The 72,089-nt window shown below is 34.7% G+C and overlaps 4 protein-coding genes and 3 pseudogenes across 4 annotated transcripts; all 7 read right to left on the bottom strand.

Annotated features, from left to right (window-relative positions):
- Positions 1 to 558: 558 nt before the first annotated feature.
- On the bottom strand, positions 559 to 1,434 carry LOC127207189 (olfactory receptor 8K5-like). The gene has a single exon (XM_051166558.1). The coding sequence runs from the start codon at positions 1,432 to 1,434 to the stop codon at positions 559 to 561; it is 876 nt and encodes a 291-aa protein (XP_051022515.1).
- Positions 1,435 to 7,930: 6,496 nt separating this feature from the next.
- On the bottom strand, positions 7,931 to 8,875 carry LOC127207180 (olfactory receptor 8K3-like). The gene has a single exon (XM_051166543.1). It carries the CDS (start codon positions 8,873 to 8,875, stop codon positions 7,931 to 7,933), a length of 945 nt encoding a protein of 314 aa, XP_051022500.1.
- A 10,822-nt stretch (positions 8,876 to 19,697) lies between these two features.
- Positions 19,698 to 20,690, bottom strand: LOC127207617 (olfactory receptor 8J2-like; annotated as a pseudogene).
- A 2,485-nt stretch (positions 20,691 to 23,175) lies between these two features.
- Positions 23,176 to 24,123, bottom strand: LOC127207102 (olfactory receptor 8J3-like). The gene has a single exon (XM_051166433.1). The coding sequence runs from the start codon at positions 24,121 to 24,123 to the stop codon at positions 23,176 to 23,178; it is 948 nt and encodes a 315-aa protein (XP_051022390.1).
- Positions 24,124 to 24,252: 129 nt separating this feature from the next.
- On the bottom strand, positions 24,253 to 30,414 carry LOC127207616 (olfactory receptor 8K3-like; annotated as a pseudogene).
- A 12,653-nt stretch (positions 30,415 to 43,067) lies between these two features.
- LOC127207177 (olfactory receptor 8K3-like) lies at positions 43,068 to 44,010 on the bottom strand (annotated as a pseudogene).
- Positions 44,011 to 56,518: 12,508 nt separating this feature from the next.
- LOC127207166 (olfactory receptor 8K3-like) lies at positions 56,519 to 57,460 on the bottom strand. The gene has a single exon (XM_051166532.1). It carries the CDS (start codon positions 57,458 to 57,460, stop codon positions 56,519 to 56,521), a length of 942 nt encoding a protein of 313 aa, XP_051022489.1.
- Between the last annotated feature and the right edge of the window lie 14,629 nt (positions 57,461 to 72,089).

The raw sequence follows: 72,089 nt of genomic DNA, 5'->3' as shown, positions 1-72,089 counted from the left end.
TAAACTGAATAGGGTGTATTTAGGAATATTAGTGCCTATAAATATAGAAATATGTGTGCAGTAACAGATAAGAAAAGGCAATAGTTTTGAAGGAGAATGGGAAGAAGTATATAGGAAGGTTTGTAGGAAATAATTAAAATCTCAAAAAAAATTGAAAACCCTCTAAAAAGATGGATAGAAATATAAATAAATGAAACAGTTTGTTGATGTGAAAGAAAAGGAACGTGAGAAAAGCTGGGAATGGTGGCACATGCCTTTCTTTTAGCATTCAGGGAGGCAGAGGAAGGCAGAATTTGAATCTAACCTGGTCTAAGACAGCCAAGGCTACACAGAGAAACCTTATCTGGAAAAAAACAACAAACAAATAAACAAACATACAAACAAGAAAAGAATGTGAAAAATTCAAGTTGTCTTAGTGACATATAAACATAATAGAATATTATAAAATAAAATTCATCTTATTATAATTTATTATGATAGATAATAATGAATATTAAGTGTTAATTTTAAATTGATTATTTAATACTCTGTTGAAGGCATTTTTCACTTCCTTGTTCCTTAAACTGTAGATAAGGGGTTAAGAATGGGGATCACTAAAGTGTAAAACAAAGAGGCTATTTTATCATTTTCTAGGGAGTGAGTGGATTTAGGCTGCAAGTACATAAAAAGCAGAGTCCCATAGAACACCGCAACCACTGTCAGATGAGACCCACAGGTAGAGAAAGCTTTCTTTCTGCCTTGTGCAGAATGCATATGACAAATGGCCAGCAGTATCATAACGTATGATGCAAGGACTACCAGAAGAGAGGAGATCAAATTCAGTGCTGAAAACAATATGATCAGCAATTGTATTTCTTCATCATTTGAGCACAATAAAGGCAACAGGAAAACATCATCACAGTAGAAATGGCTGATGATGTTGGAGCCACAGAAAGTGAGTGTGAAAATCTTACTGGTGAACAGCAGAGCCTGGAAGGTGCTGTAGAGGTATGGAATGCCCACAAGCACATTGCAAACTCTCTGAGACATGATCACACTGTACAGCAGAGGGCTGCAGATGGCCACATAGCGGTCATATGCCATTGCTGACAAGATAAAGAATTCGCTGATAATAAACAGAAGAAAGAATGATAACTGTGTGGCACACGCGTAGAAAGAAATGGTTTTCTGATCCCCAACAAAATCCACCAGCATCTTGGGGCAGATGGTGGTGGAATTTCCAAGATCAATGAAAGCTAGGTGCCTGATGAAAAAGTACATAGGGGTGTGTAGGCGAGAGTCCAGCTTAGTCAGAATGATCATGCCCAGGTTTCCCACCACAGTGACCGCATAGATGATGAAGAAGACTGCAAACAACGGAAGTTGAAGCTCTGTGTTCAGTGTGATTCCCATCAAGATGAACACAGGCAGTGATGTTGTGTTCTTTTGCCTCATTTCGGCCAACTATATCCTCCAGAAAGAAGCAAACATTGCTTTCAACTTTTAAGTTTTATGTTTAGCATGAAAACTTCCTTTTAAAAATAAGTGGTCACCTGACTAGACCAGAGTAGGTGTTTGGTGTTTACTACTTGTATTGTCCTTGGTTAGTGCAATAGTTTGAGCAGACACCCCTGGGCCTTGATTCACCCATTACTATGTTCTTGTAGGTTTCTAAGATCCTCTGGATCCTTCTATTTCCCCATCTCCTTTATATCTCTTACCTGGAGTCCCAGTAGGATGTCCTCACATCTGTCCCCATCTTCTGGTAGGTGAAGACATCCATGAGACATGAGACTAGCCTCCTGGGCTATTGTCCAGTTATGTGACTATATACCATGTGAGTCTTTCTGTTTCTGGGTTAACTCACTCAGTATGATCGTTTCTAATGACTAAGTCTGACATGAGCTCTGATGCCCCATATTTGACGACCTCCCCTTGGAGGGAGAGCTCTGGTGGCACTCAAAGAAAGAATAGTCAGAATAATAAGATGAGACTTGTTAGCCTTCCACCATAAAGTGGGGGAAGAGAGGCCCCTCAGACATGGACCAAAGGGAGTGTAATAGGGTGGGAGTGGGAGGGTAGGAGGAACGGGGGATGTGAGTGATGGGAGAACAATTGAGTTATTATCTGTTTAAATTAATAAAAATAAATAAATAAAAATTTAAAAATAAAATAAAATAAGTGGTCACAAAAACACTTGCATATGATTTTTAAAATGAATTTATAGACTATTCTACCTTTCAAGTGAGCTCTTCCTGAAAATTCATGCTGATGTTCAATAGTTTGTATATCATTATATTGGAAATTTATACACATGTAAATCATGGATATTAATATTAAAGTATTACTTAACACAGAGTGAATTTGTGTAAAATCTAATTGGATTTTAGAGTGTATCTTCATTTTGTTTGAATTTTGCATGGAAAAATTTTAATTCTAAGAGAGTGAGACAGAGACAGAATGAAGGTAAATTGCATTGACTATCATAGTCCCTTAAATCCTTCCAGTTTTGGAAGACATACTGAAATAAAACAAATTGATTAATTAATCAAAAAATATATATAATCTATATAATTGAGTATCTAAAATTGTTGGAAGAAAGAATTTTGAATGTGTTCATTACAGGAAAATTATATAATTTAATATAATATGCAAGTTAACTAAAATGATAACCAACTTAAACCTGAGTCAAAGCATCATGTTTTATCTTACAAATATATATAAATAATACTTTTTCACCTACAAAAGGTCATAAATTGAAGAAATACATAATTGTATTTCTTTATAAATATTTTCACATAAATGTATTTTACCCATAGTCAAATGTGCTCATTATAATATCTTATGTCAATTTTCATTCAATTTTAATTATTCTATTATGTGATTTATTGTTGTGTGGGACTTTCCTATTATCTGGAATTCAGAATAGAGAGTTGAGAAAAGAACACTTATCATTCAATAACCATTTCTAGTCTGGTAGAAAAAAGTCTTCTAAAGGAACTTAGCACAATATGTTGAATTTTACGTAATAGTGTAAGAATAAATACCATGCTAACAAACATTGTGTGTGCATCAGTGAGAATTAAATTTTGATTGCTCACGTCCCAATTTGCATCTATAACTTTATTTTTTGAAGCTTTCAATATAATACTCACATATGTTAAGCTTCCAGATATGGTAGTTGGATACATCCCCGCTAACCTATTACTATTCAGAACATCTTTGTATAGTTTCACATAATTATTGTATAAAACCATACAGAATAAGCTATAAAGCATGTAAGATGTACTTATTTAGCATTTTTACATCATGTATTACTACTTACTAATGCAACTGAACAAAGCAGTATTTATAAAGTTCCACATCATGACTGAATATAGTGCAGGGGCATTGCCTCCTCCTTAATAAATTTGCAGGGGGAAATGAGACGAACAAGCTAAGTGTCCCTCAGTAGAAGACTGGATAAAGAAACTGTGGTACACTTACACTAAGGAATTCTACTCAGCTATTAAAAACAAGGAATTTCCAAAATTTGTGTACAAATGGATTGAACTAGAAATGATCATAGTGAGTGAGTTAACCCAGAAGCAGAAAGACTCACATGGTATATACTCACTTATATCTCAACACTAGCCCAGGGGCATGTCCCATGGAAGCCTTCACCTATCAGGAAAGTGGTACAAAGGTGAAGACATCCTATTGGGACTCTAGGTGAGAGAAACATGGGAGAATGGGGAAAGAGAAGGATCCAGAGGGTCCTAGAGCCCTACAAGGAGAACATTATGATGGGCAGATCTGGGCTGATGGGCCCCGCTCAAACTATGGCACCAGCCAAGGACTATAGGTGCAGTAAACATCAAACCGCGACACAGATCTACCCAACTGACAGGACATTCTCCACAGTTGAGTGGAGAGTGGGGTCTGACTTTCACAGGAACTCTGGTGCCCCATATTTGACCATGTCTCCTGGGTAGGGAGGCCTGGTGGCACTCAGAGGAAGGATAGCAGGCTACCAAGAAGAGACTTGATACCCAAGAGCATATACAGGGGGAGGAGGTCCCCCTCAGTCACAGTCATAGGAGAGGGGAGTAGGGGGAAAACTGGAGGGAGGGAGGAATGGGAGGATACAAGGGATTGGATAACTATTGAGATGTAACATGAATGAATTAATGAAAAAAAGAGAAAAAAAGAAAAAAGTAGTTTTCTTTGAAAGGAGAAGGTGAAGCTGCATTAGTTCGTTCCAACTGATTAATTCCCTGTACTTACTTCTGTCCTTGGTCAGTGAGAATGACCTTCACCATTGTCAACATGTTTCTAATTGTAGGCATAATTAGGTTTAGTGATTAATAAAGAAAACTGCAGGGTAAGCTTGCAACATGTGCAGCACTAATGCTAACCTCCAGCTGCCAGGCATGCCACACTGCCAAATACTCAGTAAGTGTGCTTAGTGCATACGATGTTTTATGGAAATGTCCATGTTCAAAGGCTCTTTAGCGAATTTATATTCTTCAGTAGGAAGTTTTTATTGCGATATATTTCTTGTTTGTATTACTTGTGCTGTAATGTTTATCTACTAAATGAGTTTATTTTAAATATAAAAGTAGCATTTTGTTGTATAACACTATACAGGATCTACATCAAAACATATATATATACATATGTGTGTGTGTGCAAGTAATAAATTATCCATATATTTCCTACTTCTCACCACCTGATACTTTCAGAAATATAATCGACCAGGAATATTTGTTCAAAAGATACAATTTAATGTCCTATGAGCACTGAACAACTCCAGGAAACACAAGTGCATGCACTGTTTTGGTCATGCAGTTCAAGGATCAGCGTGACAACAGACAGAGGCATGATTGAAGTGCTTGCAAACTGCTGACCACCTGTATGAAATACATTAAATCCCTTACCTTTGAGAAGGGAACAAATCACATATTCGAAATCACTTGCACATCCTCTTTCAGGTAGCAAGAATTTATGGTTTCCTTTGCTCTTTCTGATGTTCCCAGGGGAAGTATCATGCAATTTGTTCAAATGATCACAGCCAGATCATCTTAGAGACCTAATACTTTGTTGTGTTATTCTAATTATCTGGGCCCCTTTGTGGATTCTCCAAGGAGAAGTGTAGAGAGATAACTGCCAAAAGGAGACTCACAGGCTGTGATTTCCAGAGACCTGAGTAACTTAAACGATTCTTCATTCTTGTAAAGAGTTTCAATTATTAATGTTACCATGAGATATAATTTGAAATATGCTTTAACTCTATAAAAGTGAAGACTTTCAGAATCATTACAGAATTATGTATACATCATTGCTGTCACATAAGATACTTTAAAAATATTACTCAGGAAAACATATGGAAGACACGAGACTTATCCTTCAACCCACGTTTGTGAGTTAGAACTTACAGTTCCTGAAGACACCCAGCTATGCTCTTCTCAAAACCATAATATAATACCTAAAATACTTGGATGAATGTTTCCTCTTGAGTTTGAGATGTGTATGTCTATTCTTTTATGGAGAAAAGCTTTGCAAGCTATTGCAATGAGTCTGCAACTGCTGTGTCTCCTGAATAAAGGCCTGGGTCTTCTTGGATAATAGGCACTGGCATCATGGTATCATCATGGCATCAACATTAAGCACTGACTTGTCTTTCATATTCTTAATATTGGAGCATGGGTACATTTACAAATAATGGAACATAAACCATACAAATTGATATTTTAAAAGCTGTGTTATCTGTGCTTCTTGTGCAAAAGATAAATCAATTACTTCATGTTCATATAAGTAGAGACAAAAAGGTCCACTTAGCATTTTAATAGTGTGTTTACTTTTGAAATTTATCCCTTTCATTTGTACTATATGACAATATTGCATAGTGCATTTTATGTATTATTTTTTCATTAAATAATTTATTTACTTTATATCTTAGTAGGCATTTCCCCCTCGCTCCTCTCTTCCTTGTCCTTTCTTCTCCCCTCCTTTCTCCTTATCCTTGGCTTCTCCCTATTTTCAGAGAAGAGAAGGTCTCCCATTAGCAGCAACCAGCCTTGCCATATCAAGTAGAACTGAGTATATCTTCTATTGAGGCTAAACACAGTATCCCAGTTATGGATAAGGGCCTCAAAGGCAGGAAACAGTCAGAGAAATCCCCTGATCCTGCTGTTACAGGTCGCACATGAGGACTAAATTGTACATTCAAGGGAGCCTAGATCCATCCCATGGCTTCTCTGTGACTGGTGATTCAGTTTGGGTGAGCTTCTATGGGTCCGCCATAGTTGATGTAGTTTTCTTTCTTGTGGAGTCCTTGATATCTCTGGTTCTTTCAATCTTTCCTCTCCTTTTTCCATAAGATTCCCTGTGCTTGGCCTAATGGTTGGCTCTGAGGCAAGCTACTCAGATGACAGTCCTGCAAGCCTTCTGTCTGCAAGTATAGCAGAATACTATTAATAGTGTCAGTGGTGGGCTCCCTCTCATGACTTGTGACTCCAGTTGGGCCAATCATTGGTTGGCTGGACTGATGGTTTTGTGATGACTGAAATATGGTCCTATTCTCTAAGTATAGCAAAATATCACTAGGAGTGATTTTCTCACTATTTTTAAAAATAACATTAGTATTTGGTTCATTTCTAGATCTCTGTACTGTCTAGTCTCAGGTTCTTGCCATGCAAACCTTAAAAAAATCAAATATTGATTACTTACTCCCAAAAGTTTTGTGCTACAATTGTCCTGGTATATGTTGCAGGCAGGGCAATATTTTACATGAAAAGGATTGTGGCTAGGTTGGTGTATGTGTTTCTCTTTTGTATTTCTGTAGAGTGTCTTTCTGTGGCACATGCACTAGAAAATAAGGGTGAAAGTACTATATGAGCCCCAGCTTGACAACTCTGTTTACAAGGAGTTCTGTTTGTGTTGTTATCTTCAGCATGAGACCTTGTTGTTAGTTTGTGAAAAACAGCCTATTTTTTTGCTAACAGCATGGGTTATACGTGGATTTCTATTGGCATCTTTAGCCAATAACTCAAATGTATCTAATCCAGTGATGGTACTGGAAGCTCCATTCGGTGACAAGAGATGGCCTGTTCTGAGTCTGCCTCCTTCGTTATTTGGAAAATTCATTAGAATAGCATTTATATATTTTAGAGCGTTTCTGTTTCACTAGGTTTCCATAGCACACCTCAAATACCTGTCAATTTTAGCTCTCTCACCTTGCTTCCCTCTCCCTCTGCACCTGATCACCCCAATCTAGTCCTCCCATCCCCAGTATAAATATCTTCTATCTCCCACCACCTTTAAGACTAAAGGCATAATTTTTTCTCAATGTAAAATAGTGGTATTTATATGTTGGCAGTAACAGCTCTCTAATTGGACTGAGGGGCCATCAACAGGACAGAAATCATGGCGGGTACTGTAATTACAGCCAACTATTTGTGGCTAGTAAGGTCATGAATCTTAGTGGAGAACCAAAGATTTAAAAATGATAATGGAAGCAACGCCTGGTGGTATTCATCAGTAATTTCAGCATTAGTGAGAAAGATGCACAAAATATCAATGAGTTCAAGACCACTCTGGTCTATGTAGAGAGTTACAGGCCTGCCATGGCCCATCTCAATAATAACAAAAAATAAAAACTTGTACATAGGCACCATCTCATTTTGGCTTTAGTTTTATTTAACAGGGAAGTAATGAAAGTAAACCAGTTTCTTATAGTTGTTCATTCATTTAATAAACATAAATTTCTTTGAAAATTTAAGAAATTTCAATGAAAACACATTTTTATGTTTGAGTCTTTTATTTAGGCCAATTAACAGTTGGGGAAAAATTTAAAACAATAAAATTTAAGATAAATACATGTTGGATGATTTTGATTTTTTTTCTTGCTATTAAGCTAGATACATGCATAGAAAAGATACAAATCATAAGATTAATTTTATCTGTAACATTAAGAAAGAATATTACACAATACTCTCCACAACCTTTCTAGAGCACATTTTACATCTTGGTTCCTTAGACTGTAGATTAATGGATTCAACATAGGTATAATAAGAGTATAAAAAATGGAAGCCACCTTATCAGTGTCAAAAGAGTGACTTGACTTGGGCTGCACATACATAAATATCAAAGTCCCATAGAAGACGGTGACCACTGTCAGGTGGGACCCACAGGTAGATAGAGCTTTCTGCCTGCCTTCTGCTGAATTCATCCTAAAAATCGCTATAAGAATTAGTAGGTAAGAAAATAGGAGAACCACTAGAGATGAAACCAAATTGAACCCTGCCGAAATCAAAATTATAATTTCAATTTCATGTGTATTTGAGCAGAGCAATGAAATTAAAGGAAGACTGTCACAGAAATGACTAATGATCTTGTAGCCACAGAAGGGTAAAGCAAAAATTTTTATAGTGATGAGAAGAGAAATAATGACACTATAGATATAAGGAACTGCCACTAGCACCCAGCATACCCTGTGTGACATTATGACAGTGTAGAGCAGAGGCTTACAGATGGCCACATAGCGGTCATAGGACATTGCAGACAGAATAAAGAGTTCACAGATGATGAACACAAGAAAGAATGTTAGCTGTGTTGCACAAAGATGATTAGTAATTGTATTTTGATCAACAATAAAATTTACTAGCATTTTAGGTCCCACAGCAGTAGAATAACCTAGATCAGTAATAGCCAGGTGTCTGAGAAAGAAATACATAGGTGTTTGTAGCCGAGAGTCCATCATGGTGAGGATGATCAGGCCCATATTACCCATCAGTGAGATCAGATAGATGATGAGAAACAGGCCAAATAATGGGGCCTGCAGCTCAGGGCGGTCAGTGATGCCCATTATGATGAATTCAGTCACCACTGTGAGGCTATGATTCTCCATCTGCATTTATAGCAAACTCTATTTTAGATTGATACATCAGTCTATCCAATAAGTTTTCTGCATTAACACCTAGGAGAATTTGTAAAATACAAAACAAATGAAATTAGATACCTCTGAACATCCCAGTTACATTATTTACAAATGAAAATATCCTTACTAATAAAAATTTTTTAACTAAAATTTAAGAAAGACAGAGACAGGTTAGAAGTTATCAGTTTAATTTTAAAAAAGCAATTCTAACTCAGGGCAACTTGAGATTATATTTGTCAGAGATTATATAAAGCTAAACTAGAAAATGAAATTATAAAGGAGTATCAATGTTAAAAATTTCATAGCTTCATATACAATTATCATTGTACTAGTTTTCAAATTAGTAATTTTTATAAAGCCAAGTGTAATATTATAGTGGGACTTACAAATTACTTTTAATAACATGATGAAATAATTAATATTTTAAAATTTCAAATCTCAAATTATAAAGCACACAGAAACTAGCATTAAATGTAGAACCTTAATTCTAGTAAGTTTCATAGCCTGAATACAATGGAAAAATATTGGATAGTGTCTAAATAAAGAAAAAGATGAGTGGCTGAAATGATAGTTCAGTAAATAAGAGCAATTTCTGCTCCTCCAGAGGGTCCAAGATCCACTTGCAACACACATATTACTGCTAATTTAACTATTCTTTAAGGGTTTCTCACATCCTCTTTTTATCTCTGATGGGACTAGGCATGCACATGATGGAACAAATACATGCAGTCAATTATTTAGCTATATATTGTATATAAATTAATAAAGAAGTAAAATTTAAAATAAGAAAACGGATTATAGGATCAGGGTAAATATCTGAGAAGATACTATAAATCTTACTGTAAAAATTTATATGTGTTACATTTTCTTTTACATTAATTGTGTTTTGAAAATAAAATTAATAGTATACTATACTACACTACACATGCACACACATAATGGGTATATAAAGTTTTAATAGCAATATTATCCGTGCTATATCTTACTTTATAATTCTAACAAAAGGTTATTTTGGTGAAACTGATGATTTCTAAAGTTTATTATTCTCATGGATTTATAAGTTAACATGTCCATGAAGAATTTCTGAGAGGAGGAAGGCATATACTACTTACAAATTAGTCTCCTATCTTAAAGATATAGTAAGTACCAACATTGCCTTAAGAGACAATTCAAGCAATACACAGAAATAATACTAGTTAAATAAAAATGGTGGGAAAAGGCTCTAAGTAAACTATGAGAGAGAAAAAGCATACACCTCATTTCAACAACTTAATAGATTAAATATTGCTTTTGATATTGAGATCTACTTAGCTCTTACCAGCTTCTAGGCATATGTCTTTTTCCAAGGAGAAATACAGATCATATTAAATTATATGATAGCTACAGAAGTATCAAAATGCATATTATTTATTCTTGATTGTCTTTTTATACTTTCATTAAATATTATAAAGTATCTTGTGTGTTGTCAATAACAATTTTCTCTATATATTATAATGAAAAATGTCTTTGGGGAAGCCCTATTCCCATTTTTCCGAGAAAGTGCCAGATAGCTTTCCAAAGTGGTTGTACTAGTTTGCATTCCCACCAGCAATGAAGGAGTGTTCCTCTCTCTCCACATTCTCGCCAACATGTGGTGTCATTTGAGTTTTTGATCTTAACCATTCTGATGGGTGTAAGATGGAATCTCAGTGTCGTTTTGATTTGCATTTCTCTGATGACTAACGAGGACGAGCATTTCTTTAAGTGTTTCTCGGCCATTTGATATTCCTCTGTTGAGAATTCTCTGTTAAGTTCCAAGCCCCATTTCACAATTGTGTTGTTTGGTTTTGTGGTATTCCACTCCTTGGAATATACCCAGAAAATGCCCTACCACACAACAGGGACATATGCTCAACCATGTTCATAGCTGCTTTATACATAATAGCCAGAACATGGAAACAGCCTAAGTGTCCCTCAGTAGAAGAATGGACTAAGAAACTGTGGTACATTTACACGATGGAATACTACTCAGCTATTAAAAACAAGGAATTCCCAAAATTTGTGGACAAATGGATTGATCTAGAAATTATCATAATGAGTGAGTTCACCCAGAAGCAAAAAGAGACAAATGGTATATACTCACTTATATCAAAACACTAGTCCAAGGGATACGTACCATGAAAAACTTTACTTACCAAGAAAGTGGGTCAGAGGAGAGGACATCCTATTGAGACTTTAGGCAAGAGGAGCATGGAAGAATGGGGAAATAGTAGGACCCACAGGGTCCTGGAAACCTACAAGAAGAACTTTATGACAGGCAGATCTGGGTCCTGGGGTCCCCCTCAAACTAAGGCATCACCAAGGGCAATATAGGCAGTAAGCTTTGAACCCCTATCAACACCTAGCCGATGAACAGGATATTCTCCACCATTGAGTGGAGAGTGAAATCTGACTCTCACACGAACTCTGGTGCCCCTTTTCTGACCACGTCCCCTGGATGGGGAGACCTGGTGGCACTCAGAGGAAGGATAGCAAGTTACCAAGAAGAGACTTGATATTCTAAGAGCATATATAGGGGGAGGAGGTCTCCCTCAATCACAGACATAGGGGAGGGGAGACGGAGGAAAGTGGGAGGAAACAGGGGAAGGGCTAACAATCGAGATGTAATATGAATAAATTAATTAAAAAATGATTAAAAAAAGAAAAAAAAAAAGAAAAATGTCTTAGGATTGTATATAAGGAAAATAACTTACCGTAATGTCTTTTTTGTCTTATTATTTATAAAGTTATTCAGAGAATTTATCACATGCCACTGAGGAAGAAAGAATATTCTAGATGCTGCGTTACTGATATATGTCTGAGTATGTCAATACACTTATTTTCTTAATCATGCTTTTTTTGATGGAACATGAAAATTCTCATTTTATTTTTAAATATGCAGAGGAAGAAATGCCTCTCAGTATCTATTTAAACAATAATTGAAGTAGAGAGTGTATTTCAAAAGACCAAAACTAAAATCTAAAAAAAGAAAATGTCTGAATACTTTAAACTTACAGGAGAGATTGAATATCTACAGTTATAATTACTAACAAAGGCCTTTTTCAGATGTGCTTCTTTGGTCTGTTTCTTTTCTGTTAGAGATTAAGTTGGTTATATAAAACATAATAATTTAATACAGTACCATGATGACTTTTAAGGATTCTTATGGGCATGTAGCTTCTTAACAAACATTGAAACATTAAATTATTTATGTAATAAAATGCAAGGAGCTATTTGTATGCAGGCATAACAGAATGGTGGAAAACACTGTACACATCACTAAAAGAGCCATGAATATATTGAGCATCTGACTTTATAGAAATATTCTTTTTATTACCTACAGTGATATCTATGAGGTTCTCTCCGGCCTTGGTATGTCATCCTTACACTAGTTAGAACAGTTCATGAATTTATCTATTTTAGTCTTTAGAGACTTGTTATTCATTAAGGAAATGACATGCAATTATTTGCTTGTCCCAAAAGTATTTGAGAGTTTGACAGTGCTTACAGTTTTTCACTAATTGTCATTCAGCAACATTAATTATAGGTGGATAATTTAAGGATCTTTAACAGATAGTATTCAAACCAACTCTCCCCTATGTGTCTCTGCATCTCTCTGAGTCTGTCTCTATATCCATATCCCTCTGTGTATGTCAGATGGAGACTAACAAATTACCCAGAATGCCCGTGAGTTACCAGTTGGCCTGGGCATAGAATGAAGGCCTGATAATCTTGATGTCTAAAGTTTGATGGCCGAGATATATAGGTGTGTGTGTGTGTGTGTGTGTGTGTGTGTGTGTGTGTGTGTGTGCACGCGTGCACTCATGCTTCTCTCACTGAAACCAAGCTCCCTACTCACAGAAAAGTAATAGAGATGGTGATTTCACTAAGTACTGTCACTTATTCAGAATGTGTACAACTCTATAAATAGGTAAAAGTTGTATACTCTAAGGCATCACTCCTTAGGCCAAAAACCAGTGTCGAATGAAAGTAAACACATGCATTGTTCATGTTAGTAAGTTGCTTCTTTGGTTAGAAAATGTGTGAAAACAGTCAATTTTGAAAGCACAGTACTTCTACACATGTGTTGGTTTCATGAAGAAGCATTCTGTAATGCATGTTTCTGAAAGCAAAGCCACTATTTCTATGGAAAACAGAATACACTAAACAAACACATGTGTGATCTTCTCTCGCTAAAACTAAGCTCCCAACTCATGGAAAAGTGTGTGTTTGTGTGTGTGTGTGTGTGTGTGTGTGTGTGTGTGTGTTATGAATATATTAATCTTATATGCATATGTAACTTGTAATTTCTAATTTGCTGTATAAAATTGACTGGTATAAAGAATAACACAATAATCTATAACTATTCTTTCTTTTCTAGTTTTTTAGATAATATTAGTGCTATTGAATTGGTAGATTGATGAGGGCCAGTAAAGAAGAAATAGGCATAGTGAGATCTCTTGTGGCCTCAACAACAGACTTAGAGCTACTGGCAACTAGGGAATTGTGAAGAAAAGAGATACAGTCTTCATACAAAAGACCTCCCGAACTTCTTACTAATAGAAAATGACCAGCTTAAATCACATGCATATAACCAACATATTATGGGTGGGTATTATTTACACACACACACACACACACACACACACACACACACACATTAGTGGCATAAAAACGGACATATAGATATTGGAACAAAATCCAAGTCCTGAACATGAGTAATTACAGCCATTTGACATTTGACAGAGACAACAAGAACAACTGAAAAAAAGAAAACATCAATATAGTGGTGCTGGGAAAAATGGATATCCACATGCAGAAGAATTAATTTATACTTACATCTATGTTCTTACCCAAATACTGTTTCCAAATGGATCAAACATAAATGTCAAAATTGAGATGCTGAAATTACTAAGAAAAAACACATGTGTGTCCTACAATATATACCTCTTGAAAAGCACTTCCTGAATAAGACCAAATATCAACAAGTGAGAATCTGTGAAACTAAAAATATTCTGTACTGTGACAGGTCAAATGTCTTCACAACTATTTGAACACAAAATTATTTTATGAACAACTGTATTTATAAATTATCTCTTTCTTCTTTTGGAGAATAAAGTTTATTGTTTCATGAATGAACAATAGTAAATGCTCCTAAATCTACTGTTGTGATTATATACATTTGTTTTTTTATATAAATACTAATTTGTTATATGTTTTATAAAGAATATATATCTGATTAAGAATAGTCAAAATTATCCAAACTGACTTGGCTCTCATTCCAAACCCAGTACAAATTTATTTCATGTATAGTTCAGGTTTTATTACATAGTTTTCTCAACAATAATGTATAACATATCATTTTATACCTGAATTTGCACATTTAGTCATTCTCAATGATTTTGCCAAACATACATATAAAAATCAACACAGTATTTTTAATTTTAAATAGAAATAGGCTTACTTAGGTGAATTCTAGTACACATTAAGTACATAATTTATGACATAAATTATAATTCTGTAAAATGAGAGATGAGTGTACTTATAATAGCTCAGAGAAAGAAGTATTAAGTGGCTAGTCTCAAACATGATTAACCTAAATGAATGAGGCTGTGCATACACATATGGTTCACCATCTTGAAGTAGAATAAATAAAACTGCTTCCTTAAGAAAGTATTTTGCCGGTGTGTCCATGATTATATTTGTAACAATTTGTGGCGCACGTCAAGAGAATTCTAAACATATGTAGAGGTGTCATGGGCCTGCCCCTTATTTTGAGGCTCATAATGGAAAGAGTGAGACCCATATGATGACTTACCAGAATCACAATGCACATTAATTTTAGGGAAAAATGGGCATTTTTTTATGTTCTTGGTAGTGGATATTTTACATCTTTTTTTCTCACCTGCAAGTCAAGGTATTCAACATGGGGATGTCAGGGTGTGAAAACAAAGAGGCTGCTTTAACATTGCATAGGACAGACTAGAGTGTGACTGCAGACACATAAGTATCACATTCCCATAGAAGATAGTAAATACTGTAAGGAAGGATCCACTTGTTGGCAGCTTTTAGATTCTACATTTAAGTAAGTAATAATTTTTATATTACATTTTCTTTTTTAAATATCAAGAGTATAAATACTTATATGTGCTTCTCTTGTCTTCATTATGTTTTTATCATCCAAGATTTCTATCAGATTTTTACATGATTGTCTGTGATTTCTGTACTTACACATGTTTTTATATTTTACAATATTAGGCATTAGAGCATTGGAGATGAAGTGTACAACGAAGGGATCAATTTTTAGATTAAACTTAGTTATTGAAAGGGAACAAGAAAAACATACTATGTCATGATTTGTAGAAATAGAATACAAATAAAAATTTACATTACAAACATACTACTATATAGAGTGTAGATAAGTCATAGGACAGCAATATACTTGAATTCAAAATTAATCAATAACTTTCCTTATATCTGTATTTTATATGTGGCCGTCCAACCGGACAATGACATTACCCATCTAAAGAAAAGAAAAACTACTTTTACTACATATAAGCTATCATGTGTTCTCTTTTCACCCTTTCCTGTAACTAAAAATTTTTATTATTATTTAATTAATTTATTCAGATTACAAATAAATTGTTATCCCATCATTTGTATCCTCCCATTCCTCCCTCCCTCCTACTTTCACCCTATTCCCCTGCCCTAGGTCTATGACCAAGGGGGACCTCCTCCACACTATATGGTCATAGGCTATCAAGACTAATCTTGGTAGCCTGCTTATTCTTTCTTTGAGTGTCATCAGGCCTCCCCAAATATAGGGCCCCAGAGTTCATGTCAGAGTCAGTCCCCAACAACCCCCCTCCAAGTAACTGTGGAGAATGTCCTGTCCATTGGGTAGATCAGAGTAAGGGATCGATGTTTACTACTTGTATTGTCCTATGAGGACATCCTACTGGGACTCTAGGTAAGAGAAATATAGGAGATGGGGAAATAGAAGGACACAGAGTCTCCTAGAAACCTACAAGTCATTACATTCATAAACTTACAGAACCTGTGATTGCCTGCACACCATGACATGCACAGGATCAAGCCAGCTGAAATTCTGGCAAATAGGGAAGATGGTCTCTTCTGTTTTTGAAGAACTATTTGAACTTGGTATTTTTTTCAGGGAACAGATCTTTCTTTATTGAGGATGTGGCCCTTGGTTGTTTCTTATGCTTCAGTGGATGGCCCCACAGCCATTCATACTTGTGCAGCAGTAAGTGGATTTAGGGGATTTTAAAAGATTAAAAATTGAACATGAATTTGGGAAAGCTATGTTGGTTAATACGTGGGAGACACTGAAGGAAGAATATAGAGTATATTTTATCATATTTCTTTTTATACATGTATACATTGCTAAAAATAAACAAAAATTTAAGACACATATTTAGTAACAATTTCATAAATCATTATTGTAATACAAGTTATATATAATATCAATAGATTATTAGTAGCACTATCTAAAGTAAATTATATCCATGTTTTTAAAATTAAAGCACAAAAGAAGTATAATTTATTATATTACATTGTGGCTAATGTCATACTGGGTTAATGAAATTAAGATTGGAAAAATCTGTGAATGTAATTCATCAAGCTATGTGATTGAAAAGAATAGAAAGCATTTTTGAGTGTTTGAGTAACCCCTACCCAGATCTAGCCAATGGTCAGAACATTCTCCACAGTGGAATGGAGAGTGCGATATGTCTTTCTCACATACACTGGTGCCTCACATTTGACCATGTCCCCTGGAGGGGGAGACCTGGTGGCATTCAGAGGAAAGACAGCAGGTTGCCAAGAAGAGACTTGATATCCTATGAGCATATACAGGGGGAGATAATCCCCCTCAGGAACAGTCATAGGGGAGCAGAATAATGGGAAAAAGGGTAGGGAGGGAAGAATGGGAGGATACAAAGGATGGGATAAACATTGAGATGTAACAAGAATAAATTAATAAAATAATTTTAAAAAAAGTCTTATAAGATCATGACTGATAAAATATGTTGTAAGAATCAGACTTCTGCAACTTCTCCAAGAAGTGGCATTAAGTATGTCTCAATATATTTTGTGCCTGTATCCTACTTGTTAATAGAAGCAACCTATTTTGGTTCACCTATTATTGGATTTCTCTCTCTCTCTCTCTCTCTCTCTCTCTCTCTCTCTCTCTCTCTCTCTCTCTCTCTCTCTCTCTTTCCTATCTCAATACATTGTGTGTTTTCTGGAACCACCTATGAAATAAGCATAGTTAAGATATTGTCTCAGTGTCAGTTCTTGTGGAGAGTCACACTGAGCCAAATCTTCACATGTATAATACTAGTAAACAGACAGTAATGGTAAAAATAAAATATGACTGCATACACTCTCTAATGGAATACAGACATGCCATTAATACACACCTTAAATCCTACAATCACTCCTATTGAGGGACAGACAAGGTGATGAAACAGAGAGAGATTTGACACAATGAGTCAGCAATAGGATATAGTCAAATCTCACAAGAATGGTCAGAAGAAAGAACCTACTTAAAATCAGTTCAGTGATAGTAGCTAGGAGGAGAGTATAATAGAGGACTACAGAGAGTGTTGTGAGTACAGTAGGGAGTTAAGACAGTTCAGTGTGGAGTTCAGTTAATGGAGTTCAGAGGCAGAACATTTCCTTTTTTTCCTTTCTTTTTTTAAAAATATATTTTATTGACTTATTTATATTACATCTCAATTGTTATCCCATCCCTTGTATCTTACCATTCCTCCCTCTGTCCGATATTCCCCTTACTCCCCTCCACTATGACTGTGCCTGAGGGGGACCTCTTCCCCCTGTATATGCTCATAGGGTATCAAGTCTCTCCTTGGTAGCCTGCTATCCTTCCTCTGAGTGCCACCAGGCTTCCCCATCCAGGGGATGTGGTCAAATATGGGGCACCAGAGTTTGTGTGAAAGTCAGACCCACTCTCCACTCAACTGTGAAGAATGTCCTGTCAATTGGGTAGATCTGGGTGGGGGTTCGAAGTTTACTGCATGTATTGTCCTTGGCTGGTGCCATAGTTTGAACAGGACTCCTGGGCCCAGATCCGCCAATCATAATGTACTTCTTGTAAGTCTCTAGGACCTTCTGGGTCTTTCTGTTTCCTCGTTCTCTTTATTTTATTTTATTTTTTAAAAATTTTTAAAATTTTTTATTATTAATTTATTCTTGTTACATCTCAATGGTTATCCCATCCCTGTGTCCTCCCATTCTTCCCTCCCTCCCCTTTCCCCCTTATTCCCCTCCCCTATGACTGTTCCTGAGAGGGATTACCTCCCGCTGTATATGCTCATAGGGTATCAAGTCTCTTCTTGGCAACCTGCTGTCCTTCCTCTGAGTGCCACCAGGTCTCCCCCTCCAGGGGACATGGTCAAATGTGAGGCACCAGAGTAGGTGAGAAAGTCATATCCCACTCTCCACTCAAATGTGGAGACTGTTCTGACCATTGGCTAGATTCTCCCATGCTTCTCTCACCTAGAGTCCCAATAAAATGTCCTCCCCTCTGTCCCACTTTCTTGATAAGTGAAGACATTCATGGGTCATGCCCCTTGGGCTAGTGACCAGACAGAAGTGAGTATATGCCATTTGACTCTTTCTGCTTCTGGGCTAACTCACTCATTATAGGGCTTCCTCAAGACTCAGCTATTCCACTCCTTGGAATATACCCAGAAGATGCTCCAGCACACAACAAGAACATTTGCTCAACCATGTTCATAGCAGCCTTATTCATAATAGCCAGAACATGGAAACAGCCTAAGTGTCCCTCAGTAGAAGAATGGATGAGGAAACTGTGGTACATTTACCCTATGGAATACTACTTAGCTATTAAAAAGAAGGAATTCCCAAAATTTGTGGACAAATGGATTGAACTAGAAATGATCATAATGAGTGAGTTGACCCAGAAGCAGAACATTTCATTGAGCAGCTAAGAGAAGCTAGTTTGAATCAGTCAATTTAGAGAGAAATTTTGAGATAGAGCAGCTAACTTGAATCAGCCATCCAGAGTTCAGAAAGAACTAGAAAACTGAGTTAATTCAGCAGTAAGTCTCAGAAGTTAGAGAGAAATGCCCTGGGTTCAGTCCAAGCCATGTAGTAGTGAAGCTTAGCTACTGCTCTCCTGTAACCACCTACTCTGTAGAAATAAAAATGGAATTTGCAAAGCATAAGGGTTTGAATATTATGCAAAGAGATATAAATGAAGACTGGAGTGAGTGGAAAGGAATAGCCAGATGTGGGTAGCCATGCTGCACCTGAGGGCCATGTCTGGGTCTAAGGCCATGCAAGAACACAAGTGAGTGCTGATGTTCCTGGCTCATATTACCACAAAAGACCATGCAAGTAACAAGGGTCTGGGATGCCATCTGGGACCATGATGATGTCCAAGGTCTGTGTAGTGCTGGCCACTCCTTCACAGGCTGCAGGGCTTTGGAGAAGAGGCCCAGTACCTCACCTTGGAAGCAGAGAAAAATATTGGCCTTAGTGAAAGAATAATGAATGAGCTTGCCCAAGAGAATAAGAATTGGGGAGCTAGCCCAGACACTCATTTACCCTGTGGTGGCACTGATGAGGGCAAGATGCCCTTCCCCATAGCCCCACACACTAAGCAAGAGAGCTGGCCTAGTATTCATGAGAGAAGAAGAGTTGGCCCCACATTTGGAGTCCATGACCTCTACCTTGCTGTGGCAGCACAGTAGAGCTGGCACTGATGGTGATGTCAAGCGTGAGCTAGTTCTGAGGGTGTGAGAGTGAGAGAACTAGCCTTGCCTCTAGGCAGCTTGGCATTGCATGAGCTAGCTGGATATGTGTCGTAGAGATTGTCCTTTACATTCTTGTTCCTAAAGATGCAGATTACAGCATTCAGCATTGGGATCACTAGGATGAAGAACACAGAAGCCATCTTGTCTGTGTCTATGGATTGCTTGGTGCATGGTTGTATATGTATTAAGAGGAGAGTACATAGAACACAGTCATAGGCATCATGTGGGAAGCTCAGGTGAAGAAGGCTTTCTTCCTTCCTCAGATAAAAATATCCTCAAAATTATAAGGATAATATTGAAATAACACATAAGAACAATAGAGAAAAAGAAGTTTGTTGCTGAGAAGAAAAATACTACAGTTTCTGGAAGGTAGGTGTCAGAGCAGGACAGCACTAACTGAGGGACATTATCACAGTAAAAGTAGTTGATTACATTGGAATAGCAGTAAGACACAGAGAACATGCAAGTTGTCACAGAAATAGCTATGAAAAATCCACATGTATATGTAAAGGACACCAGCAGAAGGCAGACCTACAAAGACACTATAACCATGTAGAGCAGAGGGTTGCAGATGGCTACATAGTGGTCATAGGCCATCACAGCCAACATGAAGTCTCTGTTACAATGAAAACCACACATGTTTCCAGCTGGGGGGCACATTCATAGTGTGTGTTTGTTTTTTCAGAGACTAAAAGGTTGATCAGCATTTTAGGTACAGCAACAGTGGAGTCTAGTCTCTATTTGACGATAGCCAAGTATCTGAAGAAAAAGAACATTTGTATTTGGAGGTAAGAATACAAGGTAGTATGGGTGATGATGCTCAGATTTCCTGCTGATGTCAGCAAGTAGATGACCAGGAAGACAAAGAAAAGAGGTACCTGCACTTGTGAGTGTTGAGATAACCCGATGAAAATGAACTCAATGACATGAGTGAGATTCTCAGAAGCCATTATATTACCATGTCCATCTTTATAAATATGCTGTTAAAATTATTTTCTGTATCAGGTAATATGCAATTTATTCTTTCATTGATGGTCACTGTATTCACAATGACAACTGCTATTAATTTTATATTTTAGTTGTTTCTTGAATGGTTTGTTTTAACATTAAAATACAAATTTGGGCTGGAGAGATGGCTCAGAGGTTAATAGCACTGGCTACTCTTCCAGAGGTCATGAGTTCAATTCCCAGCAACCCCATGGTGGCTCACAACCATCTGTAATGTAATCTAATACCCTCTTCTGGCCTGCAGATGGACATGCAGCTGTATACATAATAATTAATAAATAAATCTTTTAAAAAATTTGTCACAGGCTAATGCAATTCTTAGAATGGTTTGCTTTTTTTATTCACTTTATTTCTTGGCTATGACTCCCAGAATTACTTTAGTCTAACTTACCTATGTATTAATATCTAGAAACACATATATGAAATTGGCTTTGATGACTGGAGGTTGTATAATTCAAGAACTTTTACCTCCATGATTTCAAAGAAAACAGTATAGCAGCTATTAAGTATAAGAAGATATGGGGCCAGAACAAAAGACTAGAAATCAATCATAAAACAAAGTTCTAGAAACTACCTTTTAAAAATAGATATAAGTCTATATTGAAATGCTGAAGAAGCTGGACGCCTTTGACCATACAGAGCAAGAGTTGATTTAGCACAGTAAACTGAGTGGCACTTACATGCAAAAGGGATTTTCTTTAACAGGTATTTTCAATTTTATTCCATTAAGGATTTCTGCCTATTTGGAAGATGGTGGTCAAATTTAATGCCAAGATGTTTCCCTCAGGTGCTCTCCTGTATGTTAGTCACACTGGGTAAAGCCCTCCACAACACACTCGTTACATTGCTTTACAGGCATCTCCTCATCCACGCAAGTTGATAATTAATGTCGACTATGGAAATATTAATTTGCTTGAAAAGTGTCCATCAAAATGTTATTTTGAACAGAAAATAAAGCATACTGCTGTGATCATAAGCATTTGGAAATAAGAAAGCTCTCATGGATGATTTTTTGGTCAGTAATAATTACAAAAGAAAGGGAATAAAAATGTGTATGTATCAGACATATTACAATAAATACAAAGCTTGTAATGATCAACTTGCAGTTCGTAAGTGAAACAATGCTATAGACTATAAATAGGATCTAGGAGTTGAGAAATGCAGTAAAATTTGATAATACTTTTGAATTTCCATAAGAAATACAGAGTGCAGGTACCAAAGGATGTGAAAAAAAAATACCTACAATGGCTTAACCTGCCAGAATACATCTAAAGTTCTTCTGATCAAGGCATCCTCATTTGTATGGAGGATTACTTAACCTTTTAAAACTCCTGATCAACTAAAGTGATCACACACTGATCTAAAGGTCTAGATTACTTTGATTTCTGATATCTGTCCAAGGCTTTTCCTTTCCTGACGTAGTGCTGAACTTGTATTTTCAATCTCTTTCAATCTCACTTCAATCCAGGACTGTACAATGTATGTGTCCAATTTTTGGAATAGTTATCAACTTTCTGAAAATGTTTTGTCATAAAAAGCTTTGTGCATATATGATACTGTCTGATATAGAAAGATGGCTTTTTGTTAAGGAAATTTCCCTCTAATTCACTATTTAAAAATTCATACAAATATGATTGGTCTTAAGATACAGATCAATAGAACTTTTTTCAACAATATTAACTTGAACTTAAAAATCTTTGTGGAATTTTTTAGATAAAAATCTGAACTATTTTGGATGTATGTGTCAAGGGAGAGGGATAGGAAAGTAGAGGATTCTTTTAGGGAGGTTATTACATTTGGCTTTTAACATTCCCAATATCTTCATTAACTGAACACTTCTTTCACTATTTACATTTTTCTGAAAAAATAATGGTTTTTGTTACACAGTTTATCATTAAGAATAAAATAAATTCATACTCAAATATTAAGAGCTTGATGAATGGACAACATGAAGTAAAACAAAGGGCATAACTATCTATGACAGTTGTTCAGAGCCTGTCTGTCCCTAGAAGGTCTGAGTCTTGACAACCTCAAGAAATGATTCTCAAAGGCCTGCAGTCTATTGAGAGGTTTTCTCTCGTTTGCCATTTATGACATTTTAATACAAGGAATTCAGTAGGTAATTTTTGCTTGTGATGCAATAACTCTACCACTAAGCTGTAACTCCAACCCCTTGGCTGCCCTTGCAGTACATTATATTCCATCTTTGAAATGTAAATTTTCATAACTTGCCAATTACCTATGTTTTCATTTTCTTAGTTATGTTTGTAGAGAGGGGATAAAATAATATAAATAAATAAATAATAAATAAATACAGTTCCTTCTGAATTTTTAGGTCTTGACCATTTATCAATAACATCTTTGAAGAACAGTGTTTTTTTAAGGGGCAAAGGAAATCTTTAGGTTAAAGATATTAAAGTTACAAATTCATATTAGATTGAGCCGTTGGCATGGATTTTTAAGGAATTCTTTCAATGCACACTTTACGTCCTTATTCCTAAAGCTGTAGATGACAGGGTTCAACATTGGTATCACTAGGGTGTAGAACACAGAAGCCATCTTGTCCGTGTCTAAGGAGTGGTTAGTCCGTGGCTGCAGGTACATGAAGAGAAGGGTGCCGTAGAACACAGTGACAGCCATCATGTGGGACGCACAGGTGGAGAAGGCTTTCTTCCTTCCTGCAGATGAACGGATCCTCAAAATTGCAAGAATGATGTTGAAATAAGATATAAGAACAATAGTCATAGAGAAAAACAAGTTTGTTGCTGAGAAGAAAAATACTACAGTTTCTGGAAGGTAGGTGTCAGAGCAGGACAGTGCTAGGAGAGGGACATTATCACAGTAAAAGTGGTTGATTACATTGGAAGAGCAGTAAGACACTGAAAACACGCAAGGTGTCACAACAATGGCTGTAAAAAAGCTAAAGAGGTATGTGAGGGACACAAGCAGAAGGCAGACTCGCCGAGACACCACAACCATGTACATCAGAGGGTTGCAGATGGCCACATAGCGGTCATAGGCCATCACAGCCAACATGAAGATCTCTGCTACAATGAAAACCAGGAATCCTCCCAGCTGGGTGGCACATTCGTAGTATAAGGTGGTTTTCTCGGTGACTAAGAAGTTGACCAGCATTTTAGGAGCAATGACAGTGGAGTTGCCAAAGTTGATGACTGCCAGGTGTCTGAGGAAGAAGTACATGGGAGTTTGCAGTCGCGAGTCCACGGTGGTAAGGGTGATGATGCCCAGGTTCCCTGCTGCGGTCAGCATGTAGATGATGAAGAAGAGAGAGAAAAGGGGTACCTGCAGTTCTGGACGGTCTGATACCCCCATGAGTACGAACTCAGTGACATGAGTGAGATTCCCTGGAGCCATTTATATTGTTATGTTCATCTTGTAATGTGAAAACATTAACATATTACCATTTTCTGTCTTGCTCTATAGATTATTTAACATCTCATTCATAGTTGTTTTATTTTGAATGACAGAATAAAACATGTTAAATCATTTACTTATTTCAATCACTGCATAAATATGAGAAACATCAGAGATTACTGTGTTTCCAAAGAGCTTTGGACACCTGTTAATTAACACTGATACAGTTATATGAATCACAACAGCAGAAGCTACCTGAAGTGAGCACACACACACACACACACACACACACACACACACACACACACACACACATGCAAACACACACATTTCTGTTTCAGTCATAAAACCAAGCAACCTCTGAGGAGTTAATCAAATATACTTGATTATTTGGTTACTAGCTTTGCATCCTCAGGGCTTTTTTCATTGGTTCCTCTTACTTTTCTGAACCGGTTTCTGTAAACAGATCTACTCCTTGATAGTCATCCATCTTAGTGTCTTATTAGAAATGTCAATCTTTTTAAATCAATTCATTTCTTCAGCCAGTTTTTCCAGACTTGTCATGTTGTTCTGACTTCTATTTATTCAAATTCCGTTATATTCTCCTGAATTCTTTTCTGAAAATTTCATTACAATTTATTCACATTCATTTTAAATAGTTTGTAAGAATTTCAATATATTTTAATTTAGCATTCACAGTATTTTCTTTTCTCTTTAAGATTTTTTTATTTAAATAATTTACTCAAATTACATCCTGTTTGTTATCCCCTCACTTGTGTCTTCCCATTCCCCTCTCCCTCCTTCTTTCACCCTATTCCCTTCCCCTAGGCCTGTGACAGGAGGGGACCACAGTATTTTCAAGACAGAGTCTCACTATATATCTCATTCGACCTGATAACTAGCAAATTTCCCTCCAAATAACTTCTTTGTGCTTGATCACTTGGATGTAGAATGCTGCTTGGTAGAATGGTAGAAACAGAGTAGAAATGATTTTTTATTTTTGAATAGCACATAGTCTCTCTAAGGAATTTTGCAATATGTTCCACACTATTCTATAGGCTCACTTTTTCATATGGATTTAACTATTTTTATACCCAATTGTCAATAAAGAAAAATTATCTAAAAATATATATTTACATATATATATTATTGTACAACATTACAAATATCTGGTTTTGGGTTTGTGACTGACATGTTTGACTGATTAGTTATTTTTTACTCATTTTCTGATTTTTAAAAATTAATTTGATGTTTACATTTTGTAATGTGAATGTTATGCAAATACAACAGTTATATCTATAACTGATCACAGTAATTATTAGTGCTGCTTTCCTGTTTTAATGTTGTTTACTTTTCTTAATTAATCCTCAGTAATTAGTTGTACTTTAATAACGAGTTTCAAGCTTGAAGTATATATAGTAAATCTATTACAGTTTTGTATATTAAAAACAGACATAATAGATTGTTAAATAACTAGAAAGTTAAATAGCTAGAAAGTATATATACATATATATATATATATATATATTGAATTTTATACTGTACTATATAACTATGTGCAAAGATTACATGCCCATAAGGAGTATTTCCAAAATTATACATGTGATAGAACTGTAAATATGATGTGCTTGTTGGGAAGTAAACGGCTTAGTCAATACATTAAGCCTAAATATTTTAGAGTTGGTATGGTATGTGTTATAACAACTCTCTTTCATATTTGTGTTATATCATTCTGCCTCCATAGAAATTCTAGTTTTATTAGACGTCCAGTTTATGGTGTATAGCATTGTCATAAAATTTATTTTAATGGTACTATGGTACTATTATATGTAGTTTTTACATATAAAATTCTGGTTATCTTCCACTCTGACATATGGTATTGTCTATGAACCTATCCTTACTTTAACAACAAGAATCAATTTCATCATCAGTAATTAATGTTTTGGCTAAAAATTTGTGCATTAAGCTTTGGAAGTGAGAGTTTCTGTATATAGTTAATAGACTTATGTATGTAAATCTTTGGTGTACTAAAATACAATAAAAAACAAGGCCAATGATATGATTTTGGTGAGCAAATATCGCTAAAATCACAATCCTGTAGGCTGTTCAAGTGTTCCCAGAAACTTGTTTGGTTTATCATTTATCCCTAGATGAAGTGCTTTAACTTGAAAATTTTCTCAAACTGGCTTTCACATAGAACTAACTATTTAATCGGTGAACAATAAAAAAAATATCAAGCACTGAACATCACCACTTATAATCATTTTACTGCCTTCATTTTACATCTCACACTTTCAGAATTTGATTTAGAAATGCAATTATGAAATGTTTCTTAAGTAACCTCTGAGGTTTTAGTAGGTTATTGTACTAGTCTCCAACACATACATTGTCCTTTTCACTGTAAATCTTCTAGGAATCCATTTCAGGCCCCTTCACATGAAATGCTGGTCCATTATCACTGTGCTTATTCCTGGGCTCTGTGGGTCTGACTTCATCTTATTCAACAATGTCTTACAAGGACAGAACCTGGTTTTCTCCGTAGGTGAACAAAAACACTAACCCTCAGGCAGCAGGAAATCTTCCTGCTCACCACTAGACAAAAATGAAAAAGAAGAAAACACTCACCTTTCCCTGTTAGTCGTCTTTGTAAGTACTTTGTAAGTACTTTGTAAGTACTTTTTTAAAAACAGAGACACTCTTTGGGCATCTGTCTCCTGTGTTTCGCCAGTTCTAAGGCAAATTTAAAAACCTCCTTGTACTCGATGGAAAATACCCCTTTACTGACTGTCTAAATCAGAACCCAGTACAAGCTTTCAGTAGAGACGCTGGGCATAAGTTAGGGTTATCACTGTACCTGGTGTAGCAATCTTAGGTCAGCAACATCAAATGCTAGGAAAAGAATTTCAGTCTTGACCAAAATTTTGATAATTGTTTTTACAGACACTTGGATTTTGAGTTTTGACCAATAACTAAATGAACTACTTCATGCAAACTACCTATAAGAATAATATTCTAGAATCTACCACCAATATGACCCTGTGAAAATAACTGAAGAGTTATAAATGTGTCTGTCCCTAAAGATTGCCCCTCTGAAATGTATTTACTTGTTCACTGGGTCCCTGAACAGAGAAATACAATTTCTAAGTAAATCCTTGATTCCAGGGGGAAAGAAAGACAAATGGCAACCTCATTAGCAAGTCCCCACTCAACTTTTCACAAAAGGTGAAATATGAGTGTAGCTCATGACTTCAACTGGATGAATATGGTGGCGGGTGGATGCAATGTTATATCTACTCATTGTGTGTGTGTGTGTGTGTGTGTGTGTGTGTGTGTGTGTGCGTGTGTGCGTGTGTGTGTTGTATTCTGTATGACATATTAAGATGGAAGAATTGGAACTTAGACACTCCCTGGGAAGAATATCTAATTGTTAAAACCACAGCATATGGCCTAGAGAGTACATTTTAATTATTGGGGTAGAATTAACATAAAACTACTATTCTGCTCCAAGAACAAACCAAGGTATAAGAGACCAAAAAAAAAAAATCATTTGCTATATAGTATGTAGAGTTCTGCCATGCAGTTGTAATATGATTTATTCTTTCAGAATTTAAGAAATAATTTTTTAGTGTATCAGAAAAATTTGTAGACATGTTATTTTATTTTCAATAATGTTTAGTAAATGCCTCCCATCAAGTCATCTATACTTAATATTGACAAGGTGGGGTTATTTTATTCTGTAAAACTTCATTCATTAATTATTTATTATAATTATATTTTAATAATTTTCTTTTTTATTATATATTTTATTATTGGAAACTATTTTAACTATATATTGATTTTCTTCTGGCCTCCCAATTCCTTCCAGATTCTTTTCCACTCCCTAAACACCTAATATTAACTTATTTCTCAAAAAACCCAAATTTTACAACTAAACCGATAAAACAAAATAAAACTGAACTTCAAAAAGAAGCAACGACAAAATCTACAATATTTTAATTAAATAAGATACAATAAAACTGTGGGATCTATTATACGTTGGTCAACTATGTTCACAACCAAAAAATGTAATGTTTATTTTTTATTATTTGTAATTACATGTATAAATGTTCACACAAATATGTTCCAGAACACAGATGTGTAAGGAGGACAGAGAATGGAATTTTATCCAGAGCAGCTGGAATTTGAGGCAGGTGTCAGCAGTCTGATACGGGTTCTTGAAATGGAACTCAATCGTACTCAAGGGAATTATGTACTTTAACCATGGAACCATCTCTCCAGCCAGTATAATTGCTTTTTACAAATATTTGCATTTTTTACTCATATTTGTGTATATATATATATATATATATATATATATATATATATATATATACGTACACACACACACACACACACAGAGTCAGAGGACAGTTTTCAGGAATCAGTTCTCTCCTTGCACCATTTGTGAGTTCTGGTTATTAAATTCTGGTTTCAAGTGTGTCAAGCGCATTTAACCTCTGTTACATCTTACTGTCATATGCTCCAAATAGAATTTCTGTGATTGAAAACCATTACATCACTACTGTATCCTATATTCAACTCAGCTCATGTTTTCATAGGTGCTGTAAGTTTTTCTCATTTAAATTTCTTGTTCTATCCTGCATTTTATGTTTTGAATGATGTTTGTTAAGAATATTAAATTCAGTGAAACAAATTTTCTTAGACATTGTTTCATTCAAGTATAGTTCATTATTTATAAAAAATATATGCTATAGGAAAATATGTAAAACATCTTGAAATATTCATGAATTTACATAATAATAAAATGCAAAATGACTATCAAAATGATTGATATGACCAATTTTAAGCACCATCGCACTTATTTAATGTGGTATCTAATGTGACATTATTTATATTATGTGTTGTTGGGGTATATTCATTAACGCATGTCCCTTGAAATTCAGACATTAGTAATTTTTTTCTTCCTCTGGATTATGATTTATAACTATTGACTGAAGTAGGTTCATAGAAACAAAAGGCAATAAAATGGCAATAATTTAAATATTTTATTATTTGATGGCTATACTAATAGTGTCATTTTACTTTTTTATGTTGAACTTTCTAGTACTAAGGAATTACAGAATTTTCAAAATATAAATCTTAGGAATATGTAAATTTTAATCGTATAAATTTATTCTAATAAATTCAATTGTGTAATCATCAGCTGTTTTCACTCTCCATTAATAGATACCCATGTGACAATTCATACACATTTACTATTCCAAAGAACACTTATCTGGCAATGGATTGGTGGCACAGATATATTTGGTACATTATCCAAATAAAATGCCATGAAACATAGGAAGAAAATATTTTTGTAAACCTTGAGGGATTAAGAAGGATAGATAAGAAGTATTTACACAATTCTTTTCCCCCACAGTCTAAAAATGTTATATTTAGAAACATATCTGTATATATGTAGATATATGTGATAACAATTAACAAAAAAAAAGAGAGAGAAAGGAAAAGCTTAACAAATACATAAATATCAGAGTCCCATAGAAGACAGTGACCACAGTCAGGTGGGACCCACAGGTGGAGAAAGCCTTGCGTCTGCCCTCAACTGAGTTCATCCTGAGAACGGCTATGAGGATGAGCAGGTACGACACAAGACCAACTAAGAGATGAGATCAAGTTAAAAGCTGACAAGAACAGCATTATCACTTGAATGTCTTGTGTGTTTGAACAGACCAAAGATAACAAAGGAAGACTGTCACAGTAGAAATGACTGATGACATTGGAGACACAAAAAGACAAAGTGAAAATCTTGATTGTGACTAGAAGAGCAACAATTGTACAATAAATATAAGAGATTATCACAAGCGCCCAACATAATCTTTTTGACATGATGACTATGTAAAGCAGAGGTTTACAGATGGCCACATAGCGGTCATAGGACATTGCAGACAGAATGAAAAGTTCACAAGCAATGAACAGAAGAAAGAAGGCTAATTGTGTAGCACAAATATCAAAGGATATTCTATTTTGGTCAGCAATAAAATTTGTTAACATTTTGGGTCCCACAGCTGTTGAATACCCAAGATCTGTAGTAGCGAGATGTCTGAGAAAGAAGTACATGGCTGTTTGCAGTCTGGAATCCACCACTGTAAGAATGATCAGGCTCAAATTTCCTACCAGTGAGATCAGATAGATGATGAGGAACAGTCCAAACAATGGTTCCTGCAGCTCAGGGCGGTTAGTGATGCCTAGCAGGATGAATTCAGTCACCACTGTGAGGTTGTGGTTCTCCATCTTAGCTTATCAGGAAATGTGGTCTGATCAGACATAGCATCATCATCATTATTAATTAGAGGAGTTGTTATAAACTAATATATAAAACATATACCTAGTTCTATCAATATTCAATATTTAAAATTATATGTCTAATATTCATATATAAAACACCTGCTCCTAATATTTAATGTGATGTTCAATAGTTTCAAGATTGATAAATCCAGATAGATTGAATACAGTTAGAAGAAAGAGATAAAAACTTACTTGAAAATAGAGATTAGATATATAAAACTTACTAATTTGTACATAAAATAACATTTTAATGCTTTGAATACTTTAGATGCCATTAATGTGAATATTTATTGTACCTCTTCAGAATTGTTATTTATCATTCTATAATTAAAATGTATAGTGACATTTAATCACTTAATTTAGTAATATGTCAAAATTCATATACAGACTATGCTGCAAGACCATCTAAGGGCATTTAAAAATGTATCAGTTCTACTGTACGACTGAATTGTGAAATGCTTACACTTACAAATAGAGCAGCTTAATGTGTTAAGTTCTGCAATATATTGAATTTATGTTAAGCTCAGTAGAGCAAATCAATCACAAGTTAGATTGGTATCAAGAAACTAAAGAGAATATATTCACATATATCCCCTATATTTTAACATAGTGTCCACAAAGGGAAATTTTGTCAAACACTTCATTGAAAAACCTTTACAGCATGTTCCAAACAGATGTGACTATAAGTGTTTTGAAAAAAGAAGGAAGGATTTTATGCTGTATTGCATCCATAGTGCCCTAAATGGCTCTCAATAGTCACATGAATATAATTTTTTTGCATTTTTAAACAGGGCTTAAACTTACCATGAAGAGGTTGTGTTCACATGTGTTTGTGTACATCCCACTGGACAGTACTGAACTCTTTATAATCTGAAATGATAATTAAATAAGGAATTAGGTCAAATATCTTGTTTTTCATGAGACCTATGTAAGGGTTTGTTTACATTGTGTCAAAGGAACACGGGATTGCCTGCTGTGTTTCAACTGATTCTTGATTTTTTTAATAATCATTACAAAATTCTATATATGTGTGATATAAATATGTGGTGTGATACATTTTGCTAAGGATACTTTTTAATATAAATTTGATAAATGTATTTGTACATTATAGTGAAGAACTTGGAAACATAAACATATCTGAGCAAATTAGGAAGAATAGTTGTTATTATTGATTTAAGAATGAAGACTCAGAATTCTTGAATAAAAGAGAAAGAAGTGTGTTTTCTTATAACACTTTTTAATACTTTATATTCTACATTTTTATTATAATAAATAACATTATAAAGATAAATTGAAACATGTTTATATAAATTACATGGATAACATAATATGATTTAAAACCTACCTGTGTATTGTGCACACATCTTTTTGTTCATTTGTTTTTAGTTTGCAAATATAATATAAAAGACATTGGAGGTAACTTCTAAAATCACAGCTCATAAAAATAGACACACAGAATATCTCATAGATTAAAATATAGAGGAGTAGACATTACTAGTTTTGTTGACTATTATAAGCACCATCATTGGTTGAATAAAAAGAAATTACAAATGCGACACTTCATAGTAAAAACACTGGACATAACTCTTTGGGTTCTCTTTATATAAGCATTAAGGATCAAATTAAGCATTCTGAAAAAAACAGTATATCTAATTTTCTCTGCTTACTTAAATGCTAATTGTAATTTTTGCCACAATTCTTGCATGTATGAAAACATATATTACACAATAACAAGAAAATGCCTTCAACAAATGCTTTGTTTCCATTTTATTGATTTAGTCTTCAATGCAGAAGTGTTAAAAAAAAAACTACATGCATAAATACCATATTTTTTTTCACAAAGCAGGCCTTTTATGACTATATTACCTACTGAGCAGAACATTAGAAGTCGTATTTACTCAACGAACCACAGGAAATACGTTACATGAAACTATTAGAGCATTTGCAAGTCTCTAGACATGTTTACTTGAAATCACACACAGATGAAGTAATTAATATCATAGTTTAACAGTGAGTAATAAGATTTAGAATCAAATTTAGTAGGTCAAGCACACCTAAAATCTTAACATATTACTGTGACCAAAAAATATAGGGTGGTAATGTTTATTAAAAAAACAAACATAGAAATAATCTATGGAATAAATATTATGTAAGTAAAAATAGCTGTTAATTCATTAATTATGGCTTCAAATATATATTTTAAAATGCATTCTAATAATATTTTTCATTTTCAATTTAATGGCATTATATAATACATGATAGATTTGAATTGAAAAAATATAGCATAACCTAATAAATACCATATTTTTAAAAGGACAGCTATAACTGTCTCCTGCTTATAGATTTAACAGTCTTCTCAGGAACCAAATAACTTTTTCAGAGTACTAAAATATTGTTTTTAAAACTCTAAACTGATCATAATTAAAATTTAGAGCAAATGTGTCATAACTATGAAACTGGTTAAAATCACCTCAAATAAAAATAGGTATATCTTTGATGATTTGCTTACTTCATTTCCTTCTTGAATTATTTAGAAATATATTATATTTACATGTTTATAAAAATTGAATATTATTTTCAGAGGTTCTAGAGAGAAAAATAACTGAGAATTAAAATTACACAATGAGGAGATATGAAATCCTTGAATTTCAAATTTTGTCATTAAAAAATATGAGGACAGTGCATTTTTATTTAAATAATAGTAAAATTGAACTCATATTAAATTATCATGGTATAATTTAATAAACTGCACACAATCATTAATTTTGCCAAACAATTCATTTAAAAGTCTTACTAAATCCAAACCAAATATTTCTTATACTTGATTTATGAAGGCTAAAGAAATATTAAATGAGTCAGTCCATCATATATGCACATTCTAAGACTCAGTATTATAACATTTTTGAGTAATTTTCAAAGATGCTTATAAATATTGCCTTTTTCAATACAAGAATTAAAAATTAACACAGAAAAATGTGAAAGTAATACATGTACCCTGAGCATTATAGGGAATTTAGAAAGCACAAAATTGGTATTAAAAATGGACACTGAGTGATTTCAGGGAGAGGACAAAATGTGGCAGTATTCCAATTCATAGATGGCTATGTCACCATTTCTTACCTGCCTGAAACCACTATCATGGCTTCCCAGTGTGGTCCCTAATATAGAGTTTTGGAGGTCAATTTATGCATTTTGTGAAACTGTAGAAACCCTTTCCCCTATGGATCTTCTATGTGAATCAGTGATTACATGAAAATAATCTGAGAGTCTAATGAGATGCCTAGAGGTTATAAACTAATCATCAGGGAGTATTGCTACTCAACCATGACTTTATATATTCATTTATTTGCTGGTTATTTATTTAATAATCCAGAAATTCAATTTATGTTTATTTGTCCATATGTATTGATGTTAGAATCCTAAAGATACTAGTACTCTCACATTTACTATGCCATATATTCTAGCCAACATATCAAAATCTACTTAAATATGTATTCAAGAATTAATAAATAAGATATTACTGGATATTGCAACTAGTAATATTGAGTTCATCTGAAATGCATGATAACTTGTGTAGACTTGTAGAGATCATGATACGTGACTTCAGATAGACGCAGCAAAGAAAATGCATGAATCCCATTAAAGTAAATAAAGTAAATTTGGATCCACCTCCCCAAAACTAAAACAGAGAACCAAACAGAGAAAATACTTGCTTTGATCAAATCAGAATATGAAGTATTATTAGCTTATAATTTACCGTTGTAGTCAACTAAAATTAATAATAAGCAGACTGAAGTTCAGGATATAAAAAGTAAAGTGCAAAGGTGTGTAGATGTGAAGTGAAAGTTTGTGCAACAGTCATCAGCATTTTTTATACATTTGAAATAGTTCAATGCTTTGCCTTCATGTTAAACACAATGCCTTCACATTGGGTAAGAATAGAATTCAAAGGTAGGGTTCAATAGGTGTGAGTTTTGAAAACATTGAAGTAGTTAAAAGTAGTCAACCATTGAGTTGTCTTGGCCTGATTGCCTTGAGAGTCATGCCTCTCAGATTTTTCAGGTTAGAGCCAATGGGTCATAGGGTACAACGTACCTTCCAGTGTCTGAGAGAATATGCACAGTCTCTCCAGCGGTGAACCATTTGGACAGACTTGAGTTTCTCTGAACGTTCCTTTAAAAGTCAAGGGAGCATGGAAACTTTATAGGACAATTGGTCTTAGATATTAGTCTTGTGTAAACTGTATAACTTGTAAACATCATTGCATTCTGGAAACTACAACTGTATTGAGCCTGGCATTAGTTGTTATATTATGTGTCTGAAGAATGTGTAGGCTCTCAATAAAAATGTCACAGCCTCAGTTGTGCTGTGGCCCCTCCAACACTTCCTGCTTTGATTGCTCTTCCAGATATCAGGTGACCCGGCTCAGTAACTAAGCACAGGTGCTTATAACCTTTACCATTAGTTATTTTCAAAACAAGAACAAAACAAAACAAAACAAAACAAACAAACAAACAAAAAAAACCAAAAGAACATAATTTGGTGTTGAAAACTCATTTCTAGTTACCAGAGAAAGTGAGGGATTGGTGGAAAATGATTATCAAATAGCTTTGTAGATGAACATTATGTTTTGTTTTGACATTTTTTTGTCTTAATTTTATATTGTTTTCTTTTGTTTTTTTTTGGGGGGGGGCAAGTTGGTAGGGACATGTAGAGGATCTGGGAGAGCCTTGTGGGGTAGGAAAAACATGGCCACATATAATTAACAAAGAGATGTAATATCAGAAAGTACTCCCATAATGTCTGATCAATGTTATTAACCAAATTTGACTTGAACAAAGATGCGCCAACGTTCAGTCCCTCAATATACAAAAAAAATTAAAGAGAATCGAGAAAACCCAGAAAAGGCAGCAGTGACTTGCTCAGAAAAGAGCACACTAACTGTTTTCTCAGTGCCTGTATTAAAACATTACATGGACTGAAAAGACTATCTTTAGAAATATATATGTATATATACATGTATTCATTAACAAATAATGAAAAATGAGTGCTTGGATTTGGAAGAAAGAAGGAAAGAATACATGGGAGATTTTGGAGAGAGGATTTGGGAAGGCAAAATGTTCTATTGAAATTATTATCTCAAAATTAAAAAGTAATTTTTGATTAAACGGGTGCTTTTTTGCATAATATTGCAAATGGAATAATTACCACTAGACTGTTTATGGTATATGACTAACCTCATGAAATATTTTTCCTTCAGCTTGAGTACTGTTTATATTTTATTTGTGTGACTTTTTTGAAGCACTCCTATATTTATTGAGTGCTAATAACTTATTTGAATTCTCCACAATAAATGTACTGTTCACATTCCATCAGATTTGGCCTGAGGTTGGAAGAAAGCACTAGGAGGTGTCACTGAAAGCACGATATCATTAGACACCAAAAATATGTGTGCTCATCAATAAAATCTAATGAGTTGGATATACTGTATACAAAATTGTGTTATTTAATTTCATATTTCATACTGTTTCTTTGAAAAGTGGTTATCTCTGAACCTATACAATGTTCAATAATTTATCTAAATATTTTCTTCTTTGATAAAAATTTTAATAATTTTCATTTGTTAATTTTGTAATTAACCTAGTTAAATGTTGGCTTTATTGATGCCTTGCCTTTGTCTCTCTCAAGTGGCCAACATGTAAACTTTTTGTAATTTAAAGACATTTTATTACTACACTATTATTACTATAATATTATTATATCATCGTGTTGTTGCATTAAACATTACATATAACATATACATTATATATTTTACAATTAAATTATAGTTAAATACTATAAATGAATACTATATTATTACATGAAAATTACAGATTATGATCAAAGTATGCATATTTTATACAAAAATTTCTCTTTTGTGAGAATGTGCATTTGTGTATGTGATCAAATTTGCCAAGGATTAATAGTCTATTATTAACGCAAAAGAAATGCCTGTATTATGAGTGATTAAAAGCCTAGTGCAGATATTCCAGAAGGAATATGCCTCATTTATCTTTCAAGCAGAATATAGCAAGGTAATAATTTCCTCCCACCAACAATTTCTTCCATGTAACAGAGCATGAGATGTGGGGAAAGATTGACTTACTGCTTTTCCATGAGAGAATGATGTTGTTGCTCACTACTTAAGATCCTTACTTTGCAGAAATGGCTGAGTTGTTTAAAAGGAGCATGGTGTCCTATTCAGGGAGTTGTTTCCCATGACATGAGTTCAAGACTTTCCCCCAAGTTCTCTTCTAATGACTTAGTGCTTCTGGTTTGAGGTCTTTCATCCACTTGGACTTGAGATTCGTGCAGCATGACAAATATGGATCTGTTTGCATGTTTCTACATGTGGACATCTAATTAGACCTGCACCATTTGTTAAAGATGCTTTCATTTTTCCAGTGTATAGTTTTGGCTTCTTTCTATAAATTTAAATGTTCATAGGTATGTGGGTTTATGTCTGGGTGTTCAATTCCGATCAATTGATCAAACAATTTGTTTCTATGCCAGTTTCATGCAGTTTTTATTACTATTGCTTTGAAGCACAGCCTGAAATCAGGGATGGAGATACCTCCAGAAGTTCTTTTATTGTAGAGGATTGATTTGGTTTTTCTGGGTTGTTTGTTTGTTTTTGTTTTTCATATGAAGTTGAGATTTATTGTCTCAATGTATGTAAAGAATTGTGTTGATATGTTGATGGGAATTCCATTGAATCTACAGATTTCTGTTGGTAGGATGGCCCTAAGTACTGATCCTTGACCACGGGAGATCTTTCCATCTTCCAATATCTTCTTCATTTTTTTTCAGGGACTTGCAATTCTTGTCCTTCAGCTGCTTTGTTAGAATTTCATCAAGAGTACTATTTATGGCTATTGTGAATGGTGTTGTTTCCTTAATCTCTTTCTCAACCCATTTGTTGTTTGTATAAAGAAGGGGTACTGATTTTTTTCAGTTAATTTTGCATTCAGCCACTTAGCTTAAGTTGTTTATCAGCTACAGGGGTTCTCTGGTAGAATTTTGGGAGTCACTTATACGTACGCTCAATCATCTGCAAATAGGGGTCCTTTGACTTCTTCCTTTCCAATTTTTATTTTCTTGATCTCTATGATCAATTAATAAATTGAACCCTATGAAAATGAGAAGCTTCTGTTAGGCAAAAGACACTGTGAACAGAACAAAATGGTAGCCCCCGGATTGGAAGATCTTCACTAACTCAACATTTGATAAATGACTTATATCCAAAATATATAAGAAACTCAAGAAACTAAACATTAACAAATAAAATAATCCAATTTTTTAAATGGGGTACAGAGCTAAAAAGTGAATTCTCAACAAAAGAATTTTGAATGACTATGAAGTACTTAAAAATGTTCAACGTCCTTAGTCATCAGCGAAAAACAAATGAAAATGGTCCTGAGATTCTATTTTACACCCATCAGAATGGTTAAGATCAAAAACTCAAATGACAGCACATGGTATTGAGAATGTGGAGAAAGGAGAACACCCTCCATTGCCAGTGAGAGTGCAAATTATTACAACCACTTATGAACTCAATCTGGCATTTTCGCAGAATATTGGAAATAGTGCTACCTTAAGACCCAGCTTTTCACACGCTCCACTCAACTGTGGAGAATATTCTAACCATTGGCTAGATCTGGGAAGGGGTTTAAAGTTTACCTCCTGTATTGTCCTTGGCTGGTGCCTTAGTTTGAGCGGGACCTCTGGGCCCAAATCTGCCTATCATATTGTTCTACTTGTAGATTTCTAGGACCCTCTGTATCCTTTTATTTTGCTATTCTTCCATGAGTCTCTCATTTAGAGTCCCAATAGGATGCTTTCCCCTCTGTCCCAGTTTCCTGGTAAGTGAAGGTTTTCGTGGGACTTGCCCCTTGGGCTAGTATGCAGATACAAGTGAGTATATACCATTTGATTCTTTCTGCTTCTGGGTTAACTCACTCATTATGATCATTACTAGCTCAATCCATTTATCCACAAATTTCGGGAATTCCTTGTTTTTAGTAGCTGAGTAGTATTCCATAGTGTATATGTACCACAGTTTCTTTATCCACTCTTCTACTGAGGGACACTTAGGCTGTTTCCATGTTCTGGCTATTATGAATAAGGCTGCTATGAACATGGTTGAGCAAATGTTCTTGTTGTGTGCTGGAGCATCTTCTGGGTATATTCCAAGTAGTGGAATAGCTGGGTCTTGAGGAAGCCCTGTTCCCATTTTTCTGAGATAGCACCAGATAGATTTCCAAAGTGCCTGTACTAGTTTGCATTCCCACCAGCAATGAAGGAGTGTTCCTCTCTCCCCACATCCTCGCCAGCATGTGGTGTCGCTTGAGTTTTTGATCTTAGACATTCTGATGGGTGTAAGATGGAATCTCAGAGTTGTTTTGATTTGCATTTCCCTGATGACTAAGGAGCCTCACATTTGACTATGTCCCCTGGAGGGGGAGACCTGGTGGCACTCAGAGGAAGGACAGCAGGTAGCAAAGAAGAGACTTGATACCCTATGAGAATATATAGGGGGAGGTAATCCCCCTCAGGAACAGTCATAGGGGAGGGGAATAATGGGAAAATGGGGGGGGGGAGGAATGGGAGGATACAAGGGATGGGATAAACATTGAGATGTAACAAGAATAAATTAATTTAAAAAAAAAAAAAAAAAAAAGACCCAGCTCTTCTTCTCTTAGGAATATATCCAAGAGATAACCTACTACACAATTATATTTCCTCAACTATGTTCTTAGCAGCTCTATTCATAATAAGCAGAAAATGGAAAATATCTTGTTATTAAATTACCAGTATGGCCTAATAATGTGTATTATCAGGCCCACAATTATTATTATGGCAGTATTATCTAACCTGCTAGCATTGAAACAAAACATAGACAATTGTTATATTTTAAAATAGCCTTAGTAACCTGGTGCAGGGCAGATATTAATCCCCTAAACTGCTTCCTATACCTGCGCCAACCCCGTGCCATCTGCTTGTAATAATTTCTATCAAGGTACCTCCCATCTATAATCCTAAATACTTGCTAATGTTCTTCATCTGATCCAAATCCTGCATCCCTGCCAGCCATGTGCTTCTCTTCCACCTAACCCATGCTGGCTTTCTTCTCCTCTCTTCTTCTCTCTCGCGCTCCAGCACCCTTTATTCCCAAGATTCTCTCTGTGTGCTCATGCTTGGGAACCTTGGCCACTCTTATCTCATTTGCTCCACCCAGGTGATGCCCTTTTATTAATTAGCATCAGAATACATCAGACCAACAATTCCTCTTTTCTATCTAAATAAAAAGGCCAATTTTTATAGAGTAAGAACAATTGTGAAGAATTATAAAAACCAATATGTAATCAAAAGACACTTGGCAACCTTGAAGAGATATTATCTATTCTATCATGGTGAATGTATAACCAATGCCAGGCCTAACCTGACACTCCATGGGACAGAGCCAACCTCTGACACTATAGATGACTCTGTACTGTGTTTGCAGACCAGAGCGTAACATGGCTCTGAGAGAATCTGCCAAACAATGGATTGAAAGAGAAAACAAAACTCACAATCAAACATTGAGCAGAGTGTAGGGAGCTGTGTCAAAGAGTGGGGGGTAGGTGGGAGAGAAAGACAGGCCCAGAGGGCAGGAGATGGAAATGAAGATTAAGAATCCCACCTATCCCGGGTGCAGAGGGGTTTGCAGAGACTGATGCACCAACTAAGTACCAGGCATAGACTAAACGTAGACCCTCTATACTTCCATACCCAATGGGCAGCTTAGCTTCCATGTGGGTCCCCCAGAAAGGAGAAGGAGGTTATCTATGACATGATCTCAGTTGCATGCCATTCTATTACTTCATCTTGGTGTGTCTACTTTGCCAGGACTCTGTGAAAGAGGGAACAAAGTCCTGATGAGACTTGAGGGGGCTATGACTGAGATATAAAATGAATAACTAAAAATTTTTAAAGAAAAAAAAAAAGGACAGTTTCCCAAGAAAAGGGGAACTATGTTCACAGTAGTGCTCTTTAGAGGATCTGAAATTATGCTGAATTCCCACAATAGATAGCTTACAAACATTTGTAACTCCTCTTTCAGGGTACCCTAAGCCATTTCTGGCCTCTCTGGACACCTGCATTCACAAGAACATGCCACCATAAAAAGGAAAACCAAACTATTATATCAATAAATCCGTGATCACTTGTGCTGTCAGTGTTTCAAATATGTATGCCATTTTTCTTTTTAGAAGTAAAAGCATGTTCAAAGTACTAACAAAATTTTTAAGTATTAATTAGTTTTTGTAAGTATTAATAGTATATACTGTGTATATTAATTTTATATTAGCTGTATGATTTTAGGCTAGAAATATGGTTCAGCAAAACTCATAAGTATCTGCTATGCATGCTCAAAGATATGGCTCAATCTTTATCTCAGAGAAAGCAAAATTTAAATAATTACATGTGTTATAAAAAAGTATTATTTGCAATTAATATTTGCACTATGATGATGTTTCTTTGCCACAGAACATATTTTAGTTCAACTCACACCATTTAGCTGCTGTTTTGTTTATTTGGCTCTGATGGCTTATTCATAGTTCAATGTAATGCAAAACTTAAAGCAATTCCTTCATGAATGTTATGAGTGTAACATTTTAAAAATCATCTTTTGTATCTTAGATTGGCCTCAACTAATTGTGCACCAAAAGCGAGTCTTGAAGTTCTGATCTTGCTTACATCACATTGTAAGAGAGACATTGTATTTTATAGTTAAATCTAGAGCATGTGACTTAAACAAATATTATTTGTTGAATCTAAGGAAAACAAAGCCTATCAATTGAAGAGAAATAGATAGCAAGGAGATATTATTAAACTGATAATAGAAGAAAAGTTAAATACTACAGTCATTCCTATAGAACCTCGTCCATCTACCACAATCATTCTATAAAACATATACATATGCTCTGAATAAGATAAAATTAAGTGATGGATTAAAACTAGTTTTTATCTAATCAATAAACATATTAACCTAAGATGAACTATTGGACTCATATGAAAATAAGGCTGCAGTGAAAGATCAGAGCATTTGTCTGGGTGGAATAGAGGCAGATGAGTGTTTTAATATGTGTGAGGCCTTAATACCTAAGCAATACATTTCACCTCTTGATATAATGATCAATTTTGATTTTAAATCGACTCATAGAAGTGTAAGCATACTAAAATATAGAGTGTACCTGTAGAAAGTAAAGTAGAGACACGTGTTAACACTGAATAATTTATTGTGACAACCAAAATACAATATCCATTTAAATATCCTGACAGCTTTCATTCTCATTGCTCACATACAGAATTTAACCCAGTTAGCTTTTCTGTTGTCCTTTCACTCTAAAGTGATGTTTCTGTGCTGCTATTTTGTGTGTGTGTTTGTGTGTGTGTGTGTGTTTATGATTCCTCTTAAAAAGCATACCTTAAAAATTTCCCCTTATGGATACCTATGTCACTATTTTCTATTTGGATAACATTTAACAGTATACAAATTCTACAAGACAATATTATGCAGCTTTTCCACACTTTTTCAAAGGGCATCTTTTGTTCCTAAAACTACAGATTAAGGGGCTAGACATATTTATAACCTGGCTATAAAAATGGAATTCACTTTTTCAGTGTCAATGGAGCAAGTGGACATAAGCTGCAAATGAATAAATATCAAAGTTCCATAGAAAACAATGACTACTGTAAGATGGGACCCACATGAGACAAAAGTCCTCCATTTGCTCTCAACAGAGTTTATCCTGAGAATAGCTGTAAGAATGAGTTGATAGTACACAATAACCCCCGTAAGAGAGCAAATAAAAAGCAGAGAATATTAAATATCACTCTATTTCATGTTACTTGAGCAGACCAAAGATTACAAGGGGAGAGCAACACAGTAGAAATGACTGGTGACATGTAGTGACAGAAGGCTAACGTGAAAAGTTTTTGTTAACGAGAAGTAAGTTAATTATACCATAGAGGTAGGGAGTAATGACCAGTATGCATCATACTGTTTGTGCCATAATGACAGTGTAAAGGAGTGGTTTACAGATGTCTACACAATGGTTATAAGGCATTGCAGAGAAAATTAAACTTCACTAACAATGAGCATAATAAAGAAAGACAACTGGATAGCGCAAAGTATAAAATGATATTGTACTTTTATTCACAATAAATTTTCTTAACAATTTGGGTCCAACAGTTGAATAACAAAGATCTGTGGTGCATTTTCATACAAATAAATACACAGGTATAACTGAAAACCAAGAAATTTATTATAAGGTTCAATTCACAAAGCTAATGTAAATCATCCAAGATACCTGTTCTTCTAGTTCTTATAAACAACAAATACATTGTTACTCTCTTTCAATTTATATACTTTGAAATAATTCCTCTGTGATACTTTATTTCTTAAACTGTCTTCTCTTCAGAGAAACATTGTTTTCTCCCATTTTAGTCACTGAAAATTACAAAGAATTTATGTTTATTTGTTTTAAAGAACGATAACCTTTAATAACATGTGTTTTTTAAGAGAATAAGCTTCGTATTGTTCTTCCTGTCTTTCTAAGGACATATTTCACATCTTTGTTCCTCAAACTGTAGATCAAGGGATTAAGCATAGAGATGATTAGGGTATAAAAGATGGATGCCACCTTGTCAGTATCGAATGAGTGATTGGACTTGGGTTGCACATACATAAATATCAGAGTGCCATAAAAGACAGTGACCACTGTCAGGTGGGACCCACAGGTAGAGAAAGCCTTGTGTCTGCCCTGAGCAGAGTTCATCCTCACAATGGCTCTGAGAATGAACACATAGGAGCCAAGGATGATCAGTGAAGAAGAAATCAGGTCAATAATTGATAAGATTAAAATTATCATTTCGCTTTCTCTTTTATTTGAGCAGAGCAGAGATATTAAGGGGAGACCATCACAGTAGAAATGGCTGATAATATTGTGACCACAGAAGGATGAAGAGAAAATATTTATGGTGACTATGAGAGCAACAAATACACTGTAAAAGTATGGGACTGCCACCAGGACCCAGCATACTCTTTGTGACATAATGACATTGTAGAGGAGTGGTTTACAGATGGCCACATAACGGTCATAAGACATTGCAGAGAGGGTAAAAAACTCACTAACAATGAACATACTGAAAAAAGACAACTGGATAGCACAAAAATAAAATGATATTGTATTTTGATCTACAAGAAAGTTTCTTAACATTTTGTGTCCCACAGCTGTTGAATACCCAATATCTGCAGTAGCGAGATGTCTGAGAAAAGAAGTACATGGGTGTTTGCAGCCTGGAGTCCACTACGGTAAGAATAATCAGGCCCAGGTTGCCAACCAGTGACATCAGATAGATGATGAGGAACAGCCCAAACAATGGCGCCTGCAGCTCAGGGCGGTCAGTGATGCCCATCAGGATGAATTCAGTCACCACTGTGAGGTTGTGGTTCTCCATCTGGGTTTACGGGAAAATCTGTTCTGCGTAGAGATCGTTGCACAGTCAATGAATTTCAAATGTCATTTATGAGTTTTTATTATTCAAACTATATTTAATTAAATATCTCTAGATATTTGAGTTTATTTTGAAATTAAATCTATTTGCACATGTATAGATTCACATATATGCAAACATGTGATTCTTGTGATAGCGTATAAGATGAACGCCAGTAATGGTACATATAGCTACCAAAATCTAAAGAGGCACATAACTATAGTTCTATGTGTAGACATATAGAATCATAACATGTAAAAATGAAACATCTGAGTTGTTATCACATCCATATCTGTCAGACTAAGATACATAATGTTAGACATTACACTCAAATTGCCTTGATTTGGTGAAACCAAACAGCATGTAATATAATCTGTGCAATCCTCTTATACACTATCTAGCATGTACAAATATTCTTTTGAAAGATTAAGTTGAAATGTATGAAATACTTTTTTGTCATACATAAAATTAGGTTTCTTTATGGACATTTGAAGTAGAAGTAAGTGATTCAAGAATAGCCTACCAAGACAATGAACACAAGGATTTCAAACATTCACAGATGCACTAACCTACCTGAAAGATTTTTCCTTATAAATGTGCATGTATACCATGCATGAAAGGATCTTAATTTCATTGTTATATCTAAAATGATGAAGAAAAAAAGAGTCATGAAAACAGTGTATCCACAAAATATCTGTAGCTTTAAATTTCATGAGGAAAAATTTCTACTTTCTTCTAATTTGGAAATAATATTTTATTCATTAATATAGTAATATACCTAATGAGAACATATTATGTGAGGAAAAACTATTTTGAATAAAAGGGAAAATAAAGCCTATGAAAATAAAAAACAAAAATTCAATAATCTTCACATATATTAATATTTCCTTGCAAGAACACTTTTTATTATTACAAAACTTGTTTTTATGTAGTGAGTCAGACACAAGTTACATCTAAGAACCTAGAAAAAAAAAAGAAATTTGAAAAAAATTAAGATAGTTTACTAAGATGGCTCATGAACTATTAATATCTTCTATTGATTAAGACATACTATACTGCAACAGTGTACATTTTATCAATAACACTTCAAAATATAACTGTCCAGTATTGTGATAGATGTTTGATCCTTTATGCTGGATAAAACATTAACTGTGGTATAGATACCACAAAACAAAACAGTGCAGTAAATGGCATGTGCACAGATGTACATGAGGACCAAAAGGAGTGTTCTATTTGTTAGCTACCAGGAACATCTTCCAAACCTGACATAGGTCACATTGTAATAAGGCATGACTGACTAATTTCAATGCACCAGAAAGGAAGTCACAGAAGGTGAACAATTATTACTTTTGTAAAAACGTATATATGTCATTGGTTTCTGAGTAAAACCAGAAACAAAATGATTTACAATGGTCATGATGTAGAAACTGCAGTCTCTGGATAAGTGGGAGAAAAATCCTCCAGGAAAGACTGCTCTGTGTACAGGCTATTATATTTAATTTACATTTCACTCACTTACAATCTTGTTTCAAAGTATAGTTACCTGATATTATTCCATTCAACATATATACTCTTCATATATTAAGCATGTATAAATATTAATTATTGTATAACTGAAGAATTTCTAACATTGTCCCTTTTATATTGTTTTTATTTGCAATGATGTAAATAAAAAATAAGCACAGACAGTTTCCTTAGAGGTGATGACAGAAAAATATCTTCCTCTAAAGAGATTTAGGACTCAATAAAAAGAAAAACATTTTAAATTTTGTTTATTTTGTTCACTGATTATTTACATGCTATTTTTCAAAACTACAACCTAAGAAAAATTAATTCTACTTAGTTCAAAAAAGAAAAATAAAAAACTTTCTATCCAGGCATGGTAGCGAACATCTGTAAGCCTAGCACTTGGTAAAACAGAAGCAGGGATATCTCTTTGATTTTCAGGACAGCCAGGTCTACAAAGTGAGTTCATGTCAGCCAAGGCTACACAGGGAAACCCTGTAAAAAAAACCCAAAAGAATAAAAGAAAGAATATGAAAAAAATGGGGAAAGAACCTTTTCCTTTGTCATAAGGTATTATGAGGAATCTCTTGACTTTTGAGTAATGGTTTCACACCCATTATGAAATACAAATTCCACTTTCATCATCAAAGGCATCAGGGTATTGGTTAGAGAGACAGACAGCACTCCCTAGGTAAACCTGAGTGTGGGGATCTATGTATCAACAAGAGGACACAATTTTGGAGGGGACGAATGATACAATCACTTGTCCTTTGATCTCTTCACACATGCACTTGGATACAATAAACAAACAAGCAAATAACTAACTAAAAAGTGAATAAAGAAATATTGTAAAATATATTGAAGTTTATAAAGCAGTTACATCAATTCCTTTCTTCTATAAAATTATTGTTAAAGTTTTAATTATTTAAGATGAGTTAACATAAATGGCTTATTATCGTATTTTCGTATATATATCATCGAATATTGTTCTAATTTCTCTCTCCCCTAACACTCTGTGAATACTCATTTTCTTCATCCCAGATGCTTCACCACTCTGGCTTTAGGATAACTTTTGTAGAGGATACTTAGTAATTCTCAGACAAATATAATTTAGGACTAGAAAGAAAACATAATGATATATTTTACTCTTCTGTTCTCAAATCTTTTCTCTAAATAATAATTACATTGTTTTATTTACTATGTGCCTTTTTTCTTCTAGACCCTTCTAGTTATAAAATTGACTGATTGTGTATGTGTGTATGTATGTGTGTGTGTGTATGTGTTTGTGCATTTGTCCTCTCAATGTTAGCAAAAGCATTTTTAAAATATCATAAAGTAGAGAAATTAAGAGGCACTATTGCAGCCAGGGCATTGTTGAATACTAGAAAGACTGGACACTGAGTAACCAATGACTTCTCCAGAGAGTAAAACCCAAGAAAATATGATATCCACATTTTTAATACTTAAACTACAGAACTTTGTGTGACCGTTTGTTACCTGCTGTGAAATTTCTGACTTCATTTCCCACTGTGGTACTTAGCTTGGGTTGTTGAGATCTATTTTTTTTTGTGTGTGTGTGTACTTTTAAACCATAGAGACTCTCCCTGAGGAGATAGCAAGAAATTAATAATTGGCAGCAAACTTCTTAAAGTCTAATGAGGTGATGCCTGGAGATTGTAAACACTCAGGATCAATTTGTATTCAATTCTGATTTTCTTATTTGTTGTATAAGCCAGCATTCTTCCTTACAAATACTTATCAAAAAGTATTGAAGCTTGGTTCTAAAATATAAATGTGTGCTTTTCTGTGTATTACAACATAATGTGTAACTGCCAAGATATTAAAAAAATGAAATATCTAAACATGACTGAATGAATACATAAAGTCATTTATACAAACCAATAGAGTATTATACAATTTATACAAAACAAGGGAGTATCATTCTACCTTAAAAATCAAGGAATGGTAACAGATAAACATCAAGAACACCGTGCTGAAAGAAATTATCCTCAATTAAGCAATGATAAATGGGGTAAGGTTCCATTTACATGAGCTGCATGAAACTAGAACAGAAAATTTCCAATTAAAGGATTGTAATGTATATAAATATGTTTTTGTTTTGATCCCAAGTGTGGGATGTGAAGCAAATTCATGTGTGCAGTGTATTTGCACTGGAAACTGATTTGTGAGAGAACAGATGATGTTTGTTCACTAGAAGATGAAGCACTTTTGCCACCTGATAAATATCCTAGTGCAAACTCTGAGAGGAGAACACACACACACCGCCACACACACACACACATTTAGCCATCATGTCAAAAAGAGTATGTTGGTTAATGGTGGCAATCCTTATCACTTCTCACTTCTCACTGCTGTATATATATACATACATATATACATACATACATATATATACATGCTCCAGAATAAGAGGCTTGGCGTTTTTGGCCTTGGGTTTTGGCTGTTCATCACTCCACTTTGAGATACTCCTAGAGAGAAATGCTCCAGAGAATGCTTCTAGATTCTGGGTTCTGGCTGCAGTTCCTGTCACCTTTGCTGAATTGATGGTTTGCTTTTTAATGGGTCTGCTGGAATCCTGCTGACTATGCTAGTGAAACCTTCAAAGGAATTGAGTCTAAAAGGCTTACTTCTCATGTACCCATTAAACTCTTGTCTCTCCTATCCAGAGGAGTGTTGGAAGGGAGGTGTAAGCATTAAAGAACCCCAAATAAAGTTGTTTTTAAAAACTTCAAAGCCTACAAGAGATGAAGAGATCAATATTATTGCTTCAATCTTGTGTATACTTGAACACACCAAAATTACAAAGGAAGAATGTCTCATTAGAAAAGACTAATGAAGCTATGTGTGCTGGCACACAGGTGTACTCCCAGCACTCAGGGAGACAGAAGAAGGCAGATCTCTGTGAGTTTGAAGCCACCCTTTTCTACAAAGTGAGTCAAGGACAGCTAAGGCTACACAGAGAAATTCTGTCTCAAAAAATATTATCAATAACGTTGTATACACAGAAAGACAAAGGGAACATTTTTTGACTAGAATAGCCACAGTTGTCCAGTAGTGATAAAGATTGCCACCATTAACCAACATACTCTTTTTGACATGATGACCATAAAAGCAGAGGTTTAAAGATGGACACATGGTGGACATATGACATTACAAGAGAATAAAAAGCTCATAAATGATGAACAAATGATAAAAAACTATGTATCACAAAGTCTTAAAGATTCAATATTTTGATCTGTAATGAAAGTTCTTAACATTATAGTTCCAATAACTGTTAAATAACCAAGAACTCTAGTAGCTACATATCTTTAAAAAAAAAAAAAAAGGGAAATGGGTGTTTACAGCTTGGAGTTCACCGTGGTAATTAGGGTCATGCCTAAATTGCCCTTGACTGAGAACAGATAGTTGATGAGGGAAAGTCTAAACAACGATGCCTATTGTTTAGAGTGATATGTGATGTCCAATAGGAACAGCTCAGTTACCACCATGATTTGTGGTTCTCCATCCTAGCTTATCAGACAACCTTTTCTAAGTAAAACCTCATATTATTAACAGACTTCAATTATAATTGCTTAAGAAATTTTTATAAGCTTATACATAATATAAGTCTAATTCTTTCTATTTTTAATATTTAAAATTTTATTTTAATACATATATATTACACATAAGTACATGGCTTTTCAAAAGTAGACAAAGATGTAGAAGAATAGTTATAGATGCCCTGTGTACTACATTTTGCAGACCACAGCTCTGTCTGCGTATTAGGAGGTCTGCTGGTCCAAAAAATAAGAAATTTAAGACCTACACAAGAATGCCCAGCAGCAGAGAGCTCTGCCCTGTCCCCTGTGTGCACCATTTCCATGCCCACATCTCTGCCTATATTCCTGGAGGCCTTATGTCATCAGGGATTACCAAATGAGAATTCCTATCCACAGTCTCCTGCCTAAATGATTCCCAAAGGCCATAAACTGCACCTCCTACCCTGCACTCCATTTTTGGACCCAGACCACTGCCTGCATTTCCAGAGACCTGCTGACATCAGGGATCACTTGATGATGAAAGGCCAGCATGATAACAAAAAAATTTGACCATGTCCCCTGGAGGGGGAGACCTGGTGGCACTCAGAGGAAGGACAGCAGGTAGCCAAGAAGAGACTTGATACCCTATGAGAATGTACAGGGGGAGGTAATCCCCCTCAGGAACAGTCATAGGGGAGGGGAATAATGGGAAACTGGGGGGGGAGGAATGGGAGGATGGGATAAACATTGAGATGTAACAAGAATAAATTAATAAAAAAAAAAGAAAAAAAAAAAAAAAAGAAAAGAAAGAAAAAAAAAGAAAAAAAAAAAAAAAAAAAAAAGAAAGAAAGAAAGGACGATATGGTAGCACTAGAATCCAGGTATCAAACTACAGCATGACCTGATACCTTAACAATATCTTAATTGATCTTAAATCCAATCCCATTAAGGGGATAGAGGCTTTCAAAGAGGAAATGAATAAATACTTTAGAGAAATAAAGAAAAATATAATCATACAAGTGAAGAAAATGAATAAACCTGTTCAGGAAGTGAACATGAAAATAGATGCAATAAGGAAGATATGAATTGAGGGGCTCCTGGAGATGGGAAACTTAGGTAAGAGCACAGAAGCTAGAGATGCAAGCATCACCACAGAATGAACGGGGTGGACAAGAGAATCTCAGGTGGAGAAGATATGAAAGACAAAAATTGATACATCAATCAAAGAAAATGTTGAATCTGAAAAGTTCCCAAAGCAAAACATCCAGGAAATTCCGGATACTATGAATAGACCAAACCTAACAAAATATGGGAACAGAAGAGGATTCCCAGTTCAAAGGCCCAGTAACTATTTTCAGCAACATTGTAGGAGAAAATTCCCTAACCCAAAGAAAGAGATGCTTACAAACATGCAAGAAACATGAAGAGGAGAAAATAGAGTTTGTGGGTTCTTTTGGACCCAAAAAGAAAATCCTCCATCCACATAATACTCAAAATACCAAATGTACAGAATAAACAAAAGAATAATAAAAGCATAATGGAGTAAGGCCAAGTAACATATAAAGGCAGCCCTATTAGAATTATACATGAATTCTCCAGAGAGACTTGAAAAGCCACAAGGGGCTGGGCAGATGTTTTATAGCCTCTAAGTGACCACAGATACTAGCACAGACTACTATACCCAGCAAAACTTTCAGTTACCACAGATGGAGAAAATGAGATAGTCCATAGCAAAACCAAATTTACACAATATCTTTCCACAAATAGAGCCCTACAGAGGATACTACAAGGAAAACTTTAACACAAGGAGTTAACTACACCCCCCAAAAAAACACAGAAAATAATTTTACAGAAACAAAACCAATAGAAAGGAAGCATGCGAACACGCACTCACACGCACGCACAAACACACACACACACACACACACACACACACACACACACACTACCTCCACATGCATGTAATTCCCCAATAAAAAGACACAACTAACAGAATGAATAAGAAAACAGGATCTATTGTTCTGATACATACAAGAAACACATCAGCAAGAAAGATAGACATTACCTCAGAGTTAAAGGGTGAAAAAGATTTTCCAAGTAAGCAGATGCAAGAAACAAGATGGAATAGCCGTTCTAACATCTAATAAAACAGACATTCAGCCAAAATGAATCAAAAACGACATGAAAACACGTAAATTAGATACAAAGAAAACAAAACAGTGAATCAATGAAACAAGAATTGGTTCTTTGAGACAATCAACAAGATAGACAAAACTTTAGCCAAACTAGCTAAAAGGGAAAGAGACAGTGTACAAATTACCAAAATCAGAAATGAAAATGAGACATTAATGATAGACAGAGAGGAAATCCAAAGATTCATTAGGTCCTATTTCAAAACCTGTATACCACAAAATTGGAAAATCTAAATGAAATGGATAATGTTCATGACAAATAACATTTACTAAAGTTAAATTAAGTTTAGGTAAACAATTTAAGTATATTTATAAAATTTAAGAAACTACATGCAATCATTAAAACTTCCCAATTGAAAAAAAAAAAAGCCCAGGACCAGGTGACATTAGCACAGAATTCCACCAGAACTTCAAAGAAGAGATAATAACAATACTCCTCAAACTATGGTGCAAAATAGAAAGAAAAGAATAATTGCAAAACTTATTCTACATGGTCACAGTCTCCCTAATACCTAAGTCACATGAAGACTCCAAAAGGAAGAGAATTTCAGATGAATATTTGTTATGAACATTGATCAAAAGTAATAAAATGCATTCAATGTGGGAAAAGGTCCCAAGAGTAGGCAATACTTATAAAAAATTTAACTATTCCTTATTGCATATACATTTGGATATGGTGTATAAAATTCATAGCAAAATCCACAATATTGTAAGAAGGCATTTGGAAGGAATCAGGGGGAGACAGATCATCCTCCTGTTCTGCCAACACAAGCTCCTCTTCCTATTGTGATACAGGACACAGTGAAATTAACCTTATACTTGGAGAAAGCACAATTCTGCACCTCCTACACATCATAGTGAAAATTATAAGAAAGCAATATCTATAAATATAAAAAATGCAGGGCCTTTTTTTGGAGGAGGTTTTTTTGGTTTCTTTGTGTAACAGGCTTGGCTCTTGACTGTCCTAGAACTCACTCTGTAGACCAGGCTGACCTTGAACTCAGAGACATTTATGTGCCTCTGTCTCCTGAAAGCTGGGATTAAAGGCCTGTGTCTCCATGCCCTGCTTTTTTTTCCTTAAAAGAAAAAAAAAAAAACTAATACACAGTAGGTGAGAAAAGTAGATATACTAGGCTCTAAATAAAGGACAATGGAAACCTTTTTTCAACATCTTTTTTAAAGCTGATATTTTTGTTTGTACTTTTGTGTGCATAAAGTGAAACTTGCTGAATGTGGCATCTATTGTGTTGTCTATATTCTCTGTGAATCTGATGATCCTTTAACAAAAACAAACTTTTCTGATATTAAACATGAAAAAGAGACAGACCATTAAACTAGATAAGCATCTCCAGAAATTCTGGAAACCACCAATTATCCCCTTATACATTTGGTGTGTTTTACAGTAATAAAATGTTAATAAGATACATAATATGTCAGTTTTTCAGCATGAAAGACAAACATTTGGTCTTCTTGATTTCTTTCCTTCTGTCTGCAGCCAAGATTGTCAGGAGGTCTCCCTCTGTCAAATCTTATTTCCAACAGTTTTGATGGAACACATAACTTTTTGTTTACTGTTGAGACAAAAGCACATTCTCCTCCCCAAGACAACATGTTTCCTGTCTTCTATTTTGGAATTAGATACTTTATATGCTGATCTAATTCAGCAGTATATGTTAATATAATCCAGCAGTCTTTTCTAAAACTCAGTGTATCTTAGCAGGTCTTCTACTTCTCTGCCTTAAAAAATTCTAAACCAATAAATTGTTATTTAATCTATTTTGTAAAGATACTATATTCCTTTTCTGTTTTATGACCACCTTTCAAAAATTATTTTTAATTCTTCTCATACTCCTATGATGTATTGGATTGTAAATTATATCTGTAACAGGTTTCATGTCATAATCTCTAATACTTTGTGTTATTCCAATGGATACGCATGCTGAAGTGGCATCAGCCCTGATTTGCAATGGCATTTCCAAAACAGTTACTATCTCTAACAAATGTATAACCTTAGAATAATGATTTCCAGAACTTAAGGCAAAAGCGCCTTGGCATTCTGAATATGAACCTATGGCGTGGTCATATATTTTAGTTCTCCAGACTCTCAAAAATGGAGCACACAAGCCATTGTATGATCTTTCTCCAAGGCAACACCAAAAATGATCCGCATTTCTATCTTATATAAATGTTCATCTAGTAATTGAACCTTGACAATACACATTCAATATGTGGTTTGACCATGTTGGCTTCTGGCTGATGCCTTTCTACCCAGTACCTCAGGGGAAGTGCAGCTCTATTCTCTCCCCTGCTCAGGGATTGGCTGTAAGCTGCTTTATTGGCATCCCAGGAAACAATTAAGGGGCAGTGTTTATACAACTTTGAAAAATATATCAGAATTTAAGCTATACAATAACCTTTGCCTATACTGAAAAGAGAAAACTAACACATGAAATATGTAAATTATACTTTGTGGCATTTAGGAAGCCAAAACCCTGGGGAAAGATTCTAGTATGATGGTTCTGATGAAAGTCATAGTCTTAATGGGGCTCCAAAGACTTATGCCCACGGAGAGGTATGTCTCTTCATACTTATCACAGGAGCAAACTTCTTTTTCCCTAATAATGGTGATTAACTGAGACCCACAACTTCTCTGAGCCTAGAAAATAAAATACTTCAAAATACTTAGCCCTAACTATGACATCTATATCACACCAATTGCTAGCAAGGTAGCATTCCAGAAGAGGTCTGGATATGAGGACAATGTAAGCTTCAGGAACCGAGGATGATAATGGCCAAACTGTGCTCTTGACGTAGCCCTGGGCTGCTCTGCACGAGAACTTAAAGTGGCGAGGACTACATGCACAAGAACTACAGACAAAAATTAAAGAATTGATGGGGACGTGGTGAGGAAGTCCCACTCTGAGCGTCTATTGACAACAGTTCTGAATCTATGGTAATCATTATTTTCAGGGTTATAGGCCCCAAGGGATTGATTACCTGCTGCATTCAGATTTTAAAGGTTTCTTCCCTGGCTTGTGTTTACACCAAAACCTAATACATAGTTTGTTAAACTCATCAAATATAAAAAGCATTTTGCTATTTTCTATGCATTTATGAGTATTTAAGGTTTGAAGTATAGTAATTAATCAGAAAATTCACTAAATTTTAAAAGATATCTGCTTTTGATTTCAGTATTGTAAATTCTGAGGTTAGCTTTCTATGCTTTCAGTAAAACCTTGATTTTAATCACTAGGCATTACTATGAATAAATCAAAATTCAAAAAAAATATATAATTTGCACAAAAGAGTCAAGAACAAACATATTTACTAAGTAGAAAAATACTTAACAAAAATATAAACCTAATCCTGAAAGTTTAGATTTCAGTCTCCCAAAATACTTCAGATATTCTGTTGTTCACTCTAACTCAGAGCTAAACCTAATCCTGAAAGTTTAGATTTCAGTCTCCCAAAATACTTCAGATATTCTGTTGTTCACTCTAACTCAGAGCTAAACCTAATCCTGAAAGTTTAGATTTCAGTCTCCCAAAATACTTCAGATGTTCTGTTGTTCACTCTAACTCAGAGCACGAAGGTTTCAATTCCCATTTAACATCTGCAAATCAAATCAAAACAAGAACAGCAAAACACAAACAAACAGAAAACCTTAATGCTTCAAGAATATTGTTCTTTCTGTTGCTGTTCTCTGAGATAAAAGCTATTTTGAGCAGCATTTAAAACCTTTAGATCTTATTATCGACAGTATTTGTGACACTGAATTGCTTTTCATACATGATTTGGAGTTTTAGCCTTTAAAATAAAATAGTGTGTAAACTAATTGGCAAACCTTTTAAATTAAATTTTTATTATGTTTTAATATCTAATTACGTGCTGCTTAGTTAAATCTTATGTCATATAATTGTTTCATACACCTCGAGATCTTGTTCATTGACCAAGCATGGCTAAGATCCTGGCTCAATTCCCTCATGCCAGGAATGACATATTTTCATTACTCATATCCAATTTAAATACTAAATTTACAAAATAGTCTTTACTATCACGTGATGATTTTCTTTGCCGCAGACCTTTTAAGTAATATTTGGTTCTACACATATAGTACTGTGTTACATAGTCTCTGGTGTCAAACCCAGAAAACGTTTTCAAGCAATACCATACCAGAAGTTATTCCTTTATTAATATATCTGGGTTTTTTCATTTTTCAGGTCATCCTATTTAGATAAGCCGAGACTTAGCTCAGACTAACTATATATCTAAGGCTGTCCTTGGAATCCTGACTCTTCTTCCCATACCTACCAAGTAATTATAGTGCTGGCATTGCATTCAATAATCAAAACCTAGTATATGAATTATGAGAAATGTATTTTACATCAAGAAAGAAAACATGAAATTGTTTAATACAGGGAGTTGGAATTAAGTAATTAGTATTATCCTTATATAATATATTTTATATTATATGTTTATATGATTATATAATGTATATAATAATGCATATAACTATAAAGTAGTAGAACTATACTCTTACAAAATAAAATATTAAAAGCTGCCATTAAAGCTGAAGACATCTAACATAAACAACCACACACAGAATTATATGATATTAGATGATACATTGAAATTATGAACTGTTTAATCACTAAGTATATGGCATTAATTATTGCTATTTTGATCATACATGAAGTGATATTAAAAGGAGATGAATTAGAATAAGAACATAAAATTCTGTGTGCTCTGATATTATTGGGACCTTATTATCAAAATGATAAACTTTTTTTGATATTATGATAAAAAATCTTTGACACAGTTCAGAGAAATATATATGAAAACCCAAATGTATATAAATAACAATATAATACTAATATGATAAAATTTCATTTTCATACAAATAAATGCACAGATACACAAGAACACCAGACAATTTATTTTAAATACCAATTCACAAAACTCAAAAAATCCTGAAACTTCATCATCACAAAACCAAAAACTAGGCGAGACACCTGTCCTTGTCGTCATCCACACACCACATGCATGCTGTTACCTTCTTAGGCCTACACACTTTAAAAGAATTTTTCTGTGATAACTCAATTTTTCACATTTCTTGTTTACAATATCTCTCTTCTTCAAAGAAGTGTAGTTCTTTAGTATTTCCTTCACTGAAATTTAAAAAGCATATATGTGTTTTTTCTGTGAAGTAAGGTAACATGTAACAACCTGTGACTTCTATGAGAAGTTACTGTGTATCCTTTTCCCTGCCTTTCTTAGAGCATATTTTACATCTTTGTTTCTCAAGCTATAGATTAAGGGATTCAACATAGGGATAATTAGAGTATAAAAGATGGAAGCCACTTTATCAGTGTCAAAGGAGTGACTGGTCTTAGGCTGCACATACATAAATATCAAAGTCCCATAGAAGACGGTGACCACTGTCAGGTGGGACCCACAGGTGGAAAAAGCCTTGCGTCTGCCCTCAGCCGAGTTCATCCTGAGAATGGCTGTTAGAATATGCAGATAAGAGACAAGGATGACCAGAAGAGAGGAAATCAAGTTAACAGCAGATAAGATTAATATTATCATTTCAATTTCTTTTGTACTAGAACAGAGCAGAGTTATCAGGGGGAGACCATCACAGTAAAAATGAGGGATGACATTGTAGCCACAGAAGGATGAAGAGAAAATATTTATGGTGACTATAAGAGAAATAAATACACTGTAAATGTATGAGACTGCCACTAGCACCCAGCATATGATATGTGACATGATGACATTATAGAGCAGAGGGTTGCAAATGGCTACAAAGCGGTCATAGGCCATCACAGACAGAATAAAAAGTTCACAAGCAATAAACAGAAGAAAGAAGGCTAATTGTGTAGCACAAAGACTAAATGATATTGTATTTTTACTGACAACAAAATTTGCTAACATTTTAGGTCCAATAGCAGTTGAGTAACCAAGATCTGTTATAGCCAGATGTCTGAGAAAGAAGTACATGGGTGTTTTCAGCCTGGCGTCCACTGTGGTAAGGATGATCATGCCCAAGTTGCCCACCAGTGAGATCAGATAGATGATGAGAAATAGTCCAAACAATGGGGCCTGGAGCTCAGGGCGGTCAGTGATGCCCAGCAGGATAAATTCAGTCACCATTGTGAGGTTGTGGTTCTCCATCTGGGTTTATTAAAAAAACAAGTTCGGAATAGAGACCAGAACACGGTCAAGAGATTTCAAATATTATCATTTTGTCAATTTTTATTATTCAAAGTAAACTAAATTTAATGTATCAAACATTTCAAATCACTTCTTGAAAATACACCTGTTAAAAAGATGCACATACCCTTCTATGCACATCTGCACACATACATATGCAAACATGTATCTTTCAATAAACAAAGATATTGATATAAATCTTTCTAAAACAGTAAGAATTTAATTAGAAAATAACACAATTCTTTGCCGACAAGACTTCCTTTCCCCAACTGGCATGTGAACTGTTTTTTTAGTTTAATGGTTTAACAGTAGTTAATATGGGAAGCAAACATCTTCAGACATCAAATGTATAGCACAGGCAATATCCAGCCTCAAACTCGATTACTTTTAAGATCTAGGAATGTTGCTACACAGCCAGATGTATATGTATAGATGAACATATATGTATATTATATATTTTTATATATAAAACCTCAAAATTTTAGATGCTTGGATTTACATAAAAATGATAAAATTTATTTTCCCTTTGCTTTTATTTCTGAAATGGTCACAATATATTTTGACATTTACTAACTGTATATTTGTAATAACATATAAGGTACATGTCAATAACAATGCATACACCTTCTTAAATGTTTCAAAAATGCACACAAGTTGAGTTTCATGGGTAGATCTAGAGAATTTTAAGACGTACAGGGGAACATCCAGAGTTACTGTAACAGTCCATGTTAGTCATAGGCCCTCTCACTCAGAGTTACCTTTATTTGAATCAACCAAAGCATTTGTAAATGAATCTTGCAGTCCTCTGACACACTGACCAATGACATACAACTTCTCTTTCGGTAAAATAAGGTAATATGTATAAAGTATTTTTGGCACATATAATATGAAGAAGTCACAGTATGGCCTCTTGAAAATCTGAAGTCGATATAGATGATCCAGGGAATCTGTGCTCCCTGCACATAGTTCACAAAGACAATGCACACAATGATTTCAAACATTCATTGCTTATACTAACCTGAAAGACTTTTCCTTCAATATGTGTGCATGTACATCCTACATGATGGGTGTATAGCCACTTTGTTAGATCTGCAATGATGAGGAATTGAGTTGGTTATGAAGAACGGGGTGCATACAAGCTCTCTTAGTCAAGAGGAAATACTCATAGTTTGCACGTGTGTGTGTATGTGTGTGTGTGTGTGTGTGTTAGGAAAGAAAGTTAGGAAGAAAGAGGTAGAAAGAGAGGTATTCTTAGAACAACATATCTAAGATAGTTAATATCATTTTCTCTCTCAACCTTGGCAAATATGTTTTCAAAAATGACATAAAATAAATAAAGCGATTATATTCCTACTTAGACATTATAGACTATTAGAAAGAATAAACAATGAATCATAATCAGAAATGAGCAATTAAAGACAGTGAGACCCTAGCAAAAGATGCTCCCCACATATCCTTATGATGAAACTACAGGTTCTGTGTGACAATTTGTTACCTGTTGTAAAAATCTTGTCTTCATTTCTCCCTGGGGTTTTTATCTTGTATTTCTGAGATCTACTTATGTATACATATTTAAGCCATAGGATTCTCCCTGAGGAGATGGAAAGAAATAATTATTTGCCAGCGAAATTTTTGAAAGTCTATTGAGTTGATATCTGGGGATTATAAACTCTCCAGATTAATTTGTATTCAACTGTTCGTTATTTTTTTTTTGTATAAAGCAATATTCCCACTTATAAGTACTTATCAAAAAGTATAGAGGCCAGGTTCTTAAAGGTAAATGTGTGCTCTCCTGTTTATTGTGACATAATGTGTAATTGCCATGAGGTAAAACAAATTAAATATCTAACCATGGTTAAATGAACAATAAAATCAGTGATGCAAAGCAATACAGTATTATTCAATCTTAACAATACAAGGAATGGTACCATGGATGAATGTGGAGAATGCAATGCTCCATGTGGTGAGGATAAACATGGGAAGTTTCCAGTTACATGAGCTGCATGAAATGTTCTAACTCAGTCAGAATGCCTATGGTGGCTGAAAGTAGCCATACCTCTTCACACAGGACAATTTGATGAACACAAAATTACAGTTAAGTTCTTAAGTACTGAAGAACATCTTTCACTTTCAGTGACTTTCAGTCAACAATAATATATCTCTTGTGTTTACTCTCTAATGGCATATAAATGATATGAAGATAAATAATATAATTTAAAGGGAATGAAGTTTCAATATAAAACATAACACAGTGAGATCTTGAGAATATCACACTAATTCAAAGCCACTATGAGTCTTTCCTATGAAGTATACAGACTAACAATATATACAAAGGCGGGAAATAGATTACCATGTACATGGGAAGTAAGGAATACGAAACAATTGCCTATAGATACATCATTAATGGAATAGTTCTAGAGACAGATAAAGGAAAAAATGCCAATTTAGTAATTATAATCAATTGATTATTATAGCACAGTATGTTTTATTAAATGCAAATGCACATAAGCAAACTCTACTAAGTGATATAAAATACATTTTTTAGATTTTATCAATCATTTGTATGGCTTTTAACACAAGTGCTTGCTTTCATTTTTTGTCCATATCATTTTTATATGCGGGAAAAGAAGTTTGTCGATGACATGAAATTAAAATAATTGCCTCTCAATTGGTTTGTAATATTATTTGTTTCAAAATACTTTTTAAGCCTTGGTTTTTAAAACATCTGCACCCTATGTACCTTAATGTCCTAGTTAATTGATTGATATCCCTGGGTATCCTTAAACTATTATGAACTTAGTTTTCAAAGCAGATATTATGTCATAGTACAAGTGTGTTGTAGAATGTTAAAATTTAGCATGGAATTTCAATTAAAAAATTGAGAGTCATTACACTGTCTACTAATTATGAGTTTTAACATATTAAAATCTGTTATCAGGTATCAACATTAAATAATATTCACATTAAGTTGTCATTGGTGAAGTATTTGTAATGAAGATATTCTACCAGCTTACAAATATTTTAGAGAAGGCTATGCTATGTGCTACTGGGGTGTCATTCTGAAAATCAACTCTTTTATATAGGGGGTATGTTTTGACTCATTCAGCTTCATTACATTTATCTAGTCGTCATCCTTTGATTTCCCACATATAAAGTTAACAGAAATTTACAAATTGTCTCCCCAAATTACTATTCCTCTTATTTATTTCATTATATATATATTTTTTATTATTAATTTATTCTTGTTACATCTCAATGTTTATCCCATCCCTTGTATCCTCCCATTCCTCCCCCCCCCCCCATTTTCCCATTATTCCCCTCCCCTATGACTGTTCCTGAGGGGGATTACGTCCCCCTATATATTCTCATAGGGTATCAAGTCTCTTCTCGGCTACTTGCTGTCCTTCCTCTGAGTGCTACCAGGTCTCCCCCTCCAGGGGACATGGTCAAATGTGAGGCACCAGAGTACGTGAGAAAGTCGTATCACACTCTCCACTCAACTGTGGAGAATATTCTGACCATTGGCTAGATCTGGGAAGGGGTTTAAAGTTTACCTCCTGTATTGTCCTTGGCTGGTGCCTTAGTTTGAGCAGGACCCCTGGGCCCAAATCTGCCTATCATATTGTTCTACTTGTAGATTTCTAGGACCCTCTGTATCCTTTTATTTTGCTGTTCTCCCATGCGTCTCTCATTTAGAGTCCCAATAGGATGCCCTCCCCTCTGTCCCAGTTTCCTGGTAAGTGAAGGCTTTCGTGGGACATGCCCCTTGGGCTAGTATGCAGATATAAGTGAGTATATACCATTTGATTCTTTCTGCTTCTGGGTTAACTCACTCATTATGATCATTTCTAGCTCAATCCATTTATCCACAAATTTCGGGAATTCCTTGTTTTTAATAGCTGAGTAGTATTCCATAGTGTATATGTACCACAGTTTCTTTATTTTTCCTTATGTGCCCTAAGGAAGCCGTCAAGCTAAGATGAACAAAGGACTGTCATCTTTTCTGCTCCTTACAGGTAACACCATCAACAAGGGGTCCCCTTGCACATTGCCAGGGTTACCTATTTATGTAAGAATACCACCAGCAGTGAGGAAGTGTTTTCTTTCTGTATTTTCATTAAGGTTTTCATTGGTGAAACATAATTTATGAAAGTTACCAGCTTCTGCACTTGTTTCACTTTTATGAGTATATAATAATATTATGCCATTTTACTAACCTTTTTTCAGATCAGTATTAAAATGCACATACATCACCCATACAAACAGACACACACATACTCTCACACACATCACACCCACAAGCACTCACATGCACAAACATCACAGACATACACTCACACACCACCATCCAGATATATGTTTAATTTTTTCTAAATTATTTATTTTTTCCGTATTTCACCCATTTTCCTCCTCCGTATTTGTTTGCCTTTTCTGTTAGATAGGATTTCTTTATGTAGCTCTGAGGCTGTTCTGGACCACATAATATATGCCAGGCTGAACTTAACATCCTCCTGATGTTAACAGAATCCTCCTGATTCTGGCTCCTGAGTGCTGAGATTAAATGCATGCACCACTACTCCGAGTTGGTCTACCTTTTTTTTTTTTTTTTTTTTTTTTTTTAACAGAAATACATGTTCCCTCTGTGGCTTTTATCTTTTACTATAAATGTGAATCATTTCCACAGTGAAGAGTCTACCAGCACTGAGAGAGTACAATTAATTATTCACTGTGATCTTGCATCATATTTTAGACTTAGATGCTAAAGGTACTCATTTTCCTGTATGTATTCACATGCACACCAAGGGGAATTATAATTATCAAATTAATATCCATGGTTAAAGCAACAAGTGATTATAGCTATGACATTAAATTTGATGCAAAGAATTATGTACTATCACAGGGGTGAGTCTTTATAGTCAAGTCAAATCCAAGGCTACCAAGTATTCTGGTTTGTGACCTTGTATTCGGAGTTTGTAGCTAATACTTAATCTCACTTAGAAATGCACAGGTTGTGTATACTTTGCTCACTGTGAATATATCATGCTGTGAATTATTGTTAAGGAAAATCTTGGAGGACAGAATTAAAAAAGTAATAATAATGAAAATAAAAATGAAATAAAAAATAAAGACCAAGTAAATTTACTTTGTCTTTGAAGGAGTTATGACAATGTAATGAAAGTGGGATATATTATGAAGTTTTCTGAAATAAATGTAAAAAAAAACCCCAAACTTTTCCATTTAAAACTGAGAACACTGATTTGATTTGGTATCTGTGAGCGCTTCATAGAGCAGTCAGGAAAAAAATAGAAAAAGCCAATGAGTTCACAGCAGCACAGATAACCTATGTAAAATTGGATTAAGACCGGAAACATAAAAATCCTGTAATGTAATGGGGAGTGGTTCATCAATCTTTAACTTTCCTAGATGATCTTTAGGTAGCTAATGGTTGCTGGGGAATGAAAGATGTTTTCTTCAATGATGTAGACATTGTCAAGATGCCCATTTTCATGTAAATATACTTTTTACCATGTCCCTCTAAGTAGTCTTAACTAAGGAAGCTGATAAGATCCTATATAAATAAAAATTAATAGATGACCGAATAAAGAAAGTATGACAGTATAAAGGGTACTAACTTGGAAGAGGAAGGGTATTATAGGGTAAGAAGGAAGATAGGAGGGAATAATTTTGTACATGTAATAAAATGCTATATCCTTTCATTTTGTGTAGTTAATAGATTCTAGTAAACTAAAGGTTTATAAAATGAGACCCAACATCTGAATAGAGGCTATGACACCAGGAATTGCTATAATGTGAGTTTAAATTTAAGAAACACTTATAATTTGCAATATACAATTACATTCTATTATTAATCCTTGATTAATATTTAAATAGATTTTAATGTCTTAGCTGTAACACATGCTGAAGGGAACATGTGAGTATTAATAGTACCCTATTATCAATACTTTAAAACATTCACATAAGTGGGATTATTGGATTGAAAATTAGATAGGTAGGTAGGTAGGTAGCTAGATAAGTAAGTAGCTAGATGATAGGTAAACAGAGAAATAAATAGGAAGATAGGTAGATAGATGGACAGATAGATAGGCAGAGTCATAGTAAATATCAAATTTCCCTAATGTTCATAACTTCCAGGCATTCCAATAGACTCTCAAATAATGTAGATATAATAATAAACTTCCTGGAATTTCATTAAGAAAAGTTTTTGCTCTGAGTGCCACCAGGTCTCAAGTAGCCAAGAAGAGACTTGATACCCTATGAGAATATATAGGGGGACGTAATCCCCCTCAGGAACAGTCATAGGGGAGGGAAATAATGGGAAAATAGGCGGGGGGGAATGGGAGGATACAAGGGATGGGATAAACATTGAGATGTAACAAGAATAAATTAATAAAAAAAATATGAGCATATAAAGGAGGAAGAAGTCCCCCTCAGTCACAGTCATAGGGGAAGGGAGTAAGGGGAAAAAGGGAGGGAGGGAGGAATGGGAGGATACAAGGGATGGGATAACCATTGAGATGTAATAAGAATAAATTAATAAAATTAAATTTAAAAAAAAAAAGAAAAGTTTTTGCAATATCACAAAATGCATAAATTGTTCTACCAAATGTATATTAATAGCAACCTGGAAAATCATGACAATAGTTTCACACATACCAGAAAAAGAGGGTATGGCCTGTCTTTTTGGTATCAATTTACAGCTGTAAAACAAAGCTTGTTATATACAGATGACCAAAGTGAAAACCTGATTATATTACTAAATTAATTGCCAATCTTTAAACATAGTGACTTCCCCAACATATAAACATGATGAGGAACAGGGATGGAGTACTGGCTTAAAGAAAAAACTTGCATTTTGGAAGCACATTCTACATGTAGCTTTTGGAACTCCTTGACTGGTGCTTTTCCATTTGCAATGACTTAATTTATATTTTTATATTTCTTAGATGACTCAAAATATAATTAATAAAGACTTTAATAATGCTAGCTTTCCCCATTACCTTTTATTCCCTACTAAAATTGGATTCATGGGTATAGACGTTATGGATATAGCTTCTGATGCCAGTAGAAGACTAGCCCTCTGGCTTTACGGTCTTTCTGACCACCTTTTCATAATTGTCCCCAAGTCATGGATATGGGAACATTATGTAAATGTAGCCATTTATACTAGGCTTAAAAGATCTGTATTTTCATTCATGTACTTTTCTCTAATAGTTTGCTCTATTCTAAAAAAATTGTTTCCTTGATGAGGGGTGAAGACTGAACTTAACTGTTGGTATGAGGAAAACATATAGAATGTAGATAGAGTTATTGTGGTTTAATAAATTGGAGGTTGTAGATTTTTATCCTAACATATCAAGGATTCCTTGTGCCTCCAGGAAATGTTGATGAAGACTTCAAAGAAAGGATTTGAAATTATGGCTTATATAAAGAAAAATATTCAGCTTAAAGCAGGAGATAGGATTTCTCTGTTGTTACTATTTCTGTATGCCAAAGGCAAAGAAACTCCAATTAAAAGTACAGGAAGATTTGGAAGTACTGCAGGACTGTTTGGTAAATTGTTAACAATGACCAAAGACCAAAATTTAAATTAAAGTTAAATGGTATGGAAAACGAAGATTTGGTAGATACAGAAGCTGATGTAACTATTATTCCATGAGGTTCTTTGAAACCGCATTGGCACCTTCAGATGAAAGGGAACATCATCCAGGTAAAACAAAGTGTAAGACAAATTAAACGTGTGGAATATGAAGGTCAAATAGAGAGATTAAGCTTTATCTGGCAAATATATCCACAAGTCTATGGGGAAGATATCTACTACAACAATGGTGAATGCAGATTAATATTCCTTCAATATCAGACAATGGACATCAATTTTAACTGACACCGTATATTGATATCTTATGTAATGTGGTTTGAGTGGTTCTCTGTTTAAATGGGTAAGAAGCTCAGCTTCCTGGCGTGGAATTGGGCATGGAATATGATTGCCTATGTGTGGGTTCATGAAGATCCAACTGTACCTTGATAAACAGAAAGGGGGAACAAGATTCGCTGAAGACACGGGATGTAAGGGGGAAAAGCTGCTGAGCTTAGATCAACCTGTATGTTTTAAAAGGTGTTTTAACATTAGAATGCAAGTCAGGGAATGTGTTGTGTTGGGGAAGAGGTTTTGCCTGTATTTCCACAGGTGATAAAAGAATGTGTTTTCCATCAGATAAAGATCTGATCTGAGTAAAAGTTGCTTCCACATGAAAGGCACAACTCAAGAAAAGAAATGCAGAAAAACAACAATGCATATGACACAGAAAACTGATATCCCACTACATGGGGACAGCTCAACAAACTAGCTGAAGAAAGACAGATAACTGACCGATCTGGCAGACTGGAAAACCTCACTGTTGAAACTGACATTTTGCAAAAGGACAGATGATCAGGACTGCAGCTATGAAGGATCATCACATCAACGGATCTTCAGAAGGGTATTTAGACTGTTAAGCTTATGGGATTTATAATTGTTTCTGCTGAAATAGGTAAAATGTGTATGATTTTTTACAGTAAACAGAGAGGAGGAAGATGCCTTCATGGATGGGCTTACGGAAGATTAGACTGCAGTAAGCCTAGAACTGTACACACATATGCCTAGGGATACTTAGAATCATCCTGAGTTTAGCTCAGGCCATGCATTCTTAAAGCTTTCATACATTTCTCATTTTATTCACCCACCTGAGGAAATAAAAACATTTACAACAGTATGCTCTACGTTTTGAGAATCTGAAAGACCCCTGAAGGGAGACCCTCACTCAAGCCTCAGGATGGCTCGCACCCAAAGACACACAAACGACCCTCTTGCTGTAAACACATGAGGTAGTTTATTGGTGGAGTTCTGGGTCTACACATATCTCACACAGGAGACAGAGGGGTCGACCCAGAAGCCCAGGGGTTTGGGGTTTATATGGACAAAGATCAGGGGGAGCAGAAAGTTTTGGCGCAGCCACACACGATTGGTTGTTTCAAACATTTGAACATCAGCAAATTGAGTAGGCAGATCTGGTGTAAGGTCAGACTTAATCACATGGGAATTCGGAACCCAGGGGTAGATGTTTATCTGAGCTAACGACACATCTGGTTAAACTCAAATCTGGAACATTGTGTGTGGGCCTCAAGGCGGAATTAAGCAAACACCATAAGATCAGATGAGGAGTCTTGGCTCATTACTCACTAGACCATGCCCGGTACCTGTTTCTCTCAGGAATTTGTCCTTGTGTACCCTCCCTATTTTTTATGGCCAGCCGGTCCCTGGAACACTCAATAGGCCTTCGTCTCCTAGCTCCGCATTCTTTGTGACTTATCATCTGGGACCTTGGGCTAGCGTACCTGCCGGCCTGCACTTAAGAGTTAGAGAGCTGAGAGCTCTGCTGTTCTGGTTGCTTTAATGATAATTAAAAATTTTCCCTTTCATGAAATTTTCCCTTTCATTAGCACAGACCCCTGCAGGCTCCCTGATTCCATCTTCTTTGAGGCCCTATGGGCCGTGCTAAATTGATTACATGGGCTCTGTTCTCTTAGTGTCTTTGACATCTCTGTCTCCTACAATCTTCCCTCATCCTCCTCTGTGGCCTTCCTGAGATCTGCCTAATGTTTGATTGCTCAGGAATCATCTCTGATGATAATTGGTCTGGCCACCGATAGATGAGTAAAGCAGAATGTCATTAGGTACCATTGCACTGACTGTTCCTTTTTTCTTTCTCTTTCCCTTTCCTTCCATCCACGCATCCATCCATCCATCCTTCCTTCCTTCCTTTTTTCTCTCCTCCTCGTCCTTGTCGTCGTCGTCCTCCTCCTCCTCCTTCTTCTTCACAGGAGAACTTACGGGTCATAGATTTGTGCTGTATTGGTGTTCCATTCCCTGCACTGGGAGCCTAGCCTGGTTACTGAAGATGGCCAATTCAGGCCCCATATCCTCCATTACTAGGAGTACTCTTTAGAGTCACAGTCCTCCATTCCAAGAAGTTTCCACTACCCAAAGTTTCTACAACACCCCAAAAGTGCCTACCTCTTCCATTCATCTTTCCCTGTACTCTCTCCTTCACTAATCTGATCCCACCCATAACTGCTCATACCCCGAGTTTACCCTCAAAGTTTATTCTATTTCCCCCTCCCAGGGAGACTCATGTGTCCTTTCTGGACCCTCCTCACTATTTAACCTCCATGGGTCTGTGAATTGTAGTGTGCTTACTCTTTACTTAGCAGCTAATATCCACTTGTAAATGTACTACATAAGGTGTTTTGTTTTCTGCGTCTGGATTGCCTTGATAAAGACATTTTTGCCTAGTTTTATACATTTGCCATTTTATTTTTTTGTGATGCCATTTTTCTAACTGCCAAGGAATAATTCATATACCACATTTTTTTTTACCCATTCTTTAATTATGTTCTTTATATGTTCTGGATATTAATCCTATGTCAGATGTTTAACTGGCAAACATTATTTAATATTCTGTGAGTTTATTTGTCTTAGTTCTTGGGTAAATGGAGTTTAATTAGTAAGGTCCTTTATACATATATCCTGTATGATACTGCCCATTTTTTCTTATAGACTTCTATTGTTTCAGGTTTCAAGTTTAATCCTTTGGGGATTAACTTTTGTGCAAAGTGTTTATGCAATTCTAATTTCATTCTTTTGCATGTGAATAGCTCCATTCCTTGCACCATTTGTTCAAAGCACTTTCTTTTATGTAGCTTATAATTTTGACATCATTCAAGTGTTAAGTGGTTGAAGTTACATGCACTTATGTTTGGTTCTTTGACATTTTTGCATTGGTTTCCCAGTTGGTGTTTGTTCTGGCATCCTATTGATTTTATAATAAGGCTCTCAATATCACTGAAGATTAGAAATGATAACCCTTCCATCTTTTATTTTTCAGAAACATTTTGACTATTGGGAATCATTGAAGTTCAATATGAATTTTTTCTATTTATTTGAGAATGGGATTTGGATTTTAAATGATGTTCATTTAATCTGTAAATGGCTTTTGGTAGAATGGCCATTCTCACAATAATTCTTTTTTTATATTTTGAATAGTTTAAGAAGGACTGGCTTTAGATCTTTGAACATATGATGGAATTTTGGTGTGAATCTATGTAGTCTTGGCTTTTGTTTTTTGTTTTATGGAAAGCTTTTTATTACTATTTTAATACCCTCATTTTTTATGGGTCTGTATAGATTCTTAACTTCTTGGACAAATTTTGGGATTTTGGATGGATACGAAAATCCATTCATTTCCTTTAGTATTTGCTGCTAAAAATGTACATGTTTAAAAAATATTTTTAATATATTTTATTAATGTATTCATAGTACATCTCAATTGTTATCCTATCCCTTGTATCCTCCTGTTCCTCCCTCCCTCCCATTTTTCCTTACTCCCTTCCCCTATGACTGTGAATAAGGGGGGCCTCTTTCCGCTGTGTATGCTCATATATTTTAAATATATTTTGTGCCTTTTGTAATGTTTCCCTATTCATTTAGATTCTATTGATTTTTTGGTTCTCTCTTATTTATTATTTGCTAGTTTGACAAAGGACAGTCTATCAGTCTGATTTATCTTTTCGAAGAATCAGCTATTAGATTCCTTAATATTTTTTTCTATTTGTTTTCTTTTCAAATTTTTATTATTTCTTACCATTGACCACTTTTGGTATTTTTTTTTTCTTGCTTTTCCAAATATTTAAATTGCATTGTTAACTCTATTTGTCCTGTTTTTGAGCTATCCTTTTTTATGCAGGAGTCCTTTCTATATGTCCCCAAGATATTCTTTTTTTCATTTTAAATTATTTCCATTTTTTTTTTACATTTTTCTTGATTTCTTTTTCATCCTATTGATTATTCAGTAATGAGTTTGTATATTTACTGTAGAATTGTTTGCTGTCAATTTTAAATTTTATTGCATTGTGGAAAACAGAAGATACAAAGTATGAATACCACCTTTTTGAATTTGTAAGATGTGTTTGGTGTCCCAAATGAAACTTCTTTGTGCTGCTACGTAGACAGTGTATTCATTGCCATTTAGGTGGCACGTTCTATAGATCTGTTAAGCTAACATGCTATATGTTATAATTCTATTATTTCTCTGTTTGTTGTTTATTTAGATGGCATGCCTATTGGAGAGAATGTGGTAGCTATTGGAAACATCTATGTATAATGATTATCCTAATATGTGTCTTTGAATCCAGTAGTAGATTTATTTTTTAATGCTTACAACAGTAATCTCTTCTTGTGGAACTATTCCCTTGGTGAGAATGTAATGTCCATCTACCTTTATGATGAGTTTTAATTTGAATTCTTTCTGACAGATATTAGAATAGCAGCACTTGCCTTATTCCTGGTCCCATCTGATTGGAGCACTTTTGTCTACTCTTTTCTTTAATGTGATGCTTCTCTTTAAGGCTAAGATTTATTTCTCTTAGATATCAGATAAATGAAATTTGTTTTTTGATCCTATCAATCATTCTACATATTTAGACTGGAAAACTGAGGCCATTGATATTTAAAGTTGCCGGTGAAACATGTGTGTGTTAATTGTGGCAGTCATGTGATTGATTTTTAGTGTTATTATTTGTATTATTTGTATTCTTAGTGGTGGAATCACAGGATGTTGGACCAAAATTGGCTTGGTTGGGTGCACAGTTTTGATGAAGAGGTTCAGGACCCTCACCTAGACAGACCCTGACCAGAGCATTTACTGTTCCTTTTCTTCCCTGAAATATGTGAAAAAACAAATTAGTTTTATATATGCTAATAAGAACTTCAGATAAATTCTTTGAAAATATATTATTTTTATATAAATGGTCAAAATATATATAATAAAATTATCTTTGAATTGATGTTATTAAGTATATGATGGAGTTCAATATGATGGAAATAATTTTTAATGATAGTAGTTTACACAAGTACCTTTAAGTTTAGGATATTAAAGATTTAAAAAAATAATAATTTGACTCCTAAGAAAGAAGCCAAGCCATCTCAGACAGGTTTTGTGAATAAGATTTTTTTTTCCTCAGAGAATTTAGATTTTTTAGTAACTTAAAAAAATGGATCCTCTACCCACTTCTCTGCTGGTACATTTCTAGCTGAAACCATCTTAGACGAACCACTCACTGTAGGGCAGTTAAGTAGGATAAGAATAAATAGTGTTGATTTAATTATTGATGAGCCATCCATTCTCTTGTTGAGAGTGGACCACTCAAATAGAATCGTTTACTTAAATGTCTTTCCAATGGAGCAATTATGTGTGCAAGCAAATGTCAGTAAACCCTGGTGCAGACCACTGGAAGAGCTAGCAAACAGTGTTTATTCATGCTGAAAGTTCCATTTTCTCAAATGAACATATCGATCCTCCTTAAAAATTATCTTCATTAAATGAGCTATGTCTTAGCATCTTTACATATAAATGGAATGGAGTTTTCTATGATGTGTATTTGTTCTTGGAAAAATTTAAATCCATATTAAACTTTGTATTTTGTTATAAGAAAAAAAGTTTAAATTCATGGCTCTCTTTTCTACCTTTTAAAAATATTTTAAAGTATGTGTATTTTTGTTTTACGTGTCAGTGTTTCTCTGCATATATTTTTGTGTACATGTGTTTTTCTGATGCTCATGAAGGCCTTCAAAACTTTTGTAGCTGGAATTATCAACAGTTTTAGCTAAAATATGGGTGATGTGAACCAAACCTAGATCCTTTACAAAAGAACCCAACCCTTTATCAGCTCAATCACCCATCCAGCTCTCATTTTGTGTTCTCATGCATTTTATATTATGCTAATTATTTTGTACCAGGTTCTGTTATGAATGTTATTCAATAGTTTTGTAAATAAATATATGTATATGGTTAATTTCTAAATTATTGATTAAGGAAACAAAATGTCTGTCTCATTTTGAATTATTTAATTTTATGAAATGAAAAGAATGTTCTTCATTCTTAGCACCAGTTAACAAGTTTTAGTAGAATTATTAATATTTAATTCCAATATTTGGTAGAGGAAGTAACTCTTAAAAAGATATTTGTTTCTTGTGTTTGTATTCCAAAGATGAAGCAGAGATTGAGATACACCTCCTCCTTTTCCAATATTAAATTATGTTTCTTGTTGTAGTTTGATGCACTTAGTGCAGAAACTTATACTAGGCAAAGAGCTGAGATTAAGGAGAGGTTGAGGACTTAGACATAAATTAACAGATTTATCTTCCTCTGGGAAGCATAGGGGACACCCACAGAAAACGGAGCAGAAAGAATTTCAAGGCTGAGATAAGAGAGAAATAGAGAGAAATCATGGATATAACACAGACATTGAACTCATGACCTCACTGCTGCTGTGGTTGTCTGTATTAAACTGCACTAAACTGGGCTCACCAACATCCCAATTGTGTCTTGAAAGAGTACCAGAGACTTTCATTTCCTGCAGGAAAGCAGTGGACTGTCATTTTCTTCAGTGTTGAAGCTATTCATAGATTATTCTATTTCTTAAAACAACCTGCCCCCCAACATTGAACTAGGAACTCAGTGGGCTGCACACCAAA

Source organism: Acomys russatus, chromosome 24 (genome assembly GCF_903995435.1).
Source record: "Acomys russatus chromosome 24, mAcoRus1.1, whole genome shotgun sequence".
Classification (NCBI taxonomy): domain Eukaryota; kingdom Metazoa; phylum Chordata; class Mammalia; order Rodentia; family Muridae; genus Acomys; species Acomys russatus.
The sequence above is the reverse complement of the archived record's forward strand: the minus strand, read 5'-3'. Positions and strand labels throughout refer to the sequence as shown.

Excerpts from the sequence above, each read along its gene's own strand:
- LOC127207189 (XM_051166558.1), bottom strand. The coding sequence starts at position 1,434 with ATGAGGCAAAAGAACACAACATCACTGCCTGTGTTCATCTTGATGGGA.
- LOC127207180 (XM_051166543.1), bottom strand. The coding sequence starts at position 8,875 with ATGCAGATGGAGAATCATAGCCTCACAGTGGTGACTGAATTCATCATA.
- LOC127207102 (XM_051166433.1), bottom strand. The coding sequence starts at position 24,123 with ATGGCTCCAGGGAATCTCACTCATGTCACTGAGTTCGTACTCATGGGG.
- LOC127207166 (XM_051166532.1), bottom strand. The coding sequence starts at position 57,460 with ATGGAGAACCACAACCTCACAATGGTGACTGAATTTATCCTGCTGGGC.